General features: G+C 44.3%; 2 long non-coding RNA genes and 1 other non-coding gene across 5 annotated transcripts; 2 read left to right on the top strand and 1 right to left on the bottom strand.

Moving 5' to 3' along the window:
* Positions 1 to 3,437: 3,437 nt before the first annotated feature.
* Positions 3,438 to 4,028, top strand: LOC115384922 (uncharacterized). The gene is made up of 3 exons (XR_003931002.1): positions 3,438 to 3,523; positions 3,845 to 3,927; positions 4,011 to 4,028. It is a non-coding gene; the product is annotated as an uncharacterized LOC115384922 (long non-coding RNA).
* A 4,377-nt stretch (positions 4,029 to 8,405) lies between these two features.
* trnap-agg (transfer RNA proline (anticodon AGG)) lies at positions 8,406 to 8,477 on the bottom strand. The gene has a single exon. It is a non-coding gene; the product is annotated as a tRNA-Pro (tRNA).
* Positions 8,478 to 15,086: 6,609 nt separating this feature from the next.
* Positions 15,087 to 70,132, top strand: LOC115384914 (uncharacterized). 3 transcript variants are annotated; one of them, XR_003930992.1, is made up of 7 exons: positions 15,087 to 15,399; positions 20,360 to 20,660; positions 62,403 to 62,460; positions 62,568 to 62,641; positions 62,806 to 62,910; positions 68,519 to 68,623; positions 69,911 to 70,132. It is a non-coding gene; the product is annotated as an uncharacterized LOC115384914 (long non-coding RNA). The 3 variants fall into 3 exon arrangements; XR_003930994.1 differs by lacking the exon at positions 20,360 to 20,660; XR_003930993.1 differs by lacking the exons at positions 68,519 to 68,623; positions 69,911 to 70,132 and adding an exon at positions 66,192 to 66,251.
* The last annotated feature ends 1,957 nt before the right edge of the window (positions 70,133 to 72,089 follow it).

Below are 72,089 nucleotides of genomic sequence, written 5' to 3'. Positions count from 1 at the left end.
AGATTTTGTGAATACAGTTCATATTGGCCCACATCTACTATGGCCTTTACTCTTTATATATGTATGATCTCTACTCTTTATATATCCTTGGCCTGTACTCTTTATATATCTATGGCCTCTACTTTATATATGTATGGCCTCTACTCTTTATATATCTATGTCCTCTACTCCTTATATATCTATGGCTTCTACTCTTTATATGTCTATGATCTCTACTCTTTATACATCTATGGTCTACTATTTAATCTATGGCCTCTACTCTTTATATATCTATGGTAGTGTCAGGGTTTGTGCTGTAAAGTCTGGACAGCTCACATGTCTGGAATATTCAATCTGATTTTACAGTGTAATCCTGATCAGTAATCCATGGTTTTAACAGATATACCTGTAATGAGATTACAAATGTTTAATGTACGGTAAAGGATTAAAGTTACACTGCTTTTGTATCCTATTTTTGTAACTGTGTCACATGTCCTGCATTCCTCCCCATCCCTGGTGTTCAGACGGGGTGCGGCTGCTGAATGGATCCAGTCGCTGTTCAGGCAGACTGCAGGTGAAGACTAACCCGTCTGACCAGACCTGGTCCTCAGTGTGTGAAGCAGACCTGGACCTGCAGGATGCACAGGTGGTGTGTCGGGAGCTGGGCTGCGGGGCTCCTTCAGTCCTGCAGGGGGCGCTCTATGGAGATGTGCAGACTCCCAGGTGGAGCCCAGAGTTCCAGTGTGGAGGCCATGAGTCTGCTCTGCTGGACTGTAGAAGCTCAGGCTCAGCTAGAAGCAGCTGCTCACCTGGTAAAGCTGCTGGACTCACCTGCTCAGGTAGAAGAGGAGCTGCAGCGCCCACTGCTCTTCTCTTCAGTCTCATTCCATCCTCTCTCTCTTCTCTCTCTGCTCTGGGTTCAGGGGATGAGGTCAGGTTGGTGGGAGGTGCCAGTCGCTGTGCAGGAAGACCGGAGCTGAAAGTTTTTGGTGAACAGAGACCTGTGGCGGGCTATGGCTTCACCCTGAAGAGAGCAGCTCTCATCTGTGAACATCTGAACTGTGGCTCTGCTGTTTCTGTACAACCAACTGGTGTGTCAATTCAATTTATGTGGATAATCAACTCAGACTGTGTTCAATCTGGATCTGATCTGTGGAACTGTGTGGCATCACGGAGATCCTCTCTCACCCTGAATGTCACCTGCTCAGGTATGTTTTGCTGACTTTAAAAATGTATCTTTCCTTCCTGGTTTAACAGCAGATTAATTTCCTGCTGCTTCTCTGCTGCTTCAGTTTGTTCCTCAAACCAGAGATCAGCTGATTGGTCTCCAACAAAATCATGTTGTCAGAAATAAACCTCAAATCCACAAAGATCTGAGGATGAAAATACATCAACTGCTGGAGCTGAGCTGAGTTTCTACTGTTTCCTGAGTTTCTATCGTCTTGTATGAGTTTCTACTCTTTCCTCTCAGTTTTGAATGTTTACTTCGAGCTTTTACTGTTTCCTCTGAGGTTCTATTGATTCCTCTGAGGTTTTATTTTTCCCCTGAGCTTTTCCTGATTAATCTGAGGTTCTACTGTTTCCCCTGGTTGACGTTCTGTTATGTGTTCAGCAGGGTTTGGAGGGTTACATTAAAAATGTAATCCGGTACAGTTACAAGTTACCTGTATAAAATGTAGTCAGTAACTTCCTCTAAGTGAAGACAAAGTTATGTAGCAGAGTAATTTACATTAGTTTTAGACCAGTAAACAGATATAAAGACAAGGACAAACACAGTGTGTCATCCACTCAGTGTTCTGACAACTCTCACTCTCCACAAACACTCAATACTCTGAGTAATGTGATTACCTGCTGAGCTCTGTGCTCAGCCTCAGTTGCTCCCAGCAGCGGTTGTTGCTGTGGTCAGTGTGGACAAGCGTCCAGGAAGCAGTCCCTGAAGGAGGAGCTGTGCTCCATACAGGTGAACTGTCCAGGAGCTGGATCAGCTGGAAGCAGCTGCTCTTCATACATTCACTGCTGGGCTGCTTTGGTTTGCTGCGCCCCCTGGTGGCCACGAGGAAGAACAGTCAGTTCTAATGCAGTCCGGACCAAGAGTCCACTCTTCATCAGTGTTGGGAGGGTTAGTTTTAAAAAGTAGTTGTAGTTACTAGTAACTCCTTCAAGAAAGTAACTAAGTTATGATATTTTTAATTACCAGGCAAAATCACTCTTGTGTTACTTTTACAAGATAAAATCGTTTAAATCCTTCACAGAATCTGGATCCCTCTGAATGGAACTTTAAGATGCATGTTCAGTTATTTATTATAAAACTGAACATCGGGTTCATGAAATAAATGGACACTTGACAGACTAAACTACAAACAGGAAGAACTCCATTAATCTAAATGATTCAGATGTTGTTGTGTGATAATTTGAGACACCATCAAATCTGATTTGTCTCCGTAGATCGCATTTCTACAGCTACTGACATGGATATTTGTCAGTAGAGGTCTGAACTTCCATTGAGTTTAAAAGCCTTTGAATGATCAGGGCTCTCTGTGGCTGTATCTCTGTCATGTCACGTGATGCACTTTGGACCAATCAGGTTCCTTCTTTCTCTAAACATACTCCACTGGACTGTGGACGAGGAAGAACCAGGTGAAAATGTGAATTATAGGAACAGAAACACAGAATTTCATTGTCAGTAATGGTAACGGTGTAACGCTGGGAAAAGTCAGTAATTAGATTACTTTTGACTTAAAATAGCAACGTCACTGCTCTTCTATGGTATATCTCTGGTAGTGTCAGGGTATGTGCTGTGAAGTCTAGACAGCTCTGCAGATCAGAAGTTCTGGAGTTTGGAGACCAGCAATTATCGCTCAGTGGTCTTTGGAGAAAGCAGCTGTTGTTTGTTCACATCTTCACTGCGGCTCTGCCGTGTCTGCAGATGAGACACGTTCAGTCAACTCCACACTTACAGTGGTGATCAGAGACGACTGCTTTCAGTCTGGGTCTGATTTCATGAAGTGTTCAGTTTTCTATGAATATCACTCCAGCAGTAATCTGACCTGCTCAGGTAAGTTCATCAGTGGTGTGTTCCTCACTAACCACAGTCAGAGTTAAAGTTCTGTCAATGACCTGTGTGTGTGTGTGTATGTGTATGTGTATGTGTATGTGTATGTGTATGTGTATGTGTGTGTGTGTGTGTGTGTATGTGTGTGTGTTCCAGACCTGCTGCTCCATCCAGTCCTCTCTGTGTCCTCCTCCTCCTCCATGCTCGGGGTCTCTGAGGCCCAGCAGCAGGGGCTCCAGGTGGTGTGGGGCTCCACCTTCACCATCAGCTGCTCCATCCAGCCACAGTACCCAGGAGGCTCCTTCCAGCTCACCTTCACCTCCTCCAACACCTCCTACAACTCCACCCAGCCGGCCGTCAATCACTCTGCACACTTCCTGTTTCCTGCCGCAGAGCCCGCCCACCAGGGAAACTACAGCTGTGTTTATCACCTCCATGTTTTTGGACACAACTTCTCCTCAGAGAGCCGCCTGCTGTCTCTGTCTGTGTTCGGTAAGAAGAAGCTGACTCCTCCTTCACTCCACCCTTCAGAGAACATGTGTGGGTTTTCCCCCCTTTAGAGGTCCAGCAGGAGGTCCCACTGGGAGGAGGCCCCGAGGGGGTCCAGGACTCTCTGCTTTGGTCTGGGAGAGACTTGGAGTCCAGCCAGCAGAGCTGGAGGAAGATGGAAGGGACAGACATGTCTGGAGGGGTTTGGTCTCTGTCGCGCCACCCAGACCTGATCCAGACCAAGAGGGAGCCCAGATGGAGGACTCTGATGGTCTCACTTCCAGCAGTCCTCAGACAGACGCTGATTGTTCTCTGTGTGTTCAGATCCAACAGCTGTGATCGTCAGATGGGTGGTGGTGCCACTGTTTCTCCTGCTTGTGCAGGGGGCGCTGTGGCTGTACTGTAAGGTACTGTTCTCCTCTCTGCTGATGCTCTGGAGCTCTGGGTGGAGCCAGACTCTCCTCACTCCTGTGTCGTCATGTCTCTGCAGGCCAGCAGGGGGCAGACCAGCAGACCGGGCGGACGCTGAGCGGAGTGCAGTGGAGGGATGAAGTCGGTCCTCTGAACCTTCCTGCTGTGAAGACAAGAAGTTTTTATGAGCTTTTTCCAGAAATGATGAATCTGATCATGTTCCTACAGACAGTGGAACAAGGTTCCTTTTCCTTCTGAGGACTGTGGTGAATAAGAGGAGGATTCTTTTGCCGAATACTGGACCACAGTGGATGTCTTTTTAATCTCCCCTTTTTCCCCTTTGTACTCCTTTTTCATTTATTTTTTAGGTCATATCATGTGTGCTCATTGAATCATATATTATCATCTGCTCCCTCTCAGGAAGATATAACTGAGGAGATATTTTTGTGATTGTAATCCAACTTATTAGCTTTTGCAAAAAGTGAGCTTTTTCAGCACCAAGGTGAGGCAGGATGTGGTTTGCAGCAGGTGTTGAACCGTATGTAACCTCACCAGGTTGTATTTCATCCTGAGTGGTTGATCTGGGCCTGAAGAACTCACTTGCATATCTCATGTGCACATTTTTTTTTCTTCTCTCTTCTCTTGTCTTCCTCTTTTTTTTTCTTTTTTTTTTTTTTTTTTGAACTGAGGCTGTGGTTGGTCTCCTTGGTAATGAAACAGCATCAGAGGACATGTCCATGGGACCGGAACATATGAGTAAACCCTGTTTTCTGGTGGGTGGCGCTCTCGCTCTTGCTCAGAGCCCCCCCCCCCCCCCCCCCCCTCCAGAACTCTTGGGTTATATGCTGTCAATTTTTTCTGAATTGAAAGAGAAAAGATCTTTGAAAGTTTTCTGAAATCTGAAGGTCGATGTCATCCAGATACCAAATTTAGACTAAAAACAGATTATTATGAGTGGCAACATCTAAAAATTGCTCACGTAAATTCACCATATTGTAATATTCAAATAATACATGTCTGAAGTTTGAGACAGTAAGAACCAATCCAAAATCAGTTCTCTATGATTTCTTCATTTTTTTGCTGTTTTACCTTTTTATCAATTTTGAATTATAACCTGTAATCCTTTGAGTGAATAAAAATCCTGTGAAAATTTAAACACTCTGGTGAAGTGAAGTTATTTCTCTCAGTGAGACCAAAAAAGGCTCTTGGAATAAAGTTTGTTCTTCAGAAGTGAAAGACGTTTCTTCATCCCTGAGAGGTGAGCCTTGGACTGCAGAGATCAGAGGGGACCCTGAACAGGACTGTCATTAATCAGTGAACCCAGGTCTCCTGCATGGGAGGCAGGAATTCCACCAGTTCTGATTGCAGTAATGTTGACAGAAGGTCAGCTTGGTTGACACACACGAGTTAATTCAGGAAGCAGATTGTATAAAATGTGTTCCTACAGAGACTCTTGTTCAGCTAAACGGCTCTAAACCGTTCCTCCTCCATTCTCTCTGGCCACCATGTCTCTTTCTGTCTACTGCTGCTTGCTGGTTCTGCTCTCAGCTGTGAAAAGCTGGACGTCGTTTCTTTTGGACATTTGAAGACATTGGTCAGTGAGACGAGTCAGAGACACACTGCACCCTTCACACACTTCCTGCTCACTGATCAGAGCTCAGGCAGGTCTTCAGTGATCGATGTGACGCTGCAGGAGGAACCTGGAGTCACTTCACTGCTCTCTGACTGAGTGTTGTCAGGGAGCTGCAGGCTTCTCTGACTGTTAGAAGGACAGAAAAGACTTGATTCAGTGGCTGTGATCAGAACCATTTCAGCCCAAATGATCAATGAACACAGCCAGACTGAGTGATGAGGGTGTGTGTGTTACTCTGTGGTTCTGCTGTGACTCTGCAGGGTTTAACTGACTGTAAATGAAATCATCGGAGCTCTGAAGTCTGACTCCAGATGATACAGATGTGTTTTCACTGCATTCCCATTCCTCTCTTCCTCAAAGAGACTTTTTAAATCCCTCCTCTGTTCCCTGTTCACACCTTCAGAGCTGCAGACACCGTCACACTGACTCAGACCTTTCCAGGTGAGGAACTCTTCACATCCCAGAGAGACAGAAAGCAGCAGCTCCTGTGTCTCCGTCCCCTGAGAGACAGTCTCTCCTGTCCAACCCCCTCTGCAGGCTTTCCTCTGCCTCTGGAGCAGCAGCTGTCAGCCAGAGAGCAGATCAACCCCCTGAGATATATGATCTCGTTTTCGAGGGGATCCTCAGATTCATAACAACATAAGGATCAGAGAAGTGTAACAAAATAAAAGATAGCAAAATTACATGTACATGTGAAAAAATAAAGTGTATACACATCAATGATACGAACAAAACAAACAAAACCAAATAAAAGAAATAAAAAAATAATAAGAGACAATAAGCAAAAACGAAACAGCACACACACACACATACACACAAACCAGCTCTGAATGCTCACCTCTCTCCACCCATCACAGTCAGCACAACATAGCCAAACATAGTCAAACACAACATCACAACAAAAATTTAGATCGACAGAAATGGACGTACAGAGCAAAGTAATTACAACAAAATAACAAAATCACATGGCCAAGTTTGTTTATGGTCGTACAAAGCAGAGTATTTACAGCACAACTCAAAGATCAGTACAAGTCATTTCTGGCCATTCGAGCAAACTAGAAACAATGGAAAGTATTTTGAAGATGTGTTAATAGAGCACTACGGAATGAAGTCAATGAAGTTACAGAACGAATAGATACTGAGCTGATTCACTTCTGTCGAATCAGCAGAACAGGTGCAGGAAGCAGGGATGTAGATCAGTGGCAGAGCGTCTGCTTCGCATGTCGAAGGTCCTGTGTTCAATCCCCAGCTTCTCCAGGTTCTGAGTCTTACATCCGTGTTCCTCAATTAGTGGACTGCTGTGGACCCAGGGCAAATGAATGGAAAAAGAACAAAAATCTCTCTTAAACGTTCCGTGTGAGCGCCGTTCTGCACTCCCCCCCCCCCCCCCCCCCCCCCCCCCCCCCCCCCCGGCTCCCACAGGGCGCTGAAGCCTGGACCCATGCTTGTATGTAAAAAACAAATGTGGACCTTCAAGATTTGTATTTGAGGACCCCTGTCTTACATCAATATCATCAAGCTCATGAACAGAGGCTGAGTGTCTCTTGGTGGTTGTGAGATAAAATCCATCTCAAAGCAAAGAGCTCTGGACATCCTCATGTTGTTGACATAAAGAATCTCTGAGAAATCCACAAGTGTCTAAAGTGGTTTGTATAGATCCTCTCTCACTGACGTTCCTTGATATTGTTCTGTATTGTCCGTGCCTGCAGCTGTGATTGCCTCATTTCTATACAGGAGAGACGGGTGGACTGGCTGGCAGCGTCTGAGTCTACTCCATTCACATGTCTTTTCAGATAAAAAAAGGTTGTTTATCACCTTATGGGTCAAATCACTCCTCTGCTGTCTGATACATGGAAAGGGACAAATGACCCCTCTCTCGTCCTCCTAGTTTAAAAAGGATTCTCTCAGAGACTAGAAGAACAGACGAGAAAGCTGTCGCTCACAGACCTTCTCTGAGTCTCTTCCTCCCGGTCGGGGTTCAGACCAGATACTGACACAAAGCCCTGATAACAGATGGAGTCAGCCAGTCCAAGTTAAACACAACAAAAACACTTAACAATGTCTGAAAAAACCTTCAGATGACTCCAGAAGCCACAAGGCTGGTCGAGGCAACCAGAAAGAGAGAGAAATAGTAGCTGTAAAATGTTGGAATAAAAAGCAATAAAATCCTCTGGTAAAATCATATTTCCCTCAACAAGTCAATGTAGAAGTTGTTGAAACTCCTTCTCCTCGTCTTCTCTGCCATGATTGAGAGTAAAACTCCAGCGATCAGCAGCTTATTGAGATCAAATCTTCCTGAGGTACTGTGACCATTCCTGGTAGAAAGTGTGTGTGTGGAGGGTGATATGAGGTGAATCCACCTGCACAGCCTTCCAGCTGGACTGGATTTATAAAGGGAAAGAGCTGCATGCTTTATAAACCAGAGGATGTTTCTGCTTTTGGTGCTGGTAGACTTTTAGTGTGGATCCTCCACAGTGTGTGATCAACCAGGCCCCTGGCCTGCAGAGTCCAACATCTGGTTCTTCCTCCTCTGAGTGAGCAGCATGGAGCCGGAGCTCCTTCAGCAGCTGTGTCACGTTGGTAAAGCCAGGTGTGGCTTCGTTCAGCAGTCTGAACCTGTGCTGACGCTACGGGGTTTCCCTCCACGTCACTGGGGGCCGGTCGCTCCTCCACCAACCAGATCATCACTCTGAATCTGAGGAGGGTTTCCACACTCGTTACCCTCACTTTAACTGGAATATATCAAACTAATCAAATTACATCACATTTTCCTATGGTGGACAGACTTCGTCTTTAAACAAACATGAAAACCATTGGTAGGAGAGAGCAAAGACAACTGAAGGGCTCGTCCGGGAATTGAACCCGGGACCTCTCACACCCTAAGTGAGAATCATACTCCTAGACCAACGAGCCGATATGCTGAAGAGACAAAAAGACTCAACTGATTGTCATGAATCAGGCAGGTGATCCAGACTCCTGACAGCCTGGACAGTGTTCATCCAATGACCACATCCTGACCAAAGGAAATGAAAACATGAGTCATGATGACTTGAATGATGGTCAACTTGATCTCAATTACTTCAAACAGTCCAGAAAGACAGAAACGGGCCCCAAGTGAGCCCAATGGCATGCTGGGAGAGCTGAAGAAGCCACAGTCCTGGAGACAGAGTTCCATCATGGGGACCAGTCCACCTTCAAGCAACCATGTCTCTGACAGGAACATCACATCCAGCTCATGGGTGTCAAAGAAGTCACAGAGGAAGATGGTCTCAATGTCAATAGAACCTGTGAGACTTCTCATACTTGAAAAACGCCATCATCAGGAGAAAACACAGCATGTCACCAGGACATACATGACGTGTGTTTTGGCCACAGACACACAGCAGCACTGTGTCCCTCTGCTGTATGGATCCATACATAAACCACCCCTTACAGCACCTGGACAGGGACTTGAACACTGGACCCCCTGATTAAAAGTCTGATGCTCTACCATCTCAGCCAAGGATGAGGCAAAAGGGACTGCTACGGTGGGGGAAAGAAAAAAAGGAAAAAGGGGAAGGGGGGAAGAGAAAAGGAGAAAAAAATGAGAAAATTCAGTATAAAATCTTACATCATCAGACGCTGTAGCTCAGAAAGAAGTACTTATTCCTCTATTATTGTTCTGTTAAATATTAATTGCTGTATTAATCTATTAATATCATTGATATTATTGATAATCCTCTATGATTTAAAAAAAAAAATACAACAAGTTGCACACTCTTGCCAGGATTTGCACCTGGAATCTTCCACCCAAAGGTTGGCTGTGTTGCTGTTACACCACAAGAGTTGTGTTTTTCGTTGTTTTTTTTTTCCCTCAGAGTGACAAATCAACCCTTTTTTGACATGTTAACATCTGCTTGAACATTTGTTTTAAAACTTGAAATACAGAACTTCTAATGCTTACAATAATAAAATAAAATTAAATAAATTGTGTAACACTCAAAACAAATAAAATCGCGTTCACAACAAATACTGTACATTGTTAACATTTTCACAGAGTGCTTTTCCACTCTTCAATGCTCTTTCCAGATGCTGGACAGCACCATTTCCCCCGTAGCTGTGTGTGGCCAGTAAGTTTAGACTTTGCCTTGCCACACGTTTTGCATTGATAACTGTAGCTTTCTTTGGTTTGTCGTGTCTTTGGGGGTTCTCCTCTTGTCTTTCGCTCCTGATCCTCAACAGCTGCCTTTCTCAATCTCCATTCCCGGTGTCTATTGCGAGAAAGTTGACTTGACTGGGAAGAAAATCTACCCTGAGGTTGAGGTGGCGGATCTGTGGATGCCTGGTCTGGAAAGTCAACCACAGAGCAAGCTGCTGGAGGTGGAGGACCCAGGTTTGAGGACCAGCCCTGTGTGTGAGTGGTTGGAGGTGGAGGACCAGACACGTGCCGTGAGCTCCAGGGTTAGGTAGGCAGACAGTCGCAAATTGCGACGGACACACCAATGACAATTTCCATGTGTAGGCAGGTCAGAGCCAGCTTACTCTAACAAAATCAAGATCGTATAACACCATTAAAAAAGCTTAAACAATGACTTTACAGCAGTCCCAAGACTCTCCCAATTAACTTTATCTCTCATGACCACACAGCGCATTCCTGGTTTGTGATGGAGACGCAAAATGAGTGAGAAAATGACAATTTGGACGCGGACCTGAAACGTCTCTCTCTACAGGGTCCACACTCACACATTTAATGAAAGAACACCTGAAAGCAAAAACAACATGCTCAAAGCTCTACTGCACATATTTGCTGCTCCTCTTGCCCCTAATCCATGCCATTCACACAGTTATCACAGTTAACAGATGCAGCATGAAGTGATTCTCCACTGCCCTCCTCCGCTGACTGGATTTCACAAGTGAAGTTGGTTCGCAGCTGGGTGAAGCTAGTTCGCAGGTGCGCTAACCGTTAGCGGCTAACGTGACTTCATTCAGAGAGAACCCACATTTTCAGTAACACTGCTTAAAAACAAATGAACTCGCTTACTTGCCTTTATGAAAATGTGGAGAGCAAACAACCATGTTGGCAGATCTGGAGTGGAAAGTGATGCTCTTTCATGTCACTCTGCGACCCCCGCCGTCTGACGCCTCTTCAGTATTTCCTCAGTCTGCTCCCCGTCATTTCTTTTCCAGGTGGGAAACTGGAAAAAACGGAGCCTGCCTTTCTGTCCTGCTCCCATTCCGTCGATGCGACTTATTATGGCAGCCTGTCACGCAACACGATCTTCCCATTTGTGAGAAATAATGCTGCACTCAAAGACGTGAATCACAGAGTGAGACCGTGGCCTGCGAAATGGCGATTCAATCCCACAATGCAACAGAGTGACGTCACCTGAAAAGGACCGATTCACTAATTCTCTGTAAACGTACGTAGAGCATTGGCATAGCAGAGTAACGTAAAAAAGGCAGCGTAGCGATCTGCCTGTTTGCGTGCATGAGTTTTAGATGGAGAAACCGACTGCGCCTGCGCAAACACAAATCATTGCGACGATACGAGAGATAAAGGCAGAGCAGCGCTGTGCCTTCAGGAGAGGGCGTGGCCTTCACTGTAATACAGCGCGAGGGGAAGTTACTAGACCTTTTTCACACTTCCTGGTTTTTTAGCCGGAAATACGCCATCCGTGGGTAACTTTGCTTCCGGTAGCACTGCCACAAGTTAAAAACAAACAATGCTGTCGAGTACCTGGTTGCTTTTCTAATGGGCTGAAGCAGCCTTATCTTAATTTTTACTCGTTTCCAAAGAACGGAGAGGTCAGACAAAAGTGGATTCAGGGATTAGGCGGGGAGGGGCCCAGATTTGTTCTTAACGAGGGGAGCAGCACGTCTGCAGCTGACATGTCACTCCGGCGGCTACGTCCAGGAGCTAAGTGTTAGCCGCCGTAAAACTGATGCTGTTCCAGGTCTCTTCAGCTGGAATGAGTTCACACCACATCCTACCAGGAGTCCGTGTACGGCCGCTGCTCCACACGGCAGTCTGTGGAGCTGTCTGTCCAGGAACCGGAGAGCAAACAGAGAGAAACTGTAGCGATAGAGGATAAACTGGACCATGACTCTGCGACCCGCCTCCTGCAGGGAAGAAACTCCGTCTGTTGTAAACAGATTACTTATACATTTTATTTTTCTTAAATAAGTGTGTGTGTGTCTGTCTGTCAACAGGGTCTATTATTTTAATTAAGTGTGTGTTTGTGTCTGTCTGTCTGTGTGTGTGTCTGTCTGTCAACAGGGTCTGTTATTTTAATAAATTGTATAAAGACCAGAATTAATCTTTCTTCTGAATCACCACAGGTGTTCTGGATGAGGTGGCAGATTACATCAGAGACCTGGAAGCCAAACTGCAGAGTGTTTCCCTGCCGTCCCCAGCCGTCTTCAGTCGAATTGATGTATAAATAAAGTTTGATTGATTGACAAGTAACACATTCTTTTGTTACTGTTACTTTGTGGGGAGAGGATTTGAATTTAGCCATGCAACCACATCTGAAAAAGCGAAATCATACACACTGCAACAAGCACAATTAATTCAACTGAGGCTTAAGATATTTTATCAATCAGCAATCCATTCATTTGATTTAAACACATACAGTACAATACAGGCCAAGGCCATGTTCTGAACAATTCATTTAACGAATGAAATATCAAATGAGCTGTGTAATTAATCACCATGTGTGCATTTACAAGAATGTACAATGTTAGATCACTATGCAAAACTGTAAAATAATCAATGTGATAAAATATCAAAATAATCATGTTACAGCAGTGCAGCAAATATTTACAACAGACAACAGAAGTATAAGTTAGAGAGGGAATCCTGAGACCATGGAAGAGGAAGAACTGGGAGTTCAGGAGCCAAGTGGTGCTCTATAAGATCACTGGATGTTTCATGTGGACAAAGGTATGATATGGGGCATCCACATGGGACAGGGCCATGGAACCTGCTCTATTTCAGACAAGCCATCCAACACAGGAGCACTGAGGGGCTGGGGTTGTTCCTCATGCAGCCTAGGTCCATCCGCCATCAAGTCAGGGTCGGAAACGGTCCTAAAAAAAGATACATAAAGCCTCTACTTATTTGTGCTTCTATTTTGGGAAAATGTAGTTACAGTAGTTACATCTGGCCATCATTACACAAAGGCATTAGCATTTAGCTGTCACAAAAGTGAAATGTTGAATATTATTACCTGTATATGCCTGGTACAGTGTGGACTGAAGACCACTCTCACCAGCTGCTGTTGGCTTTCACACCACATCACTCACAGGTTCTGGATGAATTCCGTGAAATCAACGGTGAAATATGTTAATTTTTGCAGAGAATTGTAGTAATACACAGTCTGTGTCTGTGTGTGTTGTTTTTTTTTATTAATTTCAGGACACAAACAAAAAAGACAACATATGGTAAACACAAGCACTTAATGAAAACAGAGTAAATAAACTACCTTATTAAACACCACCTGAGTTCTCGCTCTATGCCACTGCTGTAGCTCATGCAGGCCAGAGATGGAGGACAGTCTGCAGGCCATACTGTGTGTAATGCGCTGTCTGATGAAGCAGGGCCACAGCGTGGTTGAAAAACCCTTTTCCTGCTGCACAGCTACAGGAAAACGCCATCAGACATCCACTGTCAACAGCAAGCGTCATCTGTACAGAAATGGATAAGAATGATGAACATGACATCATGGAGATACGTCACTGTCAGTGGTAAGAGATGGTAACAGCTGATGGTAAGGGGACTCTGTAGTGCACCACCACGACCCTTTTTTTCCCCCAAAATAACTAACTTTTACAATATATTTTCACACACACACAGACACGACTTTATTCAGTACAACAGAAATACACCACACAAAGTTGGTTTGGTTGAGTGGGGATGCATTCTTCTGGCCACAGATCTATTATAAAAGCAGATAACATAGCAGTAGAGACTTATAACCTATGGAATGAAGTGAAATAAAAGGACAAAGAAAAAGAGCGGAGTCGAGGCTCCTGTATAAGATAAGGCTGGGACGGACAGCATGTCAGCAGAGAGCTGCAGCAGCAGCAGCAGCTGTAACTTCTGCTCTCTGTGGTCAAACCTCTGGTTTATGAGGCTCCTGGCTTTTCCTCTACGACCAGCAGCACCTTGCCCTCACTGTCACCTGGCTTTATAATACATTTGATACTATGATGACGATAAGACACGCACAAAAACACGTTAGCTGAGAGCTAACGCTGTTAGCTGTTGGGCTAATCAATGATAGCATTCGTCTAATATCATATCTGAAAGACGTTCACTGAAACAGCCAGAATAAGAACAAACGGTTGTCGTCATGCTGCAAATGAAACTTAAATGTTCGGATACGGTTATCAGGATCTACTCATGAAAAAGTATGCCTAGATACAGTTGCTAGTGTTCAGTAGCACTTAGGCTAACATGCTAACTCTCTACTTACCTTCGTATTTTTCTATGAAGTTTTCGTGGAAAAACTTGTATCCTTTCTTCATCTTTGACTTTTTTGTCACCGATTTCTCTTCCACCATCCTTTCCACATCAGCGAAGGAAATGCTGGGGAAATGATGGAGACAAGTACTGAAAACGCGACCCATCTCGGAGAAAATGAATGGACTTGGCGCTGGACCGGAAGAAAAGTCACCCACTGATTGCGTATTTCCGGTTTTTGTGAAAAAGGTCTGTTGTGCAGCTTCTCTGCTTGGCCAGGAGGAGTCTGTGTTGAGCCATTTTTACTGGGCTGTGAAAAGCACTAAATGCCGTCACTTTCAGACCGAAAGGTACTATATATAGTACTATATCGGGAATTAAAATTAGAATTTTTAATTAGATATAAAATAATAATAATAAAGAAATTGAAAAAATTAGAAAAACTAATTATTAAAATGGAATGATTTCATTTTTTCCTATCAGCCCAGGGGAGGCAGTCTGACGGCACGTCACTGACTACAACCTATCTGGCTGAACAGCCTCATAAAACTGTTGGTAGATTTATCTGTGACATTTTCCCACTCGTCATCAACAGCAGAGACACATCTTGTGTTTTCAGACTCTCTGTGAGAGTATTTCTCCTTTTCTAGGTTTTCTAGTCTCTTTCAAACCAAATCTTCAGTCGTCCTCTTCAGCTCCGCCCCTTTTTCTGTATGTCTTTGTCTGCAGTTTGAAAACTTGGAAGTGCATGGAGCAGAAAGTATTTACATGAGAGGAGCCGTGGCAGCTGAGTGGGCGTGGTTACTGATGGTATCATGGTTTCTGAGGGGCGTGGCTGCTGAAATTATGTCACTTTCCTCATGTGGACGCATCAAGGATAAAACAGGTTTTAGAGTCACCAAAACAAATGACTGAACTGTGGAAAGTTTCTATTGGCCTCTATTCAGACTCCCAGCCTGTTGTGGAGCAGAACAGCTCCAACAGGTTTGGGCGTGTTGTGACAGCGTCTCCCAGAGCTTCAGGAAGAAGTTAGAAAAATAAATACATTTTGTATTAATGCTGAACAGAAGGACGGAATTTGACAGAAATGACTGCTGAAGGACACTGACTGTTGGTTCTTGTTAAACTGTAGAGAGTAGCTGCTGTCAGGGAGTCTCTGGTCTTGATCCCTGGTCCTGATCTACATCTTGAGCTCCATTCCTGAGCTCAGGAATGGATTCAATAACGTCACACTCTTCCAGTAATGTAGGGGTGTGATTTAATGTAAAAACAGAGGAGGAGGAGCAGCTGTGTTCCGGTGATCCAGGTGAGGTGGTCCAGTCAGGAAACAGGAAGTGAAGGACTGAGAGAGTTCAGACTCCAACGGACAGACTGAGAGAGAAGGAGAAGCAGGTGAGTGCTGCTGCAACTCTCATCTTCTAATGTCACTGTTTGTGTGTGCAAGGCCGGCCCGGGCTTCTCAGGCGCCCTAGGCGAGCCCGACACGAGTGCCCCGTGGGGGGGGGGGGGGGGGGGGGGGGGGGGGCGGGGACAGTGCGCTGCTCACACGGGCTATCAGAGCGGCCCTCACAAGGTGCATCGCCCCTTGTACAGCAAACCCCCCCCCGTACTTGGCGCCCAAGGTGGTGCCTAGGCCGGCGCTGTGTGTGTGTATTTTTGTGTATCTGTGTGTGTGTGTGTATGACAGAAAGAGAGAGAGAGAGAGAGAGAGAGAGAGAGAGAGAGAGAGAGAGAGAGAGAGAGAGACAGTGAGAGGTTCCATTTATGTGGCAACATTTGACCTTTTTTTAATATTTTATTTACATTTTCGATTTTAGATTTGTAACAGAACACATTTGATGATCACTGTTGTAAAACCTTGAGAAGGTGCAAAGTGTCACCGAGGAAGCGTCTGCAGCAGCCATGTAGGCCCTCAGAGCTCCGCCCTCCCCCCAGATCACCCGATGGGGGCTCATATCGAGTCTTTATTTTTAGCAAAAAAAAAAAAATATATATATACACACATATATATATATATATATATATATATATATATATATATATATATATATATATATATATATATATGTACATATATAATAAATGTACATGTATCTACCACCCCACAACAAACATAAGAGAAAAGAGCGTCTGTAACGGCTGCATGTCGGTGCCCCGCCCGCTGCCGTTATATGGATATGGGAGCATCTAATTATCTCCGAACCAACTGCAAATCACACGAAAGTCAAACGGGTGAGTAAATGTTGTTGTTATGAATGTGAAATAAGGTCCAGATTGTAAAAACGACCGTTCCCCTTTAAGGCCCATCCATGATTCACATGTCTGCGTGGGTGCGCGTTGCGCGTTTGTCCGCGTGACGACCGATCCACCGACGACCGCGCAGCAGCGGATTTTGTTACGGCGTTGCGCACAGGTCGCACCGGAGCGCCACAGCAAACAAAACAAGCAGCCTGATGGCTCCACAGAAACACACCCAGAGAGTGAAAAACACGTGGACGGACAGAGCAGACTCTGTCTGGAGAGAGGAGAACGTCTGCTGACAGAAGTGACATTAACTAATCGCTCGGCCGCCACCCCGCAATGGAGGAACAGAAAAAAAAAAGATAAATAAACTTTTATATTAAATGATAACGTACTAGTGAGTGACTGACTTGGCGCTATCAGATTTACAATGACATGCCAGCAAATACTCATCTAAAATGTAAAAAATGCTACAAGATTTAGATTAACAGTAGGCTTCAGTCGTCTCCTATTGCTTTTTAAGTTATGTTAGAGTGAGCGCGCGGGTGAGTTCTTTGTGTGTTCTGATTAATTTCCAAAATAAAGTTTTGGCTTCTGAAATCCGATTTTTAAACAGTTCTGATGAAGCTGAATGTTTATCTGGATGATGCGGCTTCACACCGAACCATTTCACGGTAAATCTGGACGACCCGCGGCGTCTGGAGATAAAAAATAATATTCAATGTAACGCCAGTTTTGTGCCACATGCGTAAATGCGCACAAAGATACACACTCTCCCCGACTGTACAACATGAAAGCAACTGGAATTAATCAGTGACTCAAGGTGTCATGATCTGCAGCACCTGTCATTGATATCTCTAATATAATGCCGCAGCGTGCACAAAGACACACGGGCTCTGTGGAGAACTCCGCTCCAGCTGGCTGCAGGTGACTGACGCTGTATTTCTGCTTACAGTCAGTGATCCCTAATGTCTGAGATTCAGACATCAATCTGACATGTTTCAGACTCGTCCAAGTTACATTAAGACACCTGGCATATTATATTTACAGTTTCAGGAGATTTTTAACATAGATTTTTAAGTTGGTTTGCGAGGTTGTGGAGTCCATCTACTTTTAAATCACGTAAAAATCTGAGGCTTTGATGTCTGCCGTTTTGATTATTTGGCCTCTGTGTTTTAATGTGGATATGCACTCTCGTAGGCTTGGAAAGGAATTGTTGGATGGTGGATGCTTTGTTTTTTTATATATACCCTCATTCCAACTATAGAACGCAAAAATTGCCAGAATGATGGGACTTCTGAAAGAAATTTAAGTGTTGTCATTTGCAGACCTGCCAACCTTGGTGAAATTTTTCGAGTACCACTTGCCGGAACAGTTGTCGACCGGGGGGGGGGGGGGGGGGGGGGGGGGGGGGGGGGGGGGCAGTTTTAAGTTCTCTTGTGGTTCTTTAATTTGTTTATTGGCAAAGATTTAACAGCTGTTTTTCTGATACACATTACATTGCGGCTGACCGTGCACGTTGTCCCCAGAAAAGAGCTTCAAAATGCTGCTACATGTCCTTTAACTAAGCATTTTTTGCTGTGTGTGTGCGCATGCGTGCGCGTGTGTGTTCCATTACTAAAACCTTTATAAAGCCGTGAATACGGTGTTTCAAATTAACTGGTGTCCTTGTTACCTGGTGACCGACTTCCTTTAGCATTTCCTGCTGCTGCTGCTCGTGGCCGCAGATGTTGAAATCAGACTCATAAAAGGTCTGACACGACTTTTTGTCTGGTTTTTCATATCTATCAGCAACAAGGGACGTGAAAGAAACCCAGTCGCCAGTTAAAAGGGACTCAGTTATTCCAAAACACTGGCTCCGCTCCGGTTTCGCGACACTCCTCCTCCGCCAGGTGACTGGAGCTGCTGCGGAAAAGTGAAACTCGGTCGTTAACACGAAAGCAGCGGAGACAGCTGGACTCAGGAGGGACACAGGAGACACGTGAAGGAAGCGAGGACAGTTTGCACAAAGGAACGACTCTCAGACAGCTGTGAACCGGCTCTCGTCGTTCACTTGAAAGAGCCGTTCAAACGAACGACTCGTTCATTAAACGTCGCAGCACTACGAGGGTAGCACGTTTCCTCCCCGTTCCATAGCTGCGGCGCACCAGCCTAATTTACCGGTATTTTTTTTCAGCACGACAAATACAATGTGTGCCGTGAATGTGTGACAACACACCGAAATGCGTGACACTTCAGAGCCCTGCTGCTGCATCGTGTTGTCAGACATGAGAACGTCCACGGTCCGCATTTATAACAGCGCTCACAGACGTCTGCAGCTTTTTGCGTAGTTTAATGAGGCGGAGCGTACCAGCGTATATTGATGTCAAATTGCCTACCTGCTAAGCAAAATGCGTACAGGTTGGCAGGTCTGCATTTGGGCACCCTTGTCGGAGTGGAGGGATGTTGGAATAGCGGTTGCCTCCCCTATTTATTATTATTTTTATTTTTTGAGTGTCTGTGACTGTTGAGACTGAGTTTGAAATGAAAAAAGGATGCTTGAAACCTCTGAGTCTCAGCACAGATTCTTTTATTTGATTGAGGATGATCAGACAGCGAAGAAGGTCTCATGCTAGCAATAAAATCAAAATACGAGGCTCTCGGTCCATCAGCCCTGCGAGAACAGATCTCAGTCTGAACCCCAGGCTGAATGGCCCTGATTGTTGGTAGAGCGACACCTTTATCCTCGGTTTCCGCATAATTAAGGGTGGCACATGGGACTTCTCGTCTCCAGGAGTTAACAATCATGCTTAAGATTTGCGATCCTGCATACAGTCACAACAGTCTCTTCCTGCTAGCTTGGGGCCTTATACAACAGTTCAGCTCATCTCAGCAGGCCATATGCGACCGGTACAATAGACTGACACCTGGTTACCTCCTGTGGCTTCTGACCTGGCATCAGCTCCTTATCCTGACTGGTTCACACCTAAAGTCCCTAGGGCTGTGGCATTTACATTATCACAAAGAGATCAAAGGTTTAGCTATGGTGACCCCTCACCTACACAGTTGCAAGGCACAAAAGGCAGTCACAAGGCAGAGTAATAGAATCACAGTGTAACCATTTAAAATGAGATAAAAATATACAACAATTCCCTCTCTTGATCCCAGTTAAACTGGGATCACTACACTCGCACATTTTTACAGCGGAGTGGTATCTACCTCACCATCCTGCACTGGGCGGTACGGGGCGTTGTCAACTCGGAACGGAATGTGATAGGAGGCATCAGCAGTGTGGGCCAGAGCGGAAAAATGTGAATCAGTTTCCTCGACCACCATTTGGCAGGGAGGGGGTGCATACTTATCAGTCACAAATGCAATCATTTTGGTAATGACAGACCTAAGCAAAGGAATGCAACAACAACCACAGTTGATGAGAAGGGCTAGAAACACTGCAAAAATGTGAAGATTGTTAAAAAGAACCCTTTGAACTTTCCGAACAATCAATCAAACAAGTCCATCAACCGGGAATTTCCCACACCAGAGACATTATTCAATTCCTCCTACAACAGACGGTGATTCACATAGTACCTGGAACTAAAGCATATCACCTAAGGTGCAAACACCTATGGCCATAGGGGTCAGGATAAGTTTTACTCAGTGAGTCATTGATTCCCAATCTGTGATGTTTCGTTAACAAAACCTGACAAGCCGAATCCATGATTTCCCGTTACAACTTTTGAAGTCTGATGTATGGTAGAAGTTTAGAATAATTACTGGGTAAGCTGGATGATTCACATTCGGGACCCCAATCAGAATCTGTGTATGGCACCACATAGGGGTGACAACTAAATAATACTCTATCATCACTTCAGAGACAGCGGAAGAAGTATAAGTCTATAAAAAAGTGACACGTCTATTTCCAGGCTGCATGATGCAGGCCACGGGGTGATCAGAGGCACAGCGAATGTTCAGTGCGATGAATTCGAGGTCTGGAGGACGCTTCGTCTTCTCTTGCTGTCGTGGTCTCTTTGTCCTGGGCTGACGACGTCAGTCCAGAAGCTTGCATCGTGGGCTTGCCGTGAGCTTCTGGGACAAAACTTTTAACCTGTGACCCCTCCAATGTCCACATTAGGAGGGGAACGGATGCTGCTAGCCGTAGAAGGCCACAGCAGAGGACACCTTCCGGGTTCCATCTACTGCGCCTACTTCTACCGTCGGGGAGAATCAGCCTTGCACCATGTTCTCCCGTTTCCGGTGACTTCAGATGGTTCCAGGGGCCTTGGTTCCTCCGGGTCCGGCGCTGGGCTGCCCTGGGACTGATGGGACCACGTCCATTTCATCTTCTCCAACTGGACGGCGTGGGATGTCCTCTCCGTCACCTTGAATGGGCCCGTCCATCTCGGCTCCGCCCACTTCCTCCTCAGGACCTTGAGGTGATGATGATGGGGATCGCTGTTTGTCCAACGGAGACAGGCCTTTCCCAGGTCCTGGAAGAGGTCTGCCATGTTTCGATTCGAATGGAGAGTAACCTGTAGTAAACAAGACTAAACCACAAATTAGTAACAGAACCACTGCTATTGCATCAACCCAGTTCAATTTGGTGGACGCCATTACCTTAAAAAGTTTTTGTTTAATTGTCTAGTTCATACGTTCCAATTGATGTCACAAACCCATTTCTCAGCCAACATGGAAGCTCCACATGCACTACGCCTGCAGCGTATGCTGAGTCAGTGTAGATGTTGACTCTTAACCATCCACCCTCTCTAGAACCCTTGTGAGAGCAATGAGTTCAGCCCGCTAGGCTGACTGTCTACCTCCGATGAGGTCTGCTTCCTGAACATAATAAGTTTGTTGGCTAACATCTGCCATGACTGCGTAAGCAGATCTGAGGACCCAGAGGGGTCTCTGAAACAACACCGGTCCACAAAAATGACGTAGTCTGGGTTCTAGATGAGTGTCCATTATAATGTGATTAGTTTTGAGTATAACTTTTGTCAGACCTGCTGCATATCTAGCACAAGGTGGTTGTTTAGCTTCCACTGGGTCAAGAGAAAAACTTACATAGGTCAAAAATTTACATAGGTCAAAAATTTGTCTGTCTCCTGTTCCCTCTCTTTTCTGAAAAAGAACGGCTGCAATGGAGCCGGATTTTTCAGAAACATCCATAAAGAATGGTCTAGAATAATCAGGTCGTGCCAATGAGGCAGCTTAGGCTAGAGCCTGTTTTAAAGCAGAAAAAGCTGAGTCGGCCAGAGGAACAAAATTTAGTTTTACATTCAAATTACGCAGCCCTTGTTCAGTGTTTAATCACATGATTAATAAGTCGGAGGTCATGTGCCATCCGATACATGCCTGTCTCCTTACGGACAGGCAAAAGTGGAGTGTTCCACACATTGTCAGATGTGGGTTCCAGGACTCCTGATTACAAGAGACCTGTGATCGTGTCAACAATTCCTAAGCATTCATGTTGTGGGCGAGGATGCTACAGAACATTAATTGGATGTGAATAGTCAGCAGTTATAGTTACAGGTGTAATTTTATACAGCTCAACGACAGTCGGGCCCTGTGACCACAAAGATTCAGGAATTGAAAACAGAAGCGCAGCAGCCCCATCAGAGTCAGACTTCTCACAACCGTGAGAGCAAGTAAACCACTCTTCTTCAGCCACAGCAGACTCAAAGGCAGACTGTTAAATTTTAAAATTCCGTTGAAGGGAGTAGAGCAGGCCAGGGGTGCTCCATGGAGCCCAGTCAGTGGCCTCAACTTCCCATTCTGCCATGGGGCCTAAGTCCTTAGCTTGGTGCTTAGGACTGAGTGCAAATGTAATATGTAAATAAGCTGTGAATTACATCATGTACCAATGTTGTGTATCAGGTGTGAGTGTAACAGCCAAAGAGACACCCTGCACGCCAACCACCACGAAGTCAGACTGAATGACATGACAGGTCCCTGCCATGTCTTCTGGAAGGCGTCTTGGTAGACTTCATCACCTTCACTGTCATAAAATAGGGTATAATGCGGATGATCAATCGGGGGGGTGATTGGGGTTGCAGCGCTGAGATCCAGGGTCACCAGTCACGAAACACCTTAAGTACTGAGAGTTCATCAGGGTCTTCAACTTTGTCCAAAAGCAACCAATAGGTGTTAGTGCCTTGATGGAGGATGGCAGGGTTGAGTTCATTTGGGATGTGACAGATTTCAGTCCCATGTCCTCGGGGGACAGACAGGTGCAGCATCTGTTCCGAGGAAAACGGTAACTCCAGTCTGTCTGGAGAGCAGGGGATCGAGGCCTCGACTTTGACGAGCAGGTCTCTTCCCAGGAGGTTCAATGAACAGGTTGATTGCAGAACACATTGATGGTCACAGCATGTCATTCTCAGACGTGTGGGAAGGGCAGTAGTCAGAGGTACGATCATGGGTTTCTCAGAGGAGCCGGTGAGTGTGACGCCATTGTCTGACAGACGTGCTCCATCAGGGAGATCGATGAGGGTGGAATAGCGAGCACCAGTGTCCACCGTCATGGAAAGAATGTGGACGTTCACCTCAATGTTCATCATGGCTCTGACTGGGTCCCATGATCAGCTCCTCCTGGGCACCTCTAGGCAGAATAGTGTTAATTTCCCAATGCCCATGAGAAGGTGGGGCATTGTGGCGCACCTTGACTTGGTGGGGGCTGGTGATATGATGCAGGTCCCTGCAGAAGAGGTCGCTGATGGTTCTGCAGCGAGTCTGTTGGTGGCGGACCAGTCATCCTGTAGGGGCATCTGGCAGCCCAATGATCCAGAGCACCGCAGTGGAAGCATGCGTCAGATTGCTGATGAGAGGAGTACTGGTATTGCTGGCCTGGCGGACCCTGGTATCTACCCCGCTGCATCCTGCTACGGCCTCTTCCTCGGCGTGCAAAATTTTGCCGTGGAGTGGGCTGAATTAGTGGTGGAGGGCCCCAGGATGGCTGCATCAGCGGCTGCATATAGTGCTGTGGGGAATGAATATAAGGTTGTGATAGTGGTGCTGGGTGTAGTGCTGGAGTGTCTGTGACAGGCATCTGTGAATTCTTTTTCGATGCTTTGTTTGACTCTGATGAGTTGCATTTCGCCTGCAGTTGCAGATGGAATAACTCTTTCTGCAATTTAATAGTATCTTCTGACTCTTTCTTTTTATCTTCCATGTATTTGCGACAATGAAAAATGAAATGATCTCGCCACTCAGTAGAACCCGCACTGAGAATCGTGGGTGATGCTGTCATAGCATCCCTAACCTGTTGTGGGACTCCCTGAAGCACGTGATGCCTGAAAAGCTGCATGTTCTTTCCAGAGGAGTGTGCTGCAATTCCTGTGACAGCAGACCACTTATCTGCAGCTTCATCAAGATAAGCGACTGGGCTGGTCATAACATCCCAGTCAAAGTTGAGAGGTGACAATGCCCCCAGGGGGGCTAGGAATGTGTGTCTAATGCCAGTGTTAACAGCTTCACTATCTGTGCAGAAATGTAATGCATCTTGTTCCTGGGTGGTACCAGCCGATTCTTCTGTGTCTGCCAGAGTGGAAGTGGGGGTGGCAGCACTAATTAACTCTCTCACCTCACCCAATGCCAGAGTAATGCCAGCAGTCAATGACAAAAGCCTTTTGCTGAGGTGTTCCAATATGTAGATCCTATTCTGTGGAGGTGCGAAGGTCCACAGGGATGGGGGTGAGTGCTGAATGGCAGATGATGCCTGAGGGCCTTTGAGGGCAGTGAGTAAGACTTGACCTCCCCTGTAGGGGTTGTATTGTTTGGAGATGGGAGTTGACATGCCAATGGATGGAGCTAACGGCTCCTCCCCCTGGAGTTGGGCGGCTGGTCTCACCAAATTCAACTTCAGTTGTCTCTTGACAGCCAAGAGTGGAGGTTGCACTGGTGACAGAAAAAGTTGTAAGAGTTGTACAGAGGTGACTTGTTTTAAGACTCGGGTAATGCTGGATTTTTCACAGCAGCTAGAGTTACTTCACAAATGTACACAGTGGCACAAAAGCCCATTAGTGAATTCGCCAAACTATACAATAACGTGCATCTTCTCATTACCCAAACCAAAAAATCCTTAAGACAAAAACTGTTCTTCATTTGAAATTTCCAATCAATGCTTTAAAAATAATTCCAATTTATTTGAACAGATTAGTCAACATAATTTCCTAAATAACTTTGAAAACTTTCACCACAAATTCGGTAGTTTAAATTTGCACCATTTGACCCACCTTCTCTACTGGGCAGGATCACAGCAGGAAACTGCAGTGTCTCTACAGGTCAGCTCAACAGTGCATGAGAACTCAAATGAGTTTTATTTTTTATTTTAGAATAATCAATCGTCGAACGTGGTTTCTTATAAAAAATTCCCTTCTTGAAATTACTAAATTGTAGCTACAAATTTTGAATTTCGCATTTTAACAAATTCCAAGCCAATTTACAACTAAGAGTCAGTTTCACTCCCCCTTCGTAACAGCCTCTGCAGCAGCTGCAAGCCAGAGGACGTGAAACTGCCCCTCTTCTTTCTTCAAAATGTTACTCTTAAACTTGTTTTTAGTTTAAGGGTTCCATCTTTCTTTATGAGCTACAGGAAGCCATTTCCTTGCATTTTCATGTTCTTCTGTAGTTTTTATTTTAATTATCAATATTGTTATTATTTATTATTAGTTATGTTTTTATTTTTACGCCTTTTTAGCAGATTCAAATTGAACTTGGATTTACAATTTATCATCTGGCACGTCTTTCAATCAGAATTTGCCAATTCACAGTCAAATTCACCATCAATCTTTACGCCTCATTCCTTCTTACACAAATTATAACACAGTTATTTCCAAATTGTGGTCTAAATTCACTACCACCGCACACAGCCGTGACCACTTCTCCTTTTTTAAGCCAATTGGGATCTTTTCTCCTTCTTTTTCCCCGCACGTAGCCACAGATCACAGACTAAGACACAGTAATACGCCGGTCCTTCCACCGATTCTTGATTACTTGTCTACCACTGCACTGGAGGATTTATTCTATTAATTTACCAAATTTGAACGCCACCACACAGCAACAAAAAATCCTCCAGGCTTACGTGAACACCTTTTATAACCCTCACACAGACTAAGGCTCCACGTCTTCCATGTACCACACTCCTAAACTCCCGTGCACACAGCCCGTGAATACATGGGTAAGGATTTGTACTTCTCCTCAATTCACCCACACACAGTCCAGTCCTTACAAATCCTCTTCTTCTTCAAGACCAGAGCCAATGCAGAAACAGAAGTGACCGAAAATTTGGATATGTTCAATGTGGCAATTTTGTCTTTTTCAGAAACAGGTTTTGCCTTACCTTATGATATGTTGCTGCGCAGCGAAGGTCACTTAGGTCCTGGTTGGATAGGGTCTGGCACGCCGGCCCTGTCTGATCCTCCTTCTCAAATCCTGCCGACAACGCCAATTTGTTGAGACTGAGTTTGAAATGAAAAAAGGATGCTTGAAACCTCTGAGTCTCAGCACAGATTCTTTTATTTGATTGAGGATGATCAGACAGCGAAGAAGGTCTCATGCTAGCAATAAAATCAAAATACGAGGCTCTCGGTCCATCAGCCCTGCGAGAACAGATCTCAGTCTGAACCCCAGGCTGAATGGCCCTGATTGTTGGTAGAGCGACACCTTTATCCTCGGTTTCCGCATAATTAAGGGTGGCACATGGGACTTCTCGTCTCCAGGAGTTAACAATCATGCTTAAGATTTGCGATCCTGCATACAGTCACAACAGTCTCTTCCTGCTAGCTTGGGGCCTTATACAACAGTTCAGCTCATCTCAGCAGGCCATATGCGACCGGTACAATAGACTGACACCTGGTTACCTCCTGTGGCTTCTGACCTGGCATCAGCTCCTTATCCTGACTGGTTCACACCTAAAGTCCCTAGGGCTGTGGCATTTACATTATCACAAAGAGATCAAAGGTTTAGCTATGGTGACCCCTCACCTACACAGTTGCAAGGCACAAAAGGCAGTCACAAGGCAGAGTAATAGAATCACAGTGTAACCATTTAAAATGAGATAAAAATATACAACATGACCCATTCAAAAGTGCCATGAAAGAAAAAAAAATTCTTATGGGCTTTATTTATTTTTAAATGTGGAAAAACAGCCAAATAAACATCAAACAAATGAATAAAAACAAACAAAAAAAAAATAACAGGAGTTTTCTCATCTCAAAAACCTGCAGCACTGAGAATTAAAGAGAGGAAAAGAACAGTGCTGTAAATGATTCAAAACAGATTAAAATTTGTTTAACTTCAAATACTCTAGTTGTCAGACTTTCTAATGAACAAAAACAACAGCCTGTTAATCAAACAGTGCTATGCAGCATACAAATATACATATCTCTCTATTATGGCACCAAGTCCTCCCGTGGAACCAAGGAAATAAGTTTGACCTTTGTATCAAAATATTTAAAATAAGATAAATAGCCATAGCCACCAGAAAAAAATATATAAATACAGCAATAGCCACCAGATAAACAAAACTTACATACACATGAATCCACTGCTACAAAAAAAAAAACAACAACTCCTTTTTAAACGAGCTTTTCAGCCCTCAAAATAAAATAAATAGGTCTTCTCTAGTCTTATCTCGCCATAGCGGATTTGTTTTCCTTTTACCGGTTTTTATTCAGAGAAAGCAGCATGTTGACCTGCTCTGGGGTCAGCCCGGTGCGCAGCCTGTTTACTGTGAGACCCGCAGAGGAGAATATGAGCTCAGATGGAACCGATGTCCAGGAACACACAGGCGGCGCCGGGCCAGGATGGCCAGCCTCGGGAAGCGCGGCTGTTGGATTTTCCACCACTCAAGGGGGTCAGTGTCCAGTGATGGTAGACGGTCTCCCATGTAGGTGTCCACCTCTGCTTCTGGATCGTCTCCTTGTTCAGGAGAGCTGCAGTCATCTCCCAGGAGCAGCGTCATGGCACTGTCCGGCGGCGCCGGACTGCAGCCAGGCCAGAAGGCACCGCAGTGTCTGTATTCTCCACAGCAGCACAGCTTTCCCCTTCTTCACCTGCAGCAACAGGCTCCTCTTCATCATTTCCAGCAGTTGCTGCTGTGTTAGCACAGAGTTCAAGTAGTTTTGCTTTTGTGGCTTGTTTTCCCCTGAAGAAAAAAACCTGAGATGTTTGTGCCGTGGATCCAGGACCGAGGCCATCAGTGCTGGCTTGGTCACCAACTGGTCCATCCCCACCTGTGGTGAAAAATATAGTGAATGACCTTTTTAATTCACAACAAACATTGCGTAATAATAATGACAATAACAATAACAATAACAATAACAATAATAATAATAATTAGCTCACCCCATGCGGTCACACAAGGACTGTCGCACCTTTGCCTTGAACTCTTTAACTCTCGGGCGGTCATCTTCAGCGCTGATCAGGTGTTTGTTGATAAGGCTGAAGGTGATGGGATAAATGTTGGAAACTGACACCTCCTTTTCTGTGGACATGACAGTGGTCGCACATTTCAGCTTCTCCAACACTGGCACAATCTCCTCCATTATCTGCCAGTGTTTATCTCTGATCTCCAGGGTTCTTGCTTCTTGCAATTTTGTAAGTGCTCGGTGGGACAGAACAGCCGTCGCTGCCCAGCGTTGTTCAAGCAGTCGTGCCATCATGTCACACACAGAGTTCCATCTCGTTTTACAGGACTGGATAAGCTGGTGCTTCGGAAGTTGCATTTGGTCCTGTTTGGCCTCCAGGGCCTTGCATGCAGGTGTGCTGTGGTTAAAGTGCCTGACAAGCCGCCCCGCTGCAGCAATAACACAATGCGCAAACACGTTAAATCCGTCATTTACCACCAGCTGCAGTGTATGTGCAAAACAGGGGATGGAGTCCCAGCTGACCCGTCCGGGAGAGTTGGCTGCCACCATGTTGCACGCGTTGTTGTGGACGCATGTGGACACTTTCCCACTAAGTCTCCACGTCTCCACTGCATCAACCAGTTTAGCTGTGAGGTTATCAGCTGTGTGTCTACCTGGCATGCTCTGTGTTAGCAGGACGGCGGAATTACCTTTCCAGTACTCATCGATGTCATGACATGTAATCGTCACGTAGCTCTCTGTTGTGAGCGCGGTCCAGCAGTCCGTTGTAATCGCCACGAACTTTGTACTTGCAAGTCGCGTTTTCAGTTCTTTCCTCTCCTCAAAACGAGCCTCTAATCGTCGGGTAATGGTCGGTCTTGATGGAATTTGGTAATTAGGCTCGATATAGCCCATTAGCTCCTGGAACCCTTCACCACTGACCACACTGATGGGCAAAATGTCTTTTTCCACCATCGCACATATTTTTTCCGTTATCTTCTCAGACCGCCGCGCGTCACACTTTCTCCCGGCCATCATGGAGGGCAAAGTTAGCTGCGATGGTCCTCCATCGTCTGATCCTGGATGCTTGTTTCTTATGTGGTACTGCATTGTACTCGTACTGCTGGAATATTTCAGTGCTGTACCGCATAATTTGCAAATGACCTCCTCCCCTTTCCGGTTGAAATTGTCCCACACAGAACTCCGTTTTGCTCTCTTCGTCTTTGCTGTAAAGTGTGCTATGGTGGAAAGCACGTGATGGAACATGTTGCGCCTGTGGACACGCCCCCATGAGTTGATTGAGTTATGAGCTAAAAAAAAAAAATAACCGCTAGTATTAATCGGTCAAAGTTCCTGTTAACGGTTAAACGGTTAACCATGTGCATCCCTAATGTATGTATATATATATATATATATATATATATATATATATATATATATATATATATGTGTGTGTGTGTGTGTGTGTGTGTGTGTGTGTGTGTGAATATGAACATTCCCAAGAAACATTCCCAATTCGACATATCACATGTGACAGAGAATCAATCAATCAATCAATCAATTTATTTTTGTATAGCCCAGTATCACAACAACATTTGCCTCAGAGGGCTTCAAGATGTTACATTGATTGGTAAAACATTTCAAAGATAGATAATGACTTTGATAATAACAATGAATCACAGTGTAGTGTCCATCAAAACAGTCCACAGAAAGAACAGAGTGAGAACGTTGACATCGGACCAACAAACATGGTGGCATGAACAGTCCACAACAGCTCGTCAATGACTGAACTAAGTAATGTTATAATGTTAACACAATAAAAACAGTGAATAAGCATAATGTTAATATGTCAAATTCACAGTAACAAGACAAAACGAAGCAACCACCTGCTCAGACCCTCACATCCTGCAAGAAAAAACTCCAGAAACCCAGTGGGAACACTCTGTCACCACAGCACTTATAACTAACAGAGACTGACAAAAAATCGATAGCTAACACCAAGACTGACAGAACCTGAACAGATGATTATTATTATTAATATTATTTTATTATTCTTTTTTTTTTGTAAAGTTAAACACTTCACAATCAGCTACTACTACTACAAGGGTATGACAAAGGGTGTCTTGCTTTTTTTTCACTTCCCTACAACAGATCACCATTAGTCTAACCCACCACAGGAAAACAATTTAACTGAGTCATCCGCATAAAGACTTATTTTATGTTCTATATTGTCCTTGGCCAGGATCCCTCTGATGTCTTTATTTTGTCTTATAGCAGCTGCCAGAGGTTCGATAAAGATGGCAAACAGTGAGGGAGAGAGTGGACAGCCCTGTCTGGTTCCTCGCTGCAGACAGAAGCTTGGAGAAGTCTGCTCGTTAGTCTTCACACATGCAGCTGGGTTGTTATATAAGATTTTAATCCAGTCTATGAAAGACATCCCAAGCCCCAATCTGGTTAATGTTACAAACAAAAATCTCCAGCTGACTCGATCAAAGGCCTTTTTGGCATCTAGAGAAATAATTATTGATTCTAGATTATGTATTGTAGAGTAATCTATTATATTAACTAATCTGCGCATGTTAGTGGATGAATGTCTACCTTTAATAAACCCTGTTTGGTCAGGATGTATTATGAGAGGGGTTAGCTTTTCTATTCTCCTGGATAGAGCTTTGCTAATGTTTTTGAGATCTGCATTTATTAATGGAATAGGACGGTAACTGAATGAAAGTGTGGGGTCTTTCCCTGGTTTAAGTATTAAAGTTATTTTGGCTCATTTCATATTTGAGGTTACTGTGCATTTGTTTTTTTTATTTCCATTACCATTTCATGAAAAGTGGGAGCCAACATGGTTCAGAATTCCTTTAGAATTCTGCTGGATAGCCATCTGGACCTGGAGCTTTATTATTGTGCATATGCTGCAGAGATTTATGGAGTTCACCCACTGAAAGAGGAGAATCCAACACTGTTCTGTTTTCATCTTTCAGTTTTGGGAGATTCATATAATTCAATATTTCCTCGAGGATTGGCCCCTGGCTTGCGGGGATGGGGGTGGGTTCGTGTCGGTTGTTGTCGAGGTCATACAAAAACTCCAAATAAGGAATTTGAGTCATAATATGTTCTTCTTTTTTCATTTCTAATTAGAGCTGGGCAACGATTAAATTTCTTAATCGCGATTAATCGCACCCCAATCCTGGAGTTAATCGCGCTTAAAATAGCTCATTTGAAGTCTGCCCATTCCATTCAAAATGTGTGTGTTACATAAACAATTTTATAATTGATCAAATATGATTTATAATGGCTTAAAATACCAAGTCTTTACCAAGATTGCCCCCCAACTCACACACGCACACACACACGCACGCACACACACACACACACACACACACACACACACACACACACACACACACACACACACACACACAATAGCAGAGCAGATGAAAAATGGAAGTTTCTTATTAGCGCTCACTTCCTCAAACTTCGTCCTATCTCCTAGACAGCCTAAATTCAGTCACGCCGAATTTTGCCTCATACTGACCTTTATTAAGCCAGATTGTGTATTGAAGGGAAATGTGTGTTTTCAGCACCTGAAAAACGCCCAGCTGGCCGAAACGCTGCGCCGACAAAACTCGCGATTTAAGTTTCACTTTCATTTTCTTCATATTTGCGCTCCTTATTTCAGTTTGTGCCTCATACCAGAATTTTCCTCCTGATTTTTCTGATAATTCGGCCGTGTTCAATATGGCAAATAATGAGGAATGGACCGTGTTTAACCGCTAAAATCGCGTGTGTGTGTGTGGCCCGAACGCACTGGACGCGGCGCTTCTGATCGCCTCCCATGTTAACCTATCTGACTGGCCGCACACCACACGCAGGGGGGCGCCGCGGGTCGCGCTCTGCAGCGCGCCCGCTCCTCTTCGTTCTATTTTTCACGCGAGCCGTGAGCGCCGAGATGTCAAGCTGGATCAAGCAGATTGGACCAGACAGGGAGTCGGAAACAGAAAAGGCAAGAGAATCCGGTCAATTTTCAAAATGAAATAAATTAAATGACAATTAGTTACGGTGTTGCTCGTCCGTCTGTCACTTGGGTCACAAGAGAGATGGACAAACACACAAACAGACATACGCACTCAATCAAACACACACACGCACGCACGCACGTGCGTATTTTATTTAGAAAATTGACCGGATTCTCTTGCCTTTTCTGTTTCCGACTTCCTGTCTGGTCCGATCTGCTTGATCCAGCTTGACAATTGCTGCTCTCGGCGCTCGCGGCTCACGTGAAAAACAGAACGAAGCGGAGTGGGTGCGCTGCAGAGCGCGAGCCGCGGCGCCCCTCTGCGCATTGTGTGCGGGCAGTCAGATAGGTTAACATGGGAGGCGATCAGAGTTCAGGCTGTTAATATGGGAGGCGAGAAACTTTGTGCGCGGCGCTTCCGCATGCAGTGGGTTCCCCCCGTACGGCACTCACTGCGGCACTCCACTGTGCCCCCCCATCACCACACACACAAACACTAGTTTGCAGTGGCGCGTCTCGTGTAAGGACAGCATGTGGAGCGGCCTTTATGCAGGAAAACTGAAGTTTGCGTGTAAAAAAAGTCACAATTATTTTAATTTAAAGCTAGGGTTGGCGATTTGAATTAGATACATTTTTTAAAATACTGGTTAAAATGATCTTTATGACCCGATGAGAAGCAATTCATGGCGTGTTCTTAAAGTAGTTTGGAAAATATCCGCTATCTACAGCAGGAGTAAAACGGGAAAAACAGCAACCAATCGTCTTGACGGGACACCTTTTTTTAAACCAATCAAATCCCTTCGCCGTTCGACCTGCCCCCTGCGCGTACATGTCAATGGCGTGCACTGACCCTGGTTCAGTGCGGCGTAGAAGGACGGAGCGTCGTTGCAGAATGGCGGAGAAGAATGTTTGGGGGTTTACTTACCGGTGAGTGCGCCATAACTTGGCTTAGTGCAAATAAAGAAAAACGAAGAAACGAAGCGCTGAGGACAGGTTACGCCAGGAACGTACTGGACGCGGAAGCGCCACGCACACGTCTCCGCATCTCCGCTCCCAACGGAGCTCCTCCAATGGGGTGGGAGCTAGGCGGAGCTTTGGGAGATGCTACATTCGTGCTACATGCTAGTTTTCCAAGATCGCCAACCCGAGCTTTAACTTGACCTTCTGGGGGGGGGGGCAGAGGGTGCCGTTGGTGGGGGGGGGCTAAAATGGTAGGGGAAACACTGTAATTAAAAAAAGTATTAATTTCAAGCTTCCAGTTCTGCTCCCCATGGAGAAAGACGTGTGGCGCTCACGCTCCCACAACAAACATTGTTTTTTGACCCTCCTTTACTCTTTACAGCCTGTTATGGATGCATTTGACTTAATTGAGCTGTGCATGAGATGCTGTGATGAAAATGCCTCCGAAGGTGAACAAAGCAGGCGATAAGACTGAGGGTGACAGTGCGGTTAGCAAAGCGGAGCTGTTAGCCGCGCTAGCCGAGAACAACAAGACACTCTTAAAGGAGCTGAACGCCTCTATCGACACACTTCATAAAAAGCCGGATGGTTTTCAGGATCTTTTTTGCTCAGCTAATCCAAAAGGTTTTCGGTCGGAATGTGTTTCTACCCCCCCCCCCCCCCCCCCCGAACTGGCGCCTGCAGGTAAGCCACGGCACGTCATACTCTGTTTCCACCACTTCCAGAATAAAGAGAAAGTGATTTGTGAGGCCCGAAATAAGAAACAACGAGACTACGAGAGACACACTTTCAGACTATACGAGGACTGCTCCCTGCAGTTGGTCAATTCAATTCAATCCAGCTTTATTTATGAAGTGCCAATTACAACATGGTCGTTTCTAGACACTTTTACAGAGAAAACCCAACAGATCCACATGAGCAGCATAAGTGACTGTAGAAAGGAAAAACTCCCTTTTAACAGGAAGAAACCTTGGCAGAACCAGGCTCAGAGGTGGTGGCTTTCTGCTGTTCAGGTTGGGGTGAGGGGACAGAAAGAGAAAGAGATAGGACAGACAGTTTCTTGTATCTACACACAGTTCATATATAAACACAGGGTACATAGGCTACAAGAGGAACAATCATCAGTGACATGTAGCAATACAATGAAATTACAGTAGTAAAATGAAATTACATTGAAACGAGAGAAGGAGCAGAACTGGGAGCCGGTTCCACATGGTTCAGTAAACCTTACACCCACTGGGTCCGGGTTCCTCCATTAATCAGTGGAGCAGCTGTTCTGTTTGATGCCCAATTAGAATTCACCCATTGGATCCAGTCTGTCTCAATGGATCAGCTGATTGATGTTCTGTCTGTGATCCCTCAATCATGGCTCTAGTCCTCCTCAGAGACAGCCTCTTGGTCCAGGGTTTTGGTGTTCCGACTTTTCTCATTTTCCCAACATCACCTGACAGAACAGTTACATAATAGTTGAGAGAGAGAGACACAGAGAGAGAGAGAGAGAGAGAGAGAGAGAGAGAGAGAGAGAGAGAGAGCAGGCGTGACCCCTTACTGTAAACTTTATTGAATAGAAAGGTCTTAAGCCTCGTCTTAAAAGCAGACACTGTGTCAGCCTCCCTCACAGACACTGGGAGCTGGTTCCACATAACAGGAGCCTGATAGCTGAAAGCTCTACTTCCTGTTCTACTGTTAGAGAACCACATGACCCCCCCACCATGGCAGTGACATAGCAGACTATAAATCTCTCTAGAACAAAGGAGAGCCCCACCCCCCACCTGGGGGCCAGCACCATTTGGCGGTCCCACAGAGCCCAAAATGGCTGCCCATCGCATGCTCACCACGAGGTCCCTCGAGACCAAAGAGTGATGGCGACTCTCTCTCAACTTCTGCACAGCAGAGAAGCATGACTGAGGTGCAATACCACCGTCCCACATCACAAGGGCGCTCGTGAGGCCCCTTCCCAAAGCAGGGGAGGGAGGACTCAGATCACCGTCTGATTGGCCAAGCGGACCCTGGGGGCAGGAGCTCTGCCTGCCAGTCAAGTAGATGTCACCATCCCGCCATCTTCAGTTCTCCAAAAGTTGCTATCCAAGGAAAGATGCACACAGCGCGTCTTCCCAATGGATTAACCCCTGGGACCAAACTGACCCCACTGGCCGGGACTCTTTAGAGACCATCCTCCTCTTTTTCACTGGTGAAATCCCTCTCCAATGGAGCAAAACGGCAGGAGAGGCCTTGGAGCAGATCGAGACACCAGCAGGACCACACCACTGCCACAGCTCCACTCCTCCTGCAGCCAGCCACGCTCCACAGGCAACTCCTCCTGCAGCCGAACCAGAGTATCTGGTTCAAATGGACTGGACCTCTCTTCCTCCATGTGGAAACCTCCAAATGAGCCTCTCGGTACGGCTGGACGCAGCCGGGACCGAGTTCAAGGGCTTTGATCCCCTCATCGAACTCACCTCATCAGCCACAGGACACACACAGAGCAGCCAAGAGCTGCTTGTTAAATCCCTTATCACACAGAGGTTGGTACCTGGGCAGGTTTAGGCTAGTTAACTTTAGCTTGTGCTTTTATTAAAGAACGGACTGAAGCGTGTTCATTATATTGTGTGACTGTTCTTTCTTCATTTCTCTCTTTTCCTCCTCCCATGCGCTCCTGTGCGCACGCTCACGAGCTCGCGCTTCCTTCTCACATCAGACCCTCAAGACGGCCGGCTAGAGCCGCACTGTCTATGCGAGATAAGAAGACAGGCTCATCTTTCAATCTTTCCTATCTTTCCTCTCTTACTAACCCCGAGATTAGTAAGTTCAAAATGCAGTGTATCGACCTCGAGTCAGGAGCACGCACGCACATAGCTGACCCGCCCGCTCGATCCTCCCCCCTCTCTCGGTCGCTACACCCCACACACACACACACACACACACACACACACACACACACACACCACTCACTCTCTCTCTCTCTCTCACACACACACACACACACACACACACACACACACATACACACACACAGCTTGCAAACTTTGAATGTTCTGTTTTGTAAATTGGATGTGTATTAGTAATAGACATTGTTAATAAACGCTCATTAACTGAACTAGATGATTCATAGTGAATTTTTGATTGTGTTTTGTGACAATGTTGATGGTTGGACAGTCTGTGGTCGATCTCACACCTTCTGTGATAATTTTTTGTTATTCAATTTTTTTTTATTTGATTTTTCACAAAACTAAACTAAACTACATGAAAGCGCCCGTCCCAAAAAAAAAAAAAAAAAAAAAGGTGAAAAAGAAAAAGAAAAGCACAGGTCAAACAAACCACCGACTATAGATTGTAGCAGTCACTGACAGTCACAAAAAAAAAAAAAAAAAAAAAAAAAAAAAAAATTAGAATACAAGGCAAGACTTAATGCATTTGACCCCTTAAATAACACCGAAACAAATCCCAGACCTCCAGATATTGCTCTCTCCAGTTTTGTAATTTTGCCACCAATAGCTCATATGAAGTCACATCCGTCATGGACTTTACCCATTCTTGGTACTCAGGTCTGTCTTGACTCCTCCAGCCATGAAGAATAACTCGAGCAGCCAAGGTGAAACCCGTTAAAGCCAAAGACACTGCACCCTTTGAAACATTGTGTAAACATGATCTATCTCCTAAAAGACAAAGCTGTGCAGATTCTGGCACAGATGTTCCTAGCCATTGTTCCATTGTTTTGATTATTTTTTTCCAAAAAGGTTTAATTACAGGACAAGCCCACATGGCATGAAGAAATGTACCTTCATGACTACTGCATTTCCAACAAAGGTTATTCTGAAGAATGCCCATTTTATAAAGACGTGAAGGTGTATAATAAAATCGGTGAAGTATTTTATAATGTGTGAGCTTTCCTCGTGCTTCTCTAGTAAACCATCCCATAGTGGAAATTATTTTAAACCAAGAATCCTGTTCTATGTTCACTTCTAGATCTTTTTGCCAAATAAGCCTCAAACTCTCACTTTTATCAGACATAGCTCGAGATGCCATTTTATAAAACACAGAAGCTGACTGACCCTTTTGAGGTAATTTAAAATAAGTCTGCACAACATTGTCCTGCTTAGGCAGTTGCTTAAGGACATTTCTGAGACTACTTTGCATTTGTAAAAATCTCCAGAAGTCAGGTTTTCTTAGGCTGAACTGTTTTTGAAGATCCTGATACGATTTGAGTATTGTATCATCAACTAAATCTGTTATTTTAGTAATGTCCTTAGACAGCCAGGAATCCCAAACAATGACTTTACCCCCAACCTTAATGGTCGGATTATTCCAAAGTGAAGAGTAGAGCTGTTTATAAGGTGAGATTTTTAAGAATTTGTGAAATTTCGTCCAAATATTTTTAGTGTTGTAGCACTGGATTGGTCTCCTGGCTTCCATGTGAGATTTTTTTGTGATAAAACGTCCAACGGACTGAAGGGGGCAATATACTCTTCTTCAATACTCATCCACCCAAATCTTTGTTTTTACAGTATTTTATAAGTTTACTCATCTCAAAGGCTATATTATAAAGTTCAACATTTGGGAGTGACAGTCCGCTGTCTCTTCTTGTTACATAAAGCTTCTGCAGTTTAATCCTTGACTTTTTTCCATTCCACAGATAGTCTTTCACGATTTCATTATACTGTTTAAAGTATTCTGGAGGAATTGAGATCGGAAGCATCATTGACAAATAATTAAAGTGGGGTGCAATAACCATTTTTATAGTAGTAACCTTACCCCACAAAGTTAAATTCAGACTTTTCCACTTTTCCAGGCTATTCTTGATCTTATTAAGAAGAGGAATCATATTAATATGCATGATAGCTGATAGGTTTGCACATAATTTTACACCCAAATACTTCATGCCAGAGGAGAGCCACTTAAAATTACTCACAGCCACCATCGCTGGATGACAGGTTTTAGACACAGCCATAGCTTCTGATTTATGCCAATTGATCTTATATCCAGAAATTTGGGAAAATAAATCAACCTTATCCAGAAGAGCCTGGGTAGAGGATACAGGATCTGAAACCAAACACAAAATGTCATCAGTATACAAAAAAAGCTTATGTTCTCTTCCTCCAGCAAGAACCCCTTTAATGCTCGTCTCTTTCCGTATCGCAGCAGCTAAAGATTCTATAACTAAGGTAAACAGGATAGGAGACATTGGATCCCCCTGCTTTGTTCCCCTAAACAGCCTAAAAAACTGTGAGATTTGCCCATTTGTAATCACCGCTGCACTTGGTTTTGCATAAATCATTTTTATCCAACTCAAAAATTCCTTCCCAAAACCAAATTTTTCCAACACATACAATAAAACCTTCCACTCTACTCGATCAAATGCCTTCTCTGCGTCAAGAGAAAAGGCAGCCACTGGGACATCTTTATCATGATTTTGCCACATCAAATGAAGTAACCTTCGAAGATGATCATAAGAACACCTCCCTTTAACAAAACCTACCTGGTCAGAATGAATTAGACATGGTAAAACTTTTTCCAATCGCATTGATAATATCTTTGTAAGACTTTTACAATCCACATTCACCAAGCTGACAGGGCGAAAACTGCCGGGATCCAATGGGTCCTTATCCTTCTTAGGAATCAATGATATCAGTGCTTCATGAAAAGTTTCAGGCAGACATCGGAGAGTTGCAGCCTCATTATAAAGCTTTGTTAGGATAGGTGCCAAAAACTCCAAATTATAGTTATAATATTCTATAGGGAATCCATCGATTCCTGGAGATTTTCCCGTTTTCATGGCTCTCACTGCAGACCTTACTTCAACCTCTGTTATAGGTGCATCTATAGCTTCAGCTTGTTGTAAAGAGAGCTGGGGCAGGTCAGTCTGAGACAAAAAGTCTTCCACCTTCTTATGTTCAACTTGTGTATCTGAAGAATAAAGATTTGAGTAAAACTTTTGAAATATATGATTGATTTCTTGCGTTTTGGTTACAACTTGTCCTTTTTCATTTCTGATCCCTGAAATTATAAAAGCCTCCTCCTGCTGCCTCAGCTGTCTAGCCAAAAGCTTACTTGCCTTCTCTTCTCTTTCAAAAAAGTTTGCTCTTGTTCTAAAGAGGGCATACTCTGCCTTCTTATTATAAATTTCATTTAAATCCAATTTTAGGTTACAAACCTCCCGTAGTAGTGTTTTAGTATACTTAACAGATAATTGTGTTTCTTTATCTTTCAATTGAGATTCCAAAAGTACCATTTTCGCTCTGTCAGTCTTTTTCTTTTTGCTTGAATATGCAATTATTTTCCCCCGAATGAATGCTTTAGATGAATCCCAAACAGTACTAAATTTTTTCAGTGGATCCAGTGTTAATATCAAAAAATGATTTAATGCTTTTGTTTAACATGTCTGTAAATTCTTGATTTTGAAATAAAGATATATTAAGTCGCCATCTATAACTCTTGGCTGTCTCTTCTCCAATTATTGCATCTAGAGCAGGGGTGGGGAACCCTGGTCCTGGAGGGCCGCAAACCTGCATGTTGTCCATGTGTCCCTGCTTCAACACAGCTGATTGCAATGAGGCTCGTTATCTGGCTTTCTGCTGGACTTGGCCATGAATCTTGATTTGATTCAGGTGTGTTGAAGCAGGGAGACATGGAAAACATGCAGGTTTGCAGCCCTCCAGGACCAGGGTTCCCCACCCCTGATCTAGACATACCATTGCATGGTCTGTTAGTGCAATGGCTCCTATTTTACAATCAACACAGGAGCCGCTCATAGAGTTGGAAATTAAAAAGTAATCAATTCTAGATGCTGATTTATGTTTGTGGGAAAAGAAAGTATATTCCCTTTCTCTCGGATTAATGAGCCTCCATATATCCACCAAGCCAAGATCTTCCATTAGCTGATGGATGGCTTGTCTATCCTTGGGAACTCGTTTATAATAAATAGATTTATCCAAAACGCTATCTTGAACTTGATTAAAGTCCCCTCCTAATACTGTATTACCCCCTCTAAATGTACCTAAAATATCATTAATGTTATAAAAAAATTTCGCGTCTTCAATATTAGGTGCATATATATTGCATACATTTATTTTGCTCCCATTTATCTCAGCTTCAAGACAGATAAGTCTCCCTTCTTCATCCTTTTGTTGGGTAAGTAATTGGAAATTTAATTTCTTATGTATTAAAATTACTACACCCCGTTTTTGGCTATTGTAACAGCTGTGAAACACGTCCTACCCACATGCATTTGAGTTTTGACACTTCTTTATCAATCAGATGCACTTCCTGGAGGTATGCTATATCTGCCTTTTGAGAATTGAGGTAACCGAGACATTTCCTTCTTTTAACTGGGTTTGATAATCCGTTTACATTCCACGTAATTATCCTAACATTGGCCATTATACATGGGTAAATCTATTGAGGTGACAAGTGTCACAATGTGATAAGTCAGAAAAGAAGCAATAATAGTAGGCTGTAATCCAACAAAAGCCTGTGCTAAACAACAAAATAATACCACATAAACTCTCTAAGAATAAACAAAAATGAAAATAAAACAACATAGATAATCTGAGATGGGCAAACCCCCTCCCACACCCCAGAAAATAAGAACACCCAACCATCTCATCCATTCCGTCTCTCTAATGGTCCGTGAGGAGCAACCAAAGATAACCTCCACAGACCTCCCCAAAATCCCCATTCTTGAAATTAAACTTTCTTCCAGTATAGTTAAGTCTTTACCCTCATCCAACAAAATTAAGCAGAGGTAATGACAGCACTAATAAACGCCACCTTGTAATTTGTAGCAAAAATGACTTAACTGAGATAAATATATAGAAAGAGAGAGAAAAAAAGGGGCTATTATTTAGGCATCAGTCCCATCAGTTTTTGGGTAAATTAAGTCTGCATGTCACTCACTGTTCCAGTTCAAGTCCTCCGTTGATCCATCTGCTCTCTTTGCTGAATAATGTCACTCCAGGTCTAAACTCCATACAGTTCATAGCTAGATCATGGATCCATAAATGCAGAACACAAACATATCAGTCATGTTCCCACTGATGATCAAATAATCATTATTCTGGCCTCCTTCCAGTAATCAGAGCCATAGCTTTACTCGGATTCATGAAGCTTTTCTTCTCACCATCCCACGTGAAACGGAGAACGGCGGAGTAAGCCAGCGTAAATCTCACATTCAGCTCGTGAAGCTTCTTCCTGACGCCCGTAAACTCTTTTCTTTTCTCCACCACATCTCTGGTGAAGTCGGGAAAGAAGGATATTTTACAGCTGTTCCACAGAATACCACCCCGGTCTCTGGCGCGTTGTCGTGCCGTCGCAAGAACTTGTTCCTTCTCCAGATAGTTATGAAAGTGCATAACGATCGGTCTTGGAGGTAAGCCTTCGTTTGTTAGTGGACCCAGGGTGCGGTGAACTCGCTGCAACTCCGTTTCAGACAAGTCAATGCCAAGTGTTTTTGAGATAATGGCTCGCACAAGCTCTCTTGGTTTACCATTCTCGGACAGCTCTTTAACCCCAACCAAGCGAAGATTAACTCGTCTGTCCCTATTTTCCATGTTCTGAACGGTTCTCTGAAGTTCCTCATACTGCCGAGCTTGTTCTCCGACAGCCTTGTCCAGTCGCTCGTTATCTTTTTCCAGATCCATGATGCGTGCGTCAGCTTGTTGTAGCTTATCATCTAGCTCCGTGATGTCGGTCTCCATTGCAGCCTGTGCAGCTTTCACTGCAGACACATCTGCCTGTAAATCTTGCAGAATGCTGCTCACCTGAGCCATTTCACGCATCGCCTTTTCCAGTGTTGATTGCAGCTCCACAATTGCATCCATTGCCACTGGTTTAGAGGAGCCCCTTTCTGAGCTCTGCACATCCGTTGTAGCTGAATGTGCTAATGTTAGCTTGTCGCTGCTCGCCGGGTTAGCATTAGCTGCCGCCTGCTTCGCTGCTTGTCTCCTTGTAACTGACATTTCGGCGTCCATCCGTCAGAATGACATCCACCCAGTGATCACACAACGTGGAGTGAGTGGTATATTGAAGATCGTATCTATTCGCTTGAAAAAATTGGGGGAAATGGGTAATCCGTCAGGAGCTCTGCTTTAGGCGACCATCCTGGTCAGCGGTCCCACGTGACTCCCATAGTCACCTTCTCTGATAATTTAACGGTTTATTTTAAGATTAACAACCAGCTTAAATTATCTTTCCATCTTTGAGACTGAAAATTGGTAGTTGTGGTGGTGCCCCCGAACTTATTAATTAAATAAACCACAGGTTAATTTAATGCTTAATTTACAACTTCCCTCAGCTCATTTTCTGTAATTTGCCCATTTCCAGTAATTGGTAATTTGTGGCATTATTGATTAATTAGTAATACCTTGTTGATCAATAATTTAAATGGTTAAATCACTCTGTGGTCTACTCCATTCCCAAATTAGCTGATTATTTGACATTAACAAATAAATAACAATTTAGTCTGATTAATAATAATTGATGTTGGGTTAAATTACTTGGTGCTTCAATTTAAACAGTTTATTACGCCGTAATTGATTGTTATTGGTGATCCACTGTTAATGACCTGCAATTATTAATTGGTAAATCAAAATTTACTCAAATTAATATGTAACTAAATTATTTAAAGTAATCAATTACTCAGTAATCAATACTTTAATAATTTATTACCAATTACAAACCCCAACCTAACCGTAATGTCATCTCTGTACCATGGAACTGAAGTCAGCAATACTATTCCCTGCAAGGCTCTGTATTACACAGGCTGATGGTAGTCGCATGTGATTTGGCTCTGTTTCGGAGGCAGAGAAATACATTGAAGCTGCTACTAACTCTTCTTAATGTGTCAAGTTTGGACTTTCAGGATGTCTTCTGTAGGCCAGGTTAGTACAGCTGCAGGTCAGCAAAGGAAACTCTCTTATATAAACCCACTCCTGAGCCTGTCCTTAAGGCATCTCCTTTATGTGGAGGAGAGTATTTTTGTTTGTTATTCCAACTCTTAAAATGGGTACATCCTATATATTTATTTTTGTAAAAGGCCTATTGGTGTCATTTTTCAGTTATTATTTAAAGCGATACTTCAACATTTTGGCAAATTGGCCCATTTAGCGCAATTCCTTAATCATTTCGAACAGCATACTTACTTTTTTTGTGAGGTCAAGCTGTTGTTTATTCAGAGGTGAGTCAGGGAAGGTTTTCAGGACGGACACAATGGAAGTGAATGGTATTTTTGTTCCTCCTCGTCAAACTCATCAAATACACAATCCAACAACCCCAAAACACTTTGGTGGACACGTTATAATCCTCACATTCACTACGCTGTGAAATATTAATGCAAAATTACGAGATTGAGTTGTTTTTGCGAAGATTGCTAAGATGGAACTACTTACTAAACATGGCGTCTGGGCGTAGTGATTTCAAAAGAAAAAGTAGTTCCCAGTATTTGCTTCAGTACCGTAATGCTACAATATTATTTGTTGGTGTTCCACAGCGTAGTCAATGTGCGGATTATAATTTTCCAACCAAAGTGTTTTGGGGTTGTTGGATTGTGTATTTGATGAGTTTGACGAGGGGGAACAAAAATACTGTTCACTTCCATTGTGTCCGTCCCGAAAACCTTCCCCGACTCACCTCTGAATAAACAACAGCTCACCCTCACAAAAAAGTAAGTATGCTGTTCGAAATGACTAAGGAATTGCGCTAAATGGGCCAATTTGCCAAAATGTTGAAGTATCGCTTTAAGGAGGTCAAACTTTCTTTTTTCTCTTTTTTATTTTAATACCATGTTGACTATGTGGGATGTGGGGGACTTCACTGAGTAGGTCCGTATTTATACCCAGAAGACTAATGTTAGGTTAGGTGTGCTGTTGTCAGTTTTGTGTGTTTTGAGTGTGTGAAAGTCCTTGCGCTCAACTAGTTGGGTTAGTGCTAATCTTGCACTCAAAATATCACTTCACTTAACATCCTCCAATGATTACACTTAATGTAATTAGATGGAATGTCAAGGCCTTGAATCATCCAGTTAAGCGTAAAAAGGTCATGGCACATCTCAAGCAATTAAAAGTTAATATAGCGTTTCACCAAGAGACACACTTAAAGAACTCTGATCACCTACAACTGAGAATTGGGTGGGGAGGTCAGTATTTTCATTCTACTTTTCAAGCAAAGGCGAGGGGTGTTGCTATAGTCATTAGCAAGGACACACACTTTGTTTACTCCAACTCCACAGTTGACGTTTATGGGCATTATTTGATAGTCACTGGTTCTTTGTGTGGCTTGAACGTTGTTCAAGCCACACAAATTAGAACTTTGTTCTAATTTGGACGATTGCTCATTTTTTTTAAACGTATCCTTAAACTGATCCCGGACCTAAATTCACAAATGCTCATTTTGGGGGAAGCTTTAACTTTTGTATGGACCCTGTAATGGACAGATCCTCCGCAAGAGTGAGTGGTACGCAATCAAAGTCGGTCTCTTACTTACAAAAAATCCTTTCAGAATTTGGGATTATAGATGTATGACGGTTTCTGCATCCTCGAGATAAAGAATATTCCTTTTTTTCACATGTCCACTCATGTAGTTGGATAGATTATTTCTTCACTGACTGTAATCTCACCCAATATGTGGAGGTTTGTGAATATAAAACAATTCTGATATCTGATCATGCCCCTCTAGTGCTGACCCTGAGGATTCCTGAAGGCAAAAGTAGTAAAAAAAAAACATTGGCGGTTCAACTCTTTGTTACTATCAGATGAAAATTTCTTGAAATTTCTTGAAGTTGAAACTACCAACTTTTTAGACATTAATATGGCCCCAGAAGTATCAATCTCGACGATCTGAGAAGCATTGAAAGCCTTTCTTAGAGGACAGATTATATCATACGCAGCCCAGAAAAGGGTAATTTCAAAGGAACAACAAGAGAAATTAAAGCCGCAAGCGGCGTCAAAAGGCCCTCGCCGGCTGCTTACCTGACCCACCCCATTTTATTCTTTCATTGATGTTTTTGACCGGCATGTGTGTTTCATGTTTCAAATTTGGCACATTTCCATGGTAACAGGTAAATTTAATCTAACGGGAGATTTTTCACTTGGGCCCATTAGAATGACATGGGGAACTTCAGCCATCGCCACGGCAACACCGTTAAAATTACAACATGGTTACAATGCCTTTTTTTGATTGGGACCACATGAAGGAATAGTCATTCAATTTTCATTCATTTCTAACAAACTAATAATTTTACTCCCCATACAGATTTTCTTTTTATTGTGTAGGGGGCGCTGTAACACCGATTGTCAAAATTTCACTGTTAATGTGTCCAGGTAGGAAAGGTCAAAAAGTTTTTAAGATTTGGTTTGGATTGGAGTCATTATGTAGGAATGGCAGCCATTTATCATGCACAAAAAAGGGCAAAATTTGACATCAACTTTGCAGCGTTGCCAAGCAGAAACTGTGAAATGAAGATTTAAGATTTAGATAACTTTTAATTGTCCACTTGTTTAGATAGTGTCCACCAAATTTCAGCTCATTTGGAGAAGCGCACAATCAAAACAAAAAATTTTTTTCGCTGTTATTTCGCCCACATGTTATATATTTTCGGAAAGGTCTCGACAAGCCCGATGCGTCTGTGAGGTGTTTGAGAGTGTGAATGTCTGTGGTCGACAAGTCATGTTTGTGTGTGAGAGTGTGTGTCCATTTTTTCTATTTGTTTATGTATATGTGTGAGTGCAAGTCGGTGTATGTGTTTGGACATGTAGGCCTATGTCGTTGGTCGAGCGCTGCGTGCTTGACTTGTCAATTTTGTGTGTTATGAGTGTGTGAAAGTCCTTGCGCTCGACTACTTTTTGTCTTTGTTGCAGAAACAATAGGTCTTTCACTCTTGGCAGGCCAGGGGCTCGGGCCTAATAACTTTTTTGCAAAAACAATATGCAATTTTTTTTTTTTTTGCCATTATTTCACCCAAATATTTTCGGAAAGGTCTCGACAAGCCCGACGTGTCTGTGAGGTGTTTGAGAGTGTGAATGTCTGTGGTGGAACGCTACGCACTCGACAATACATGTTTGTGTGTGACAGTGTGTATGTGTGAATGCATGTCGGTGTGTGTGTTTGGACATGTTGGCCTATGTCTGTGGTCGAGCGCTGCGCGCTCAACTTTTATTTTTGTACGTTTGAGCATGTGAAAGACCTTGGTCAAGCGCTACATGCTCGACAAGTCATGCTTGTGTGTGAGAGTGTGTGTGCGTTTTTCTGTTTGTACATGTGTATGTGTGAGTGCATTGACCGTGTGTGTTTGGACATGTTGGCTCATGTCTGTGGTCGAGCGCTGTGCGCGCGACTTGTCATTTCTGTGTGTTTTGTGTGTGTCAGAGTCCTTGGTCGAGCGCTGCAATAGGCCTTTCGCCCTTGGCTGGATCTAATTAGACAAACAAATATCACAGATTGACATGTTTAATGCTCAGAACCCATCCCCAGATTTGGAAAAACAACGTCTTAAACTCAAGACTGAATACGATTTGATTACATCCTACTATTTTGAAAATTTGTTAATAAAAAATAGAAGTGTGGTGTATGAACATGGAGATGAGGTGGGAGAAATTTTGCCCAGAAAGCTGAGAAGCACCAGGGCTAAATAGTTTATTACTGTTGGTCCGTTTGCAAGATGGAACTATTCTTACTGATCAAATGGGTATAAACGAAGCATTTAGGGACTTTTATGCAAATCTCTACTCTGCTTGTGACCCCGGTTTGAGCCTGATTGAAGACTGAATTTCATGATTTGATTTGATTTGATTTGATTTATTTATTTCAATCATTAAAATAAAACAAAAGGTGAATGCAACATACTTGCATCTACACACTTCAGCGCAGATGTAATAAATGACAAGGTACAAAAAGAAGCAAAAGCTTATAATATCTCCCCCTTTGGTCCTCCCCTTACTTACTTTAGAGCAGATTGCTTCTTTGGACAAACCAATAACAGAAAAAGAAGTCTGCAATGCCATCAAACTATTAAAAACTAAAACTTCCCCAGGCCTGAACGGCTTCACTAGGGTTGCCAACTCCCAGAGATTGAAATAAGGAACGCCTCTCGCGGGCAGCTGAAAAAAACTGGGTTTTTGGGGGGTGAAAAACGCATATATAACAGCATTTTGCCACAGTTATACCTATTACAGACTGTAAAAACACATTAGGCTACTGCATTACACCTACAGTAGCAAGATTGCAATAACTCATGATCAGCTTGATCAGTTTGTGTTTGAGGCCTGCAGTGAGACAGTTATCATTCCAGTATCATCATCATGGACAGCAGCTCTCAGCCACTGCACCGGACGGTAGAGGAGCTCAGCAGCTCCTTCAGAGGAGACTGAGACCCTCAGAGCAGGAAGGAGCGACCACAGGTCTCTCATCCCCACCGCTGTCAGACTGTACAATTCTACTGTGTGGAATACAAATTCTCGTATGTGCAATAATCCTGAACATTATAATATCCTGCACCCCCCCATAAGAAATTCAGCGACACTTTATCATCCATTCACTCTGCTGTATCCATTCACTCCGCTAAAACATATTGTACATATTATATATCATACTGTATAGTTATATATTGCATCATATATTGCATATTGTATTGTATATATTGCATATAATATATATTTCCTGTTATATTTTTAAGATTCAGGTTGTACATACAGTTAAATCTTCATTGTCTTAAGCTTCTATTGTCAATCCTAGTATGATTTGCACTATAACTTGTTAATTATTGCACCATTCATTAGTTTTGCACCCTGCTGTGGGTTCTATGAGCCTATACACCTGTACATTTCTCCACTGTGAGATTAATAAAGTCTTCTATTCCTATTCTATTCTATATTTATTGCTAAATGTGCAAAATAACATCAAACAGCTGCTGTCTCTTCTGGATTTTAACATGTTCTTTTTTTATTTTCAAGTAAAAAAGTGCAAAATCAAAACTGAAAAAACTTCTGAACAAAAAAAACAACAAGGTTCCGTTTCTAAACTGAAAACACTCCACAGTCTGGAGCAGCAGACACAAATCAATGAACTTAAACATGATATATCTGATATGGAAATGGCACAAACTGACATGTCTCTGGAAGCCATGCTGCGCTGCTTTAATGTTTTGATTTACTTCTTCCCATGCGCTCTGTGACCAAACTGACTACTGGCCAATGAGCTGCCGTAGCCTCCGAGGAACGGTCTTTTTTTGACCAATGAGATAAGAGTGATTCTGTGTTGTCGAGCCATCTCTGTCAGCTCATTGGTCACAGAACGTCAGAGAGCCGGTGAACGATTTACCGTAAGTTTTAAAAAAAAAGCGCATGTTTCATTGCTCACATTATGACTCTCACAAAAATACGGAACAAAGTGCGTTCCTTTTTAGCTCAATATGGAACGCACACTTTTACATCCAAATACGGAACGATTCCATTTTTCAAGGAACGGTTGGCAACTCTAGGCTTCACCAACGAATTCTACCTGGCCTTTAGTGAACAACTATCCCTGATCTTGACCAAACTATATGCCGAATCCTTTACATCTGGCCAACTTCCTTCCACTCTCAACCAAGCATGCATCACGCTTCTATTAAAAAACGGGAAGGACCCATTTGACTGTGTCTCATACTGGCCAATCTCATTACTGTATTCGGACTATAGAATGTTGACGGAGATTCTTTCTGTCCATCTTGAAGAGATTCTGCCTTGTATTATATCTCCAGACCAAACAGGTTTTGTAAAACAGAGACCAATCTTTTTCAATATTAGACAACTCGTAAACATAATGTATTCTCCTTGCCAGTCCACCTCAGAATGCATTCTCTCTATGGATGCAGAGAAGGCATTTGACAGGGTTGAATGGACATACGTTTTTCAAACCCTGGTCAAATTTGGGTTCGGGGCGTCTTTCATTGCTTGGATCCGGTTGCTGTATTCTTGCCCTTCCGCTGTAGTAGTTACCAACAATCTCTACTTTGTACCTTTTGATTTGGCCCGTGGAACGAGACAAGGCTGTCCCCTCAGTCCAATGCTATTCGTCTTAGCTATCGAGTCGCTTGCAATAACCATAAGATCCAGTCGCGCTATCACGGGTATTCTTAGGGGCAATACAGAACATAAGTTGTCTTAGTATGCAGACGACCTTCTCCTGTATGTGTCAAAAGCTGAGTCTGCCATCCCTCATATAATTACAACTTTAATTAAATTTGGGGAGGTTTCAGGTTATAAATTTACAAAAAAGTGAACTAATGCCTTTCAATCTGACTACTTAAATGTTAATACAGACTCAGGTCCCTTTTAAAGTCGCTTGAGATGAATTTACCTATCTTGGTATTGTCATGACGAAAACATTTTCAGATCTGTTCTGAAAGAATTATGGAAACCTTTTGAATCAGACTAAACTGGATCTTACATCTTGGTCTTCTCTACCGATCTCTCTTATAGGCAGGATTAATTCAATCAATATGGTCATTCTTCCAAGGTACCTCTATTTATTTATTTCAATGTTTGCCGATATTTATTCCAGGTAGCTTCTTTAAAAAAAATGGATGGTACATTATCCTGGTTTATCTGTAATGGTAAAAATCCTCGTCTGCGCAGGGTTTTTTTTTTTTTTTTTTTTTTTTCGCAAAAACCTAAACAAAATGGGGGCTTGGCTCTGGCAAACTTTCAAACGTACTACTGGGCTGCAAATTTGCATTGCATGATGTTCTGGAAGAACTGTGCCTCATGAAAGTGAAAGTCTTTCCTTAGCATGGAAAGACTTTTTAGTAAACTGGCAAACCTTTCTGCCCTTTTGGCTGCACCCAATGCCAGTAAAGGTGTCTACTGTTCCAGACACAAGCTTAGTAGTTAACAATCACTTAAAATCTATTCGCAGTTTAGAAAACATTATAAATTACTGCAAGGTGGGCTTTTTGGATCAATAGCTGACAACCACCTATTCCAACCATCTGTGCAAGACAATGCATTTACCACTTGGCATGGGAGGGAAATTAAACCTACAGCTGACCTTTATACGAGGGTGTACCCAAAAAAAAAAACCGGAATTTGGTCAGAAAACAATAATAATAATGAGTTCCGACTTCTGGCTGTCAGATGTGCTGCAGGTAAGCCTCATGCACATCTGTGAGAAATCCGAGCTCCGAGAGTGACACTGACGCCTGTCAGGAGCTATTTATAGCAACAGAGTGCAGAGGCGATCTGCGATTTTTTCCAAAACGGCGACATTGACTGGGAAGCCAAGAGCAACCCGCAAACATTAAATTCTGCTTTTTGCTGGGAAAAAACAGCAGCAGAAACACTCAGCTTGTTGCAGCAAGCCTACAAGGATGCTGCTCTGGGGAAGACTCAGGTCCATGAGTGGTTCAGGTGGTTTAAAAAGGGCCAGATGTCCGTGCGTCAGGTTCGCTCAGCCGTGAAAACAATGCTGAGCTGCTTCTTGGCTGTCCAGGGTCTCGTCCACAGCGAGTCTGTCCCTCCAGGTCAGACTGTAAACCAGGACTACTACAGGAAGTCCTCAGACGCTCCGTGAGGATGTGAGGAGGAAGCGGAGCGTCGTGGCGGAGTGGAGCCGGTTGATCCACCACCACAGAGCGCCAGCGGACACGGCGCTGCGCCTCACGCAGTTTCTGGAGAAGAATGAGATGAATCTCCTCTCCCATCCGCCTGATTCGCCAGATGTAGCCTTGAGTGACTTTTTCTTGGTCCCCAAGTTGAAGAAGGAGCTGAAGGGACGACGGTTTGCAGATGTGGAGGAGGTGACAGAAAAATCGCAGCCGGCAAAAAATGGCACAATTACGCACGGGTCTGACGACGCATTCGTGAAGTGGGAGACACGGCTGGAGCGCTGCATTAATGCGGATGGAGACTATTTTGAAGGCGACGGTGGTGTTTTATTTTGAAATGTCATAAATAAAAAGTTATGGTCAAATTCCATTTTTTTTTTGGGTACACCCTCGTATTGCAGGAGAGTTTGCATCTTTTGAACAACTGGCGCGCAAATTCACTTTGCCAGCTTCAAACTTCTTCAGATACTTACAGGTTAGGCATTTTATGAAGGGTACTGTATCTGAATTTCCACAAAAAACCGGTCAAGGGGGTACTGGACTGCATTTTTGAGTTTGATATCAAAAAAAGCGGGCTATCTCTTTTGTAATCAAGCAATTAGATTGTCTCTCTGTTATAAATTCCTACTTGCAACATACTTGGAGTACAGATCTTCAGATGCAGATAGATGATGACTTGTGGGCAGATATGTTGAAACAGATTAATTCTTCTATGTTTTATTTATTTTATTTATTTATTTATTTATTTGATAGGGACAGTGCACATTAATAAACATCTGCATTGCCAAAACAAAACAGGCGTAAATATGCCGGATTATAGCCACAAGGCTAATTTACATCCGTAGTCCCTGGGCAGATATGAGAAAAAAGGAACACAATTAGTACAAAAGAGAACATGTTCAAAATAGAATCAGTGATTACAAGACTGGTTTGCTTTAAGCCACACTTTGAGCTGAGCTCTGAAAAGAGGAAAAGTGGATCATTCTCTGACAGTGAGGGGGAGACCGTTCCAGATCTTACTGGCCTTCACAGACAGAGCATTTTGTCCAAAAGCAGTTCTTCTGAATGGCACCTCACAGTTGCCCCTAGAGGTGGAATGCGTCCTTGCACCAGTCTTTATTTTAAAATAGTCCAACAGTGGAGGGGGTGCCAGTCCATGAAACACTTTATACATAAAACATGCTGATTTGAAATGCTTAAAATTCTCTAAACTCAGGAAGTTGTGCTTTTGTAAAACATCACAGATATGGTGGGATCTCGGTTTTTTGTCAAAAACTTTTAATGAATTTTTATAAAGAGATTCTATAGATTTTGAAGTACCCACACTCGTCAACGACCACGTGTGCACGACATTCATTGATTCAGTTCAAAATTGTGCATTGGTTACACTTATCCAAATCTAAATTGGCGAAAATGTTTCCACAAATAGACTCCACATGTGATAGATGTAAAGTCTTTCATGCTACCGTGCTCCATATGTTTTGGTCGTGCTCTGGTCTTGTGAGCTACTGGAGGAGAATATTTGAGGCATTATCCACAGTATTCCTCTTAATCCTGTCATTGCTCTATTTGGTGTCATACAAAGAGGGGCCTTACCTAGAGGAGCACAGCTCCCAGTGGATGGACGAAAGGCTATTGCCTTTGCCACTTTGTTAGCACGCCGTCTCAGCCTCTTAAAATGGAAAGATCCTGTCCCTCCATCTGTGGCTCATTGGATCTGAGAGATTATCTAACCTCCGTTTGGAAAAGATCAGATATGCAGTGTGTGGATCACAGCAGAAATTTTTGAAGGTTTGGAAATCCTTTTTTGCTTTCTTTGACAAACCAACGACACTGGTATAGCCCTTGATGGCTGCTTTTTATTGTTGTATTGTACTCATACAGTTTGTATCTGACTTAGGGTATTTTCACACCTACCCACTCTAGCTCGACCTAACAGAGTTTTTGGACCGAGTACGGCACAACTGGGCTGGTGTGAAAGCGCCATACGCTCTAGTTGTCGCTCTAACTCGCCCATTCCAAGAGCGGTTGAATGGGGTGGTCTCGGAGCGGCTTGGGTTGACCTGGGATGCGGCGCGGCAGATGTGTGAAAGCGCATCGGCTTTAGCTCGACCCACAGTCTGCAACTTTAAGAACTACGCAGGCACCCGTAGTCACCCCCGAAAAGTGATCACATGTCAAAATGGCTGAAAGAAGAAGGGCGACTTTGTAGGGAAACCTGGAGCAGTGAAGAAATTAACACCTTTCTGAATATATGGAAAGAAGAGTTTGTGGACAATCAACTCTCAAGTACACACAGGAACATTAACGTGTACAACACTTTCAGTAAGCTGCTGAAAGAAAGGGGCTTTAATCACTCCACAGAACAGTGTCGAATATAAGTAAAAAAGTTGAAGGCAGACTCCATCAAAATCCGTGACGAACTGCAAAAAACCGGGAGTCATGGGTCGGAGAAGGACAAATTGCCCTGGTATGACCAGCTCCACGAAATACTGGGGGGTAAACCTGTTGTCGACCCTATTGATGTGGTGGAGTCCAGCTCATCACACAGGCCTACAACTCCATCTACTGATGACAACACTGCTTCTACAGTCAATCGTGAGTTTTTGTGTTTGATCTTTAGAATTGCCTATTGTATAAGTCATCAGGGGATAAATGGCTGTTACATTAAAAAAAAAAAAAGTATATATTTTCTATGTAGGTCTACTTTGACTTTACCTTCCCTACTCTTTCCAATTCTTCATGTCTTTTCTCCATCTCTCTTTTGTTCTGTCCTGCCATATAGATCAAGTGTGAAGGGACCAGTCAGGATGTAGGCTATAATAATTACTGTTTGCATAAATATGACACATTAAACATTACTTTTTCTTCACAGATCCAGGTGAAGAGTCAGCCGACAACACTGGTGAGGCAGAGTGTGGTTCCTCAGCACCAAACACAAGCGAAATAAACAGTGGAGGGTCAAACATTGGGGGAAGGCTTCCTATTCCTGGTTCTGAAGCTCGCAAACGAAAAAATAAATTAAAAAACGTAACAGAAGTTGGAATTCAGGAATATATGGAAGACACCAAAAAAATGATGAAAGACATTTGTGAAACGGAGAAGAAGCAGTTGGCTGAGGAGACCGCTGCTTTAAAAGAGTTGGTTCAGGTATGTGGTTTTTGACTTTACCATTGCTATAGTGGATAAAATACTTCTCCCCATTCATTTTGTTATCTTACATCAGGCTCAAAGGGACAGTGAAGAGACACGATTCCAGGCTATAAAGGACCAGTTTCAGTCCATTAACCAGATGCTCATACAACTAATGGGCACAACTGCATCTGCACTGAATCCTGCTCCATCTTCCCATCCCTCGTCTGCATCACCCTGGACCACAACACCACCACCACCAAGCTCCTATGGCTGGTCCTTGGCACGTCAGTACCCTCCACTGCTGGTGAATTCTCCACCACAACTGCAAATGCCTCCCGCACCATGTCCTACTGTCCAACAAGAAGTTTGTTCTTCATCTGCACCTGGTCAGCTGCTAATGAACACTCCACCAGCACGTCATACTTTCCAGCATCAGCTGCATTCCACATCACCTTCTGTCCAGCTGCCAATACCTTCTATGCCTGTCGATCCACCTGTGAGTCTGCTACCAGGTCCTGTCCAGCTACAAGGGCTCCCTGCCCAGCAGCTCCCTTCCCAGCAGCCTGACCCCGAAGATGACAACAGCAGCACAATCATTCGCGAGGCCTTTGATGTTATCAATCCACAACACTTTTACAAATTTCAGTAGTTTTGTGTGTGTTTTTATGGAGAACTGTACACCTTCAATAGCTTGTTCAGTTTGCTAAGGTACAGTTTTAAAGAGTGATGTTTAAATAGAAAAGGCTCAATTTTGTTTTCATCTACCTCTTGCCAGTTAAGGCTCATTGCACGTGTAGAGATGTTTACCACCATTCAAAATGTGTGAAGTTACTGTTTTTAAGAATAATGTAGATTTTTTGTTATATTTATCGAAAAATGTTCTTATTGCCTACCTCTTGTCCTGATAGCAGGTTAAGGGATGTTGCATGTTTATATCTGTTTATCGCTATTTACATTTTGTTATGAGTGATGTCTACTTTTTTACAGAAAATGTTAGAATTTCTTCTTGTGTACCACCTCATGATTGCCAGTTACAGCACATTGTACATTTTGCGATGGTTACAATATAAATTTTATTCAGAAATGTTCAAAACATTTACAAAATAAACAGTATTTTCTTGAACAGATTCTTATGCATCAGTTTAAACACTACACAACACTAAACCAAACATAACAAAAAGAAATTGCCCCTTACTTTCGCAGTGCAGAAAAGTATCTGCACAGTGCATCTCTGATTATGTGCTGTTGCTGAGGTCCCTGCTGCCTCCCTTTTCATCTTCCTCCTCACCTTCCTCAACTTCTCTTTCCATGTATTCCTCGTTGTGAACTTCACAGAAGTTGTGCAGAACACAGCAAGCAGACACTATCTGGCTAATAAAAGTGATGTGGGTCTCATTTAATTTCAGAATACAACGAAATCTGCCTTTGAGTCGGCCATACGCTCATTCCTCCGCCATGCGACATGATGAAAGTTTGCAGTTGAAGTTCAGTTGGTGGGGTGTAACTCCAGGTCCTTCTTGGTATGGTTTCATGAGCCATGTTGATGGCCGAGTCCCCCAGGAGTAAAACTGGCAAATCAACCCCTTCAAATCTTTCAGTCCAGTTGGGAAAAGTGTGCCAGCATTTCCACGTTCACACAGTGAGGAGAGAGCATAAACACTGGCATCATGTGCATTATGTCCCAAAACCTTAGCCTATGATCCACTACACCCTGTAAGATAATTGAATAATCTCCTTTTCGATGATAACAATCAGCTGAGTTATTACTCGGAGCCCTCATCTTGATGTGAGTCCCATCAATACACCCCCCGACCTGGGGCAACCTCCACCTGTCTCGAAAACATGGCACAATCTCTCTGAATTCAGCTGCAGATGGATGCTTGATGTACTTGGGCCGCATGACAACACTGATAGCTGTTATAACCTCCTGGGTGATCTGGCAGCATGTTGATAACCCCACACCAAACAGCTGTGCAATGGATCTGTACTCAAGGTTGGTTACTATTCTCCAAAGACAAATAGCCACACGAGCCTCAACAGGCAGTGCTGCTCTATATTTTGTGTTCCTCCGTGTAAGCCAGGGTTGGAGAGTTTAACTAGAGGTATATGAAATCCGTTTCATTTTTTTCCCAGTTCCATTTTATTTTTTCCCAAATTCCCAAAAGTTTTTTCCGTTTCAATATTTCAGAATTTGGTATTTTGCTTTTTATGCTCATTTTTACCATAAAAAAGTGTCTGGTAAGTGGAAATGAATAAATGTCCACAATTTAATAGGATATAACAGTCCATTTAATGTTTAAAGTGCTGCAACAAAGAAATACTTTTCAATTAAATTTTAAAGAGAAATAATAAACAATAATGTAAATAATAATAAACACTCCACCGTGGCATGTGTCTTTGCGAGTCCAGTCCACAGTTTGTTGACAGCATTTACAAAAAAGCTTTTCCCCTGAGGCATAAAAGTCCATGTACTGTTCTGCTCTGCCCAAGGCTCGTTCGGTGTTTATTTATTGTGTACAACATAGGCTACTGTAATGTTAAACATGCATTTATGTGGGGCGTCAAAATGCCTTGACAAATTATAAAATGGGCATAACTTAGCGTTACAAATGCCCACATTTTCAACTTTACTGGGTATGTTACTGGGCTGTTCGCCGATATCTGCATAAGATGAGGACTTCACAGTTCAACAGAGTCAGTCTTTGCCTCGCTCTGGTTTGTCTGGAAACCCGCATCCGCCTCCTCCAGTGCATCAAAACATTGTTCTCGACTCTCAACGACTCGTTTTGAAACCTTGAGATTCGCTGCCATTGACAGAGAAAAACAATATATAACAGTAAAGCAAGTGCCAATAGCAGCAAATGGCATTGCTGCTCCCTCTCCATTGTTCACGTGTTCGTGTTTACTATTAGCAAGGCTAATAATTTTGGTTTTACGCTAACTTCCACCTGGTTGTCATGGAAACCCCACACTTCTGTTGTTTAGAGCGGCCACTCCGCGTGGTCATGAAAAGCATATGTGAAAAAGGACCGCATTAGTTGAAAATTGAAACATTTTATTTTTTTGACTGGTGCAACTGCCTTTGGCTCGACCCAAATATATGTCAAAATAACCTTAAGTGCAATTGTTGTAATTTATATTAATCTGCAGTGCGACATCTCTGCATTTTGAATTGTATATGTCATAATGGTGACAGCAGGGGTGGGTGGGGGAATTGTTTTTTCTTTTTCTTTCTTTTTGTTTTGTATTAATGGAAACATTTAATAAATGTATTTAAACTATTTGTAATTGGTACAATCTTTGGTATAAATCTCTAAAAATGTTATTGATCTTGTCTGGGTCATGGCTGATGTTTCCTTCTGAGTCTTTAACAGCTGAGATTATATTTTCCTCTTTATTTGTTTTTAACTGATTCGCCAGGAATCTTCCAGATGTGTTGCTGTTGCAAAGTTCTCTAGACTGAGTTGTTGAATCAAAAATTGTGTTTTTCTTTTTGTTTTTTATCCAAAATTTCATTCAAGTTTCGCTTTCCTTATATCCTTCAGTATGTTCTCTTGTGGGGAGACATGATAAGCCTCCTCCAGCGATTTAATTCTTAATTCCAATTCTAAAGTTCTCGAAGCTTCTTTCTTTTTCTTGTGTGAGGAGAAGGAAATTATTTTTCCCCTCATCACCGCTTTCCCTGCCTCCCAAAGAACACATGCTGAAGTATCTGGCAAGTCGTTATTTTCTAAATATATAGACCATTCTCTTGTTAGATAGCTAATAAACTCTGGATCTTTAAGTAATGATGTATTAAATCTCCAGTTTCTAGTTGGTGGTTTATTCTTTTTATTTCTGAGAGTCAATGTAACTGGTGCATGATCGCTGATGTTAATAGAATGGATTTTGATTTCTGTGATGTCATTCATCAGTGTGCTGCTAGTTAAGAAATAATCTAATCTAGAGTAGGAATGGTGAACTGAAGAGAAGAATGTGTATTCTCTTGCAGTGGGGTGGTGAGAGCGCCAGGCATCGCAAAGACCAAAATCCTTCATGTACTGTTTCACAGTTTCTGAGGATTGCCAGAGTCGTTGACTTCCTGTGGTACTCAGTCTGTCCAATTGTGGGTCAGAAACCATGTTGAAATCCCCTCCTATAATCAATGTGTGACCTGAGTGATCATCCAGTGAGGAGAAGAGGGAGTGAAAGAAGGAGGGGTCGTCAACATTAGGTCCATACACGTTAGCAATGCAGAATTTAACATTCTGGATAGATAATGTGATAATAACAAATCTGCCTTCTGGGTCTATGATTGAGCTTTCAGTCGAAAAGGTAAACCTTCTACTGATAGGTTACTACTCCGCTTTGCCTGGAATTGTAACAGGCTGAGTACACGTGTGGAAACTGTGCTGATGGAAGAAGATCTACTGATGAGTTTGTTAAATGAGTTTCCTGTAATAAGACAATGTCTGCCTGTAAATCCTGAAACCGATGGGTAATTTTTAATCTCTTTTCCCTTGTACCAGCTCCACGAATATTCTAGGAGATGAAATTTATAGTGTTCATAACTGGACAGCTAGAATAAGTGTTATATGCATATCACCAAGCCTGGTGTCTGAATGGAGCCCACTGTTTACTCCTGTGCACACATGCATGTCAGCTGAGTGTGCGTTCTGAATCTGTCTATCAACATTTTTTAAGCGCACATGAAACTGTGCAGTATTAATGTGTGTCACTAAGCCGATGTCCCGGTGCGCCCCGTGTGTCGGGTTGCTATGGTAACGGGTGCCACCATGAACCGTTAGAGGGTGAGAGTGAGGGAGAGTGAAGATGAAAAAGAGAAAACGTGAAAAAAGAAACAAATACTTGTATAAACACATCCACAGTGAGCAGTGCAGTAGAGACAGGCAGTGACTTACTATTAATTATTTTATGGCTATTTTATGTATTAATATTACAAATTTGTTATGGAAAAGTGGAGGGACAGCACCTGAGATCAGTAGAGCCACAGACTGATCCTACCATCCAAAAGAGACTGAAAAAAAATCCAGGACCACGGGGACTGGGCAAAGCCCAGGAAAGCCGTTGCACTACTGTGCAAACAACTTCCACCTATAGCAATACTGCAGCCTGGTCGATGGCGCCCTAGCATTCCAGATGGTCTGCCTGACAGGCTCTGTACAGCTGCTCAGCATCGACTTTGGCCCCTTGGTAGCCAGGTGCATAGACAGAGATGGTGAGGGCAGGGGTGCCAAACCCGGCCCCCGTGCTGAGATAGCAGATTCCTCAGGCTGGGGAGGTGCCATGGTCTGCCTGTGTAGCAGGGGATACCAAGTCCATGCCATCCAGTAGGGTTTCACCTGCCCCAGCATGTGACCCTCCTGAAGAACTCTCAGGAGCATTGGTCAAAGCAGAGGGAGCAGTGGAAACACATAAAGAACAACCCCTGGCCAGGAGTGCTCCAGTGCGTCCCCTACAGTTCACTCTAACGGGATAGGGAGTCTGCCAGCTGATTGAGGTTCCCCAGTAAGTACACAGCCCACAGGCAGGTCAGATGGGGGGCCACCCACCGAAGTACAAGCTGACGAGCAGACCTTGTGCCGCCCTGGTGGTTGATGTAGATGATGGCTGAGGTGTTGTCTGACCACACGACCACATGCCCTCTCCTCAGATACAGCAGGAAGTGCCGGAGGCCAGATGCACTGCCCGCAGCTCTAGCGCAACAATGTGATCTGCGCTGTCCTCTACAGACCACCATGCCCGCACTGTTCTGTGCTGCCAGACGGCATCCCACCCCATGTAGACTAGAGGCAAAATCTGAAAAGGGGCCTAGAAATCACTTTAGGGAGTACGGAATGTTAGGCGCCGACATTCACTGAACTGTTAAAGTGATCCAAACAGAAGATTTTTCAGGTGGATATCCATTGAATTAGGCTTTTATTAATTTTGTAGAGCAAAAACGAAATGGCCGCTATGGTCAAAAATACAGAATTATAACATGACACAGCTTTGTATGTATTTAAGATATAGGTTAAGACAGGTTATGAAATTTGCTGTCGTTGAAGATATTATCACATGTGATGCATGGTGAACTTAGTTCAGATAGATTCCCATATTTTTATACATTTAATATGATTTTATTATTACTTTGTAGCCAAATCAAAGATGAACACCATTATGAAAACATTTAATTATAACAAAATCAGCGATCTTTTTATTTGTGATGATATCATGAAATTTTGAAGATGCTCTCATGCTACAATAACAAAAAAGCCCCAGTGGGCAACGGACATGGCGGGTGGTAGCATGCGGCCGCTAGCACATAGCCAGGGAGCTCGGCTGAGCGGCTGATCAGTGATGTATGTTGTGGGCAGGAGGCACAGGCTCCTCGTGCACCGGCCATTACGTGCGTCTGATCACGCGCATCCCCACTCTGGCAGATGGCAGCTGGCAGACAGGCGGAGGAGCTGCCGTGCTCCTCCTCCTGCTTGCAGCTTTCTTCTAGCCTCTGTATTTGTGTGCAGGCCAGGTGCGGATCACTGTTTTCTGAAGCTGGGTGCCCCCTCACTGCCACAGTCGGGGAGGCGGCACCGTGTTCTGCCTGAGCGGTGGCATAACTGTTCGTTCTTGGTGCTAATCAGCGGGTGTTGCTGTGCGGCTGGCATTCCAGCCTGCTGCCCGGTCCTTTACCCACACTCGTTGCTCAGTGTCGGTGGGACCGGTGGCGGCTGATGGAAGAGAGGGCTGCTGCCCCTCTCCTCGATGTGCCTCGGCCGGCTTGCTGGCCGGTAATTGAGGTTGGTTGTGCAGGTGACACAAGCCTCCTCCCTCAGCTTCTCGATGCTGCTGCTTCTTCTGGCCTGGTACTGCTCCAATGGCAGAGTGACGAGGGTGCCGCTGGGTGGCTGTCCCCTCTCTCAAGCACGGCCCCAGGCTGGCTTTCATGGGCTTAGTAGTACGGCGTGCACCCTGTGGGTGGCATATGCCACCCTCCCCTTGCTTATCGCATTGCCGTTGTGTCGACCTGTTGTGTGCACCCACCGTTCCGGCGGGTGGCACTGTGAGGGAGGCGGACAGAGTAGGAGGGCACTGAGGGCACTCCACCTGGGGGTGGCTCTCTGAGCTGCTAGCCCAGCAATTTGCACAGCACCCCCCACTCTAGTGGGTGGCACTGCTATGGGAGCTGATGGAGGCAGGGGCTGCTGGGCAGCCATGTGGCTGCTCCCTCTCCTGGATGTGGCTCCGCTACTTTGCTGGCATGGTGATGTTGCATTGGCTGTGCAGGTGGCATATGCCCCCTTCCCTCAGCTTCTCACACTGGCCCGTCTTGTCCTACCGGGCCGCACTCTTGGTGTCGGCCTGGAGCCTGTAGCTGGTGACGACCGTTCCCCCAGGCTTTGTACAGACCCTGCTATTATGGTCGGCGACCTGTTTGGCCAGCCTGCAGATTGTGTACCTGTAGGGGCTTCAAGGCGCTGGCGGACGCCCTCTCCTGTTGGACTCCCCCACCAGGGGTGTGGTGCCTCCATAGGGGAGATGTGCATTTGGGGTGGCTTACGGAAGCGACCCACTGTCCGTGGTGTGAGCTTGGTTTCCTCTGCTCCACAGGTTGTTCCTCAGTGGGCCGTGGCGCGTTCTCAGCAGGAGGGATCTGCTGTTTCAGCGTGGAGGCCGGTGGGGCACCCCCGCCCTCGCTATCTCTGTCTCGTCCTGGCGTCTGAGGGGGCCGACTCGCTGCTGAGCAGCTGTTCGGAGCCTGTCAGGTGGACCACCTTGAACGCTAGGGCACCTTCTACCGGCTGTATGATAGCAGGTGGAGGTTGGTTGCACGGTGGTGCAGCGGCCGTGGGAAGGACCCGGTGCTCTGCCCAGTGCCCGTGGTTGTGGATTTCTGCATTCTTTTTGGACGGAACCCAGTCCCCGTTCACCCTGACGGTGTATGTGGCGGCGGTATCTGCCCGCCATACATGAGTTGCAGGATTGCTGCACGATTGGGGGCTACACTCCGGTGTCGGTTCCCTCAGGGGGACTTTGAAGCTCGCCCCCTAGAGCTCCACCGGTGCCTGCCTGGGATCTGCATCCGGTGCTGGTGAGCATGTGTCAGCCTCCCTGTGAGCCACGGGCGGTGGTGGGGCTGCAGTGGGTGTTGCGCAGGATGACGTTCCTGTTGGCCATTACCACGGCGTAGCGTGTGGGGGAGCTGCATGCTCTATTCTCCCGGTCTGCCTCTGTGGCATCTGGATGGGGCGGGCATCATGCTGTAAATGATGCTTCTTTCCTAGGGTGCTGTCGGGGCTGCGAACCTCCAGCCTATGCGACTCACTCGATGTGACCCCCCCCGTCGGATGACACGGGGGGCCGGCAAGGGCTCTTGTGCCCAGCTAGAACTCTGAGATGCTGCATGGCTGCTTGCAGATGTGCCGACATCTGGCCAGCCAGTTGTCTTCTACAGAGGCCCTAGTAAGGGCTCTGCTCTCTCCAGGCAGCGCCTGTCCTACTGGGCTGTGGACGCTGTTCGCCATTCAAGGCTGCAGACCGGCCTCAGCCCGAGGGTATGCATTGCTGCGCCACTAGTGTCCACGTCTTGAGTCACCCTGAAGGGTGTGCCCCTGGATGAGCTATGTGCTGTCGCCAGCTGGTCGACGTTTGGCACCTTTTCCAGGTTCTACAGGTTGGTCGTTGTGTCTCCGCATGCACTGCGGGTGGTACTGGGCCATGCAGAGGCTTCTCAGTGAGGTTGATCTCTGGGATTCCTTGTGACTGAGTTGATATTTATCATTCCAGTGCTTTAAGCACCACCTCTGGCGATCAGTAGGGATGAATTAGAACGAGAGTTACGAATGTAACTACGCTTCTTTGAATCCCGGATGACCGCCAGAGCACTCTGTCACTCGGAATCCTCGTGGTCACGTGAGAAGATTCCGTAGGAGCTGATCCTGTTCAGAAACCTGAACTTATACAGTTCCTGGGTCACCCAGGGGTCACGAGTGACATTGTTGGTATACATTCTTGAACTTTGCATGCGCGAAGGGAACATTCCAGTGCTTTAAGCACCTCCTCTAGCTGTCATCTGGGATTCATAGAACCGTAGTTGCATTCGTAACTCTCGTTTTCAACAGATGTTCCTATTTCATTGTCACTTTAAACATTTTGTGTCTCCAAGTCAGGGTCAATCTGAGGTTCAGCAGGACGGACCCATCATCCTGTCAGAGGGACAACAGGTAAGATGAGGAACAGACAGGGAAACAATTCCAGTCAAACTACTGTGGTTATGTCTGCAGGTGCTACAAAAACTTCTGATCCAACATGACTTTCTGATCCCTGACAGTGATCTGATCACAGTGGAGCACATGTGGATGCTGTCTGGGAGGAAAACAAAATGAGAAAATCATCACTGAGGAAGTAAGTCCTCACAGTGATCTCTGAGATCTGAAGCTGGAAACATTTGATTCTCTTGTTGGACCAGTTGTGAGAATGTTCATCAGTTTAACAAAGTAAACAGTGACTGATTGTTGATCAGACTCTGATCTGTGTTTGTGTGTGTGTGTGTGTGTGTGTGTGTGTAGACACACAGTTCAGTTTTCAGGATCCAGCAGGTTGTCTCTGAAGAGTGACTGGTCCAATGATATTCCACCAGACTTCAATGTTGAACCTGGACCTTCAGACACAAAGTAAGGAACTCTTAGTTTCCTTTGATTTCCTCCAAACCAGAGTGAGAGATGTTGAGCTCCCTTTCAGATTCAACTCCAGGATTGTGAAGCAGTGTGAGAGTTAAAACTGGATCGTTGTGTTGTGTTGCTCAGATTAAATGAGTAAAATTATCAATTGAGCAAACAATTAAGAAATGAGGAGCACGTGTTTCCTAGCTAGTACATGCAAGTTAACTGAGGTAGCACATTCATTATCGCTAATTTATCAACACTGAAACTCCTGCAGATACAGATCAACTTCTACATTAGGCTATAGCACATAAATAAAGCAGTTTGAACAGGAATACTCCCTTTTGTCAGGTACACACACTTCTCTAAACAGGAGAAATCTACACAGCTTCTCTGAAGACAGACTGATCAGACCCATTGACAGTGTAAATAATGGACAACGCATGTAGCTCCAGAACATGAAGCCTGCCCAGCAGTGTCAAAAACTTGCAATATATCAGTGTCCACCAGGGGCTGCTCCAAAATAGACAGCAATTCAAAATGAAACATCAATAAAACTAGATCAGCTGAGGTTCTACAGCTCAGTTTTTTTTCCTTTCTTTTTTTTTTTTTTTTAATAGCATGTCATGATCCAGAAGAGAGATCAGGTGGTCCTTCTGAAAATATATTAATATTGAATTTTTTAGAGTGTTAAAGTTTTCATAATGAACTGGTGTGGCTACTTGATTGACAGGTCTGCTCTGGAATGATTGACAGATTCTTCCAGCTGCTATCAGGAGGTTTACATTAAGGAGCTGACTTTAAAATTAAGTTCTCCTATAATTGTTATTTTCCACAGTGACTCAGTTTGTTGACTACTTTTAATTAGTTGTTGATTCATTGTAACCATGACTAGTTCCTGAATTAACTACTCGAAAAGACCCTCAAAGGATTCTGTTATCCAGTTGTTTCTGTAATTTCTGCATTTATATATAATACTAACAATAAATATGTGTTGTGTCCCCCGAAAAAATTCGTTTTTTTCTGAGGTGTTGTGTCCTGAACATGACGCTTGGCCAACTTCAAGCTAGCAATGTGTTTTATCTGGCTCTCGTCGGATTCTGCTTCGTTTTGGAGCCAGGTTGCTTCGTCCCTCCTTATACAGCCTCAGGCTCAGCGCTTCGCTTGCTAACCACAACTGAACCAGCAGTTATCATGGCTCGGTTTGGAAATCCACAGGCTTTTCTGATATCAGAAACAAAGGGGTGACGTCACCAGTGGTTGTCACTCGATCAGAGTCCACCCTCTCTTCAAGGGCCGGTGAAAGCACTCAATCAGTAAAAATGAACACTTAGAAACTGAACTCAAGGGCTTTCCTACAAGTGTTGTCATGGAGATGAGGTTCAGTTCACAGACAGTTGGTCAGAGAACAGCTGTGACAGAAAGTAGGACTCAGTGGAGGATGGAGGACTTCAACAAATGATTGATTAGCAAGAACTGAGTACAGATTTGAGCAATCGTTGAGCTGAGGACATCAGAGGATTGCCATACAATTATTTTGGCATTTCATGTCTGTAGGGTTGTCCATACAGGAGGAGGGAGCTGAGACCAATGTCTGCACTTCTGAGTGGGACTGAAAACAACTTCTCAAAATGAATGGAAGTCTATTGGGAGGAAAAACTGCACTTCCTTAAAATGAGTATTTTCAGAGAGACCACTTCTTGATACAACAGTGAACAGTTATTTGGGGTAGAAGACCTGGAGCTTTGCTTTGATGAATTACATAGATTGAGTGAGAAATATGGCCTTGATGATAAGAGAGAAACTTTTTGTTTTTAATTTTCCTCAGCAGTCTCTCCACTCCAGCTCACACGAAACACTCTATAAACTATAAAACACTATCATAAACTCCAGTGGCGGACCGTGCATTTCACACTAAGGCCTTCAGAACAGATCGGGCGAGATTTTACTCACCAAAATCCCGATTATTTGAAAACAAAATCCATCCTCCTTTCCTTCCTCAAAAAGAGTTCAACTGCTCTGTCATATAGATTATCCGTGCGTTTCAGTTCCATAAAGCCAGGACTGAAAGTCCAGCTGCCCTGTGGTATTTCTGGTGTAAGTTTTATTTCTCTTCAGGTCTTCTTCTTCTTCTTCTTTGGAATAATTGAGGTAGGCAACCAACAACTTAGGTGCATACCACCCCCTACTGTATCTCTTGGTGAATGTAAATCAGAGGGCCTGGATCTGCTGTTGTTAGAAGCTAGAAGGCGCTGAGTCGCCAACTTGAAATCTGATTGGTTGAAGCAACTGTCTGATTGGTTGAAGCAGCTGTCTGTTTGACGCTTCACTTTACTTCACTGCGCCACCGGAAACGGATAGCGAAGGCCTCGGGCAGATTTCTTTGACCCTAGCAACAGATGATGCCTGAAATCTGATTGGTTAAATGATTTAATATGAAAAAAACATGTCTGGAAGCAGCGCAACCACGGGAAAACTATGAAAGGAACTGGAGCATACCGTTTGGAATCATTTATTAATTATTTATGGACAAAATATAATTTACATCAGTCTGTAATTCAGATACTTTAGGCCAGCAGAGAAGGCTTTGCAGGCCCTGATGGCCCACCACTGATAAACTCCATAAACTGATGAAAATGTGAGAAAAATTAAAGGATCACTGTTTGAAACTGATAGAAGATATGAGAAACATGTTGCTATCTTAAAGTATGGTGGAACCCGACATTGTTAAAAAGGAATGGTTTTATGAGTGTTTTTTACAAAACCCCATCTGCTTTGAATAGGAAATGTTTCAGTTATTTGTGATTTCTGCTGCAACAGTTGCCGTATCATTGACAAAAGTCAGAGGACACTGTCCTTGAAATTTGTGTTTGGTTTGCTGAAAAGCTGAATATCCAAAAGAAAAAATAAAATGTGAATAGTGTTTGTGAAAGTTGTCTTACACCTCACCTAATTCATGGACAGTAATAAGGAGATCATGAAGAAAACACAGTGAGAGCAGAGAGAAACGCTGAGGGAGATCATGAAGAAAACAGTGAAAGCAGAGAGAAATAGTGAGGGACAGCATGAAGACAACACAGTGAGAGCAGAAAGGAAACAGAGAGATTACTGAGCTCAGATATTCAGGACAGAGAGCAGATCTGATGTTTTATTCAACCAGTTCTAATGTTTGCATTTTATTTATTTCGCTGTTGCCATGATCCCATCTTATGACAACCTGTGTGTGTGTGTGTGTGTGTGTGTGTGTGTGTGTGTGTGTGTGTGTGTGTGTGTGTGTGTGTGTGTGCGTTCAGACTCACAGCAGAGTCTTCAGGATCCAGCAGGTTGTCTCTGAAGAGTGACCGGTCCAGACTTGAACCGCCACTCTTCAGTGTTGAACCTGGACCTTCAGACACAAAGTAAGAAACAGTTTCTTTTCTTTTCATCACTTCCAGTGTGTCTTGGTTGTGTTCTGATTAAACAGTGTTCATTAAACTTTTGAAACTGTTGACAGATTTGAATCCAGTAAGAATGGAGACACTTTCTGATTTTTCTGTGTAAAACTGGTAAAAGTGACAGAGTGGCCTGACCACAGCACCAGACCCATTTAAAGGACCATTTCCTGAATGAAAGGGCTCAGAAACCTGATGAGGCCTCGAGTCAGTACTTGGGTCGAGTCCTGGTGGAGGGGTTTCTTCTGTGAACACACAGCAGAGTGGCCTTATAATGAAACTTTACCTAATCAGATATAAACACGTTTTATTCTGATCCAAACGACCCACTCCTGAACAAAAACCCCACGATTTCAGAAACGTGGGGATTTAAAAAGTGACTGCTAATCATGTCAGGCTGTTACTAATAGCTTCTTGTCCACTGCTTTACTCTGGAGTCAGAAATAAAAACAAAGAAATAAGAAATACGGAGAGTAAATCATGCTCAAATACTTTCAAACTGTATTGCAGCTTCCAAACTGTTAACAGTGTTAAACCATCTGAAACTCCTGAAAGAGCTCTTCTCCTTTGAAATGAACACATGAAAGCTGGATTGTGCTTGATGAAGCTTCTGAAGTTAAAAGAAGGTGATTTTATTTTGGAAACATGAAACAAGGCATCACAGCTCAGAACGGAGCCGTCGGCCGCAGCGTCCTTCACTAACACACACACAACAACAACACACACACAATAACAACATAGACGCAACAACAAGCACACAGCAACACACACACCACTGTGAACAAGAAGGCAGAACCCAGAAACAAACCCTGGAACAGCGTCCACAGTCCTTTCTGCTAGCTTAGCTACCACATCAGTGACCTGCTAGCTTAGCTGCTAGCTTAGCTGTTAGCTAGTGCTGATGCTCCAGCATCAGTGGGTGGGACGCCGTCTCACGCTGTGAGAGTCAGACAGAACAGGACAGGCTGTCAGTGACGGACAGTCCACTTCTGAGAGGACATGTCCTTCATATCGTAGCAGCGGCTTGGAGACAAGCTGCTTTTAGGGAGTGAGTCCCTGAAGGCATCAGGGGCTCTTAAGCCTGGTCCATGCTTCACATGTACGCGTTTCCGCGTCCGCTTTGGAAGGTCCGCGCACCACCGATGCGGACGCGCTTTCTCTCATGCTACATTTTGAGCTCAGCTGTGCGCGTCCCATGCAGGCGCGGTAATCCACACAGCCTCGACAAGCTTTTCCGGCACTACAGACTGTTTATCTGCTCCTTTATTACGGATTATTTAGAGAAAATTAAGCACATACATTGTCAGTACATTATCATTAAGTATTAAAGTTTATTTAGCCTTTTTTTCCTGTTTCTGAATCGCGGGGGCGGAGCCGGAGCGATAAGTTACTTTTTCACTTCTGTCTGCAGACCTTCTCCTCCCTCCAGACAGTCTCTCTCTCTTTTCCACTCTTTCGGTGTCTTTAAGTGGAGCCATCAGGCTGGAGCTCCGTCTACTTTCACTTTTACCGTCATGTTAAGTTCGCTATGGCGCTCTGGCGCAGGCGCACACTTCCGCGACCTGCGCGCAATGTGCAACGCGGTCTCAAATTCTGGCTGCTGCGGACCGGTCCGCGCGGACCCTCGCGGACAGGAATTCATGACGATTTTTACGTCACGCGGACCAACGCGCAACGCGCACCCACGCGGACATGTGAAGCATGGACGGGCCTTTAGAGCACAGCAGGTTCTTCACTGACTCAGAGGGTTTCAAACAGGTCCTGGAGGCAGTTCTGGAGGAGCTGGACTCTGACAGGGTCCTGGACCCAGTTCCTGCCTCTGTCAAGCAAGAGCCTCACATCTTCACAATCATCTGACGTTTGGGTCTGCGGGCCATGAGTTGCCCATCACTGTTGTATGAAGAAGTGTGTGACTGATTGACCTGACAGTGCGCGGGGTGGGTGGGTGGGTGGGGGGTGGGGGGTGGGGTGGGCGTGGGGGTCCATGATATATTGTCACAGTTACAGTAACAGCTCAGACAGATTTGATGCAACAACTGATATTTGACCACAGGAGCATCAGCAGCGTTTAAGCGACGATAACAAGAGCAGAGAGACTGGTGAAGTCCATCACTGAGGGGTTTGTGTGTGTGTGTGTGTGTGTGTGTGTGTGTGTGTGTGTGTGTGTGTGTGTGTGTGTGTTCATTCAGTTCCACAGCAGAGTCTTCAGGATCCAGCAGGTTGTCTCTGAAGAGTGACCGGTCCAGACTTGAACCGCCACTCTTCAGTGATGAACCTGGACCTTCAGACACAAAGTAAGAAAGTTTTTGAGATTTCATGGAGAACAGAATTCTTAACTTTCACACACACCTCTGAAATCATGCGGATCCTCCTCTACTCCTGTCCTCAGAGTGTGTGGCTCTCTGACAGTTCTCCTCCACAGAGGACATGGCAGTGGAGGGTCCATCCTGTCCCTGCTTCACCAGACCCTGTCTTCTCTCCATGGTCCTGGGGGACATGAGGACCATGCTTTATGGTTCTCCAGTGTTTTTAACACCATTCAGCCAGGAATCCTGAGAGACTAACTGAGTGTGGAGCCTGATTTCACCAAATGGATTACCAACTACTTGACAGAGAGCCCACTGTTGGAGTTTACATTTATTAATTAGTATTAAGCTACTAAAGTATGGATTACTGAAGGTAACTGATCACCAAGTAATTTTATTCAATTATTAGCTTCAGTAAATTGTCATTTACTAATTATTTACAGATCATTAACTGTGAGTAACTAAGAACAGTCAATTACAGAGTAAAAAAAAAGTTAAGCACAAAAGTGATTTATTTAAAGTCAATTATCAGAGTAAATTGATATTTATTCATTATGAATGTCAATCAGTCATGTAGGAATAAGTAAATCACAGCGATTTAATCATGAAATGATTGATTAATGAGATTTTATTGATCAATCAACTACGGCACAAATGACTAATTTACTGAAAACTGGATCAGATGCAAAAACTGAGCTGAGAAAAAATTAGAATTATTAAATAAGCCATGATGATTTATCAATGAATAATTCTGGGACTCCACCTTGAAGACAAGACTAATTACCAAACTCCAGTCTCCAAAAGAGGAGAAATACTTTAAACTGGTCATTAATCTTTAGAATAAACAGCTGTTTGGATCCTCTGAAGGATTGGTCCTGATGATGAGTGCTCGCTGGGGGATCCACGGGGGGGTCCGCTGGGGGGTCCGCTGAGCGCCCAGCAGCCGCAAGAGTCTCTAGAATTTGAGAGCAAATGCAGACCAGGTTCTGGGTCTGGAGAACGTGGCTGGCTTGGTGGTTCTTTGTGAAGCTTTCCTTGAAGTAAAGGTCCAGGTGGGTTTGGTTCTGGTGCTGCATCCTGAGAGACGGAGGGAGGGCAGTAGCTGCTGGCTGCTATGCAGGAATCCTGATTTGTTTCCTTTGATTTCCTCCAAACCAGAGTGAGAGATGTTGAGCTCCATTTCAGATTCAGCTCCAGGATTGTGAAGCAGTGTGAGAGTTGAAGCTGGATCTTTGTGTTGTGTTGCTCAGAGTAAATGTTGCTTGGTGTCCACAGAGAGAAGAAGAGGACTGATGTGTGTGAGGAGCAGCCAGAAAGATCCAGAAGCGCCGCTGCACTAAGTAAGAGTGGACATGTGTCTGCTGAGGGACTGGTCTGTCTTCGCTGGACTTGTTGTTGTGTTGTAGAGACATGAAAGCTTGTTGTTTGTGTGCAGTGTGATTGTTGTTGTTGTCTGTGAGCAGGTGTGGGTCTGCAGCAGCTTCTAGAAGAACATAAGAAGAGTGTGAGGAGGAGATGTGAACGTGTGACTGAAGGAAGTGATGAAGCAGGAGGAGGAAGCCTCCTCAACAGGATCTACACTGAGCTCCACATCACAGAGGGACTCAGTGAGGAGCTTCAGAGGGAACCTGAGCTGAAGCAGCTGGAGACAGCTTCCAGGAAGGAGAGCCTCCATCACACTGCCATCAGGTGTCAGCACATCTTCAAAGCCTCGGCCCAGCAGCACACACACATCCGAGTGGTTGTGACCAGCGGCGTGGCCGGCAGCGGAAAAACCTTTGCAGTGCACAAGTTCAGTCTGGACTGGGCCGAGGGCCTGGAGAACCAGGATGTGGGGGTGCTGGTGGTGCTCTCCTTCAGGGAGCTGAACCTGCTGGGAGAGCGGCCGTACAGTCTCCTCTCGCTGCTGGCTGTTTTTCATCCCACGCTCCAGAAGCTGACGGCAGAGGAGCTGGCTGTCTGCAAGCTGCTCTTCATCTTTGACGGCCTGGATGAAAGCAGACTTTCTCTGGACTTCAGTAGCAGCCGGCGGCTGCTCGACGTCTCCCAGCAGTCTTCGGTGGGTGAGCTGCTCACTGACCTCATTCGGGGGGATCTGCTGCCCTCGGCTCGGGTCTGGATCACTTCCCGACCGGCGGCGGCCCATCAGATCCCTCCAACATGTGTGGACAGACTGACAGAAGTGCGAGGCTTCACTGACGCCCAGAAGGAGGAGTACTTCAGGAGGAGGCTGAGTGATGAGGAGCTGTGCAGCAGAATCATCTCTCACATCCAGACATCCAGGAGCCTCCACATCATGTGTGGAATCCCAGTCTTCTGCTGGATCACTGCTACAGTTCTGGAGCACATGTTGAGCAGCGAGCAGAGAGGAGAGCTGCCCCAGACCCTGACTGACATGTACTCCCACTTTGTGCTGGTTCAGACACACAGGAAGAAGCTCAAGTACCATGAAGGACCTGAGACGGGTCCACAGGAGCTGACGGAGGCTGACAGGGAGCTTCTTCTGCAGCTGGGCAGGATGGCCTTGGAACATCTGGACAAAGGAAACATCCTGTTCTACCAAGAAGACCTGGAGCAGTGTGGTCTGGATGTGACTGAGGCCTCGCTGTACTCTGGAATCTGTACTCAGATCTTCAAGAGAGAGTCTGTGATCTTCCAGAAAGCCGTCTACAGCTTCGTCCATCTGAGTGTTCAGGAGTTTGTGGCTGCAGTCTTCATGTTCCACTGTTTCACCAGCAGGAAGACAGATGAGCTGAAGACCTTCATTGGAGAGGACTGGGAGCACATGGACTTAAGACCAAAGACTTTTGCTGATAAATTGTCAAAGTTATTCAGAAACAATGACCCTTTTCGATCTCTTGACAACTTCCTGAATGTTGCCCTGCAGAAATCCCTCAGCAGTCAGAACGGCCACCTGGACCTGTTTGTCCGCTTCCTTCATGGCCTCTCTCTGGAATCCAACCAGAGACTCTTAGAAGGTCTGCTAGGTCGGACAAAGAGCAGTCAAAAAACGATCCAGAGAGTCATCAAGAATCTGAAGGAGATCAACAGTAAAGAATTGTCTCCTGACAGAAGCATCAACATCTTCCACTGTCTGATGGAGATGAAGGACCTCTCAGTCCATCAGGACATCCAAGAGTTCCTGAAGTCAGAGAACAGATCAGACAAGGAACTCTCTGAGATCCACTGCTCAGCTCTGGCCTACATGCTGCAGATGTCAGACCAGGTCCTGGAGGAGTTGGACCTGAAGAAGTACAAGACATCAGACGAGGGACGACGGAGATTGATCCCAGCTGTGAAGAACTGCAGGAAGGCTGAGTGAGTTCACATGTCTTCATGATCAATGTCTCAGTGATGTTTGTGGAAAGCTGTAGTTCCTCTGTGGAGATGTTTCTCCATCCTCAGTTGACCCATCTAATTAGCTACCTGAAATGGTTACATGATTATTATTCAG

This window comes from Salarias fasciatus, unplaced genomic scaffold (assembly GCF_902148845.1).
Source record: "Salarias fasciatus unplaced genomic scaffold, fSalaFa1.1, whole genome shotgun sequence".
In the NCBI taxonomy this organism is placed as follows: domain Eukaryota; kingdom Metazoa; phylum Chordata; class Actinopteri; order Blenniiformes; family Blenniidae; genus Salarias; species Salarias fasciatus.
The sequence above is the reverse complement of the archived record's forward strand: the minus strand, read 5'-3'. Positions and strand labels throughout refer to the sequence as shown.